The 72,089-nt window shown below is 35.7% G+C and overlaps 1 protein-coding gene across 1 annotated transcript; it reads left to right on the top strand.

Moving 5' to 3' along the window:
- Positions 1-12,866: 12,866 nt before the first annotated feature.
- Positions 12,867-51,122, top strand: LYPLAL1 (lysophospholipase like 1). The gene is made up of 5 exons (XM_058533689.1): positions 12,867-12,978; positions 18,070-18,169; positions 37,802-37,971; positions 49,913-50,028; positions 50,819-51,122. Exons 1-5 carry the CDS (start codon positions 12,885-12,887, stop codon positions 51,056-51,058), a joined length of 720 nt encoding a protein of 239 aa, XP_058389672.1. The 5' UTR covers positions 12,867-12,884; the 3' UTR covers positions 51,059-51,122.
- The last annotated feature ends 20,967 nt before the right edge of the window (positions 51,123-72,089 follow it).

Here is a 72,089-nt window from a genome sequence, read left to right as displayed (position 1 = left end):
TGCCTAAATTCAGGTAATTCTTGTCTCTCCCTAGTCTATTGAAAAAGACTTCCAATGAGTCCCTCCTTACAGCCCCTTTCAATCTATCCAATATATTGTCCTTAAAGTTATGTCTATGTTGGCAGAACTAGCTTGTTACATATGTGACCATGTCACTCCTCTATGTTAAAAAAATAAAATAAAATCAACTCTGATCTGAGACATGTTTCTAAAAGCTAGCCTATCTTTGGGTCTTCCCAAGTTAAAACATGGCCTACACATAAAGGCTGGTTGAGAAGATCAGTGTACAACTATTGCCCATGTGGTTTTTATTTGAGAGATGGTTCCAATTTTCTACTGTTCTTCAGAGTGCCAGGTGCTGTCTGTGAAACCATTTCTTCCTCTTTCCAGATGCAGTTACCTCTGCTCCAAAATGGTTCTCTCCATGTCAGTGGCTACACACCAGCTTCATTTGCCTGCTGCTGCAGTTTCCTTGTACCTCACGGCCATGTTTAAAAGATGAACTCTGGGCTTCAGTGAGCTCTCTTAAAGACGTCTCATTTATTTCTATAGAATAGTCCTCTCACTTGGCATAAAAATTAATATTGTCACTTTTAAAAATGCCTGCTGAAATGTCCAGTGTCCTGGCTTTCCATCTGGAGTAAGATTATAAGGATAAGCTTAAAAGAATTCACCTAATTGAATATGACCCTGGATTTTCAAGGTTATTTTAGGAGATTTACAATCATTACTTTGCATTTCACATGTGCAAACAAAGCCATCAAGCCAATTAAGGCTGCCTCCAGTTTACTCTGACAGTACACGAAGGTACTTATTCACTGCCTGTGCCAGCCTGGGCATTATGCAAGTCTTAATGCATGGATCTCACCTCCCACTGTGTCTGGCTGGGAGAATTCGAGCATATTTTTCAAGCTGTGTTTAGGATTTGTCAAGAATCTTCTTCCACTCTACTTTCCAATGTAAAGCATTACTTAGCAGTAGACAGAAAGCCTGATTTTGTGTTGATTTTTAAGCCTTTCACACAACATAAATATAAAGAGTTTTATCTGAGTTTACTTCTACTGTCTCAAGATGGATCTTAAAAAATGCTTTAAGAATCTCCTCCTTGTTTGTCACGTGCTAGGGTGTGTGTGAGAGCAGGAAAGAAGCAGCCAAGGATTAGGTTTGTTTATCTTAAAATTTTTAGCTTGTAGTCAATCATTTCATCTTAATGTGGTACATCATGCTACAGTAATTGTTTTAACCCATTTCCTGCTGACCACACCAAACTTTCTGTGAAATGAATTTAATTTTGTCTTTTTGAAATTGCTCTCCCGAAAACAAGGAAAATAAAGATTTGAAGCAATTATATGAATAATTACATCAAAATATAACTATTTAAGTAGAGTCTGAGCTTGTATTTTTCTCCTCTGGTTCACATTTTTGAGCATATTTGTCATGCAACGCACTGGGCTCTATATTTTGCAAGATATAAAAACACTTAGATTAAATGGGTCAATCACTTCATTAACTAATTATTTAATTAACTTCCTGCTTCACTTTTCCTCTAATTACATAGCTGTTAATATTTGTTTACGGGAGCCAAACATGATATACTGATAATCATTCTCATAAGCTATTATTCCACGTTATAGAAGTTTTGTGATACAAAATCACACAATTAAAATGTCCTTTAAAAAAAAAAAAAAACCCTTCCCCCACCCAAAAGAAAAGCTATAAATTTAAGCCAATATAAACTTGTCAGAGTTTTCCCTCTCAATTTCACACCAGGGCGTGGTGCTGCACAGCTGGGGAGCTGAGCTAATAAGTGTTGAAAAATGAAAAATGCTGCTTTATAGCATCACATAAACTGGCAAAAAGAATACTTTTACCTCCACCCCATTTTTGACAAACAAATGGCGAAATGTAGATGCTGTAAGAATGAGACTTTATGGTATTGGACCCACGGGGCAAACAGAATTGTCTCGTGGGATTTTCTTTTTATTGAATACTATATGTAATAAGAAGTGGCATAACATTTATAAAATCTAATCACTTTGTGTTCTTTTTTGAACCTCAAAGGGGTCATTTCTAGGAAAGCTGTTGGAAACACTGCATAATGATCTATTTATCCGGTAGTGAAACAAGATTATCCCTTCTACAAGGCAATTGAGCTAGCTTTCTCTAACAATATAAATACTGTAATATGAATGCACACATTGAGGATTTGGGGGAACATCATGTTCAACAAATATTTACTGAATAACTATAATAGAGTTCAAAGAGTGAAGCTAAGGGCTCTTGTTTAATTTACATTAAATAATACAATCAGGATCCAGCTGTTTTTCTTGGGCTGGTTTGTTTCCTAGCTGATGGCCACTCACTCACTCACTCACTCACTCTCTCACTCACTCAATCATTAGTCATTCATTCAACACTCAATCAGCAAACATCTACTGCAAGTTTACCATGTCCAAGTCACATAGGCCTACTAAATCATGAAATCTATACCATCATAACAAGATATCCTAAATTTATTGTGAGACAAAATCTCTTTATTCAGGGGCTAGACATCAACTTGATGGAGCCAGAACAAGGTAAGCAAGAAAAGAAAGGCAAGAGAGTACACCGTCAGCATACATTCCTTCCCCTCGGAGAAACACATTGAACTTCAGTGAAGAGAGGAGAGAGAGCAGCTCAAGGCCCTATCCTAAGGTTTCTAGGTGTTAGAGTTCAGTGATTGGGAATTTTTTATTATAATATTTAGAGAACTATGATTGTCTGTTCTACATATGTCTTTCCTGATTTTTCACAGCTAGGAATATAGTCTTTCTCCTCTGAACTTGTAAATATTTTATCTATAACCTTATAGGAGCTATTAGTATTTACCTTTTATTATAGATATGTATACCTCTTGTCTCCCTACTAAATGTAAATTCCTTAAGGGTAGGACTAAAGTCTGATATAGCTTTCATTCACCAACAATACTTAATATAGTGCATTATGGATATCCTATATCATTTGGGGTTGAATGAATGTCTTCAATGGATTCAACCAATATATAATCAAATACTCACAACATCAAATAATACTTATTTTCATAGTAAATAAAGACAAAAATATAAGTACAAACCGAAAACACTAAAAAGCATGCCTAACATTTGAGAGAAGTATCATTTGGGTAGTCTAAATCACGTACCCATTAATAAACAATAGGATGAATTTAGGGAATTCTGATGTCAGCTTTCAAAATGTGGAATTACAAAAAGAAGCCACTGAAAAGTGACCTTTTCCAAATTCCCAAAAGCATTTGAGTATTTTTATAGGACAAAATTGAAGACTACAATTACATGAACTACGTCATATTACCAGTTTTATGTTCCATAACTTAATAAAATGCATCACTAGAGTATTTTCCTCACAAGCAAATGCAAATTCTGCAAATGGCAGATGATTTCCAGGAATGAATCTATTCCCCTGTCACTATCAATTCTCTCAGTGTTACTCTACTGAGTATTACTACTACTCAGTATTACCACTGAGTTAACACTCAGTTTACCATTCCATACACTGAAATGTTAAAAACAAAAAGGATTTTGGTAAATCGTAGTAGGTTGTAACTATTAAGCAGATAGCTTTAAAACGTATCTTTTTTCTCATCACCCTGCTGCTATACTCTGAGCTATAGAAAGGAAATATAAGTTCTTTAAGAGTACAGACTTGTCAATTATCTTTGTTTTAGTGCTCAGGATATAGCTGGCAATCTACCAGAGCTAATAACATTTTAACTAACTTGGTTAAGTTTAATGAAAAGTTTCTACTACCATTCCTCAAGTAATAGCTACTAAATTTTTGGTATCCAGTTGAATGAACTTTTGGGTGACTAACAATGCAAAGGCAGTTTACCACATTTCCACATCATCCTGAGGAAGCTAACAACTATTCCTGGTTTCAGTCTGGAAGAGAGGATTATTACATTTTTTTTTAAGACTCGGACTATTCACATTTGGGAGGCAGTGAATACTGGACAATTTTACATTAACACGAAACATCTGGATATGTGAGTAATCACTGACTTTGTATCCTTTACAGTGAGAATTTTTTATCCCCTTGAATTCAAATGATGGCCATCACAATACAACTTCACCTGACTAGGCACAAGACACACAAAAGTCCAAGTGAGCTTAAGGGAATCAACTGCAAACAGCAAGCCCTGACAGACACACACTTTGGTACAGAATAAAGCACTTCTTCAAACAACGTGGGAGGTGGGCAAAGAAACTTCAGCAGAACAGCTTGGAATGTAGTCATGTGGAATGTGGTGACATCTTTTGAGGAAAGGATTTAGTCAACCACAGGTCGAAAAAGACAATAATTACAAACAATGACAACCTCTGAGAACAACAGCCAGAGCCACAAATTAAAGTTCTCTCTTCAAAGGGCTTCATTTTAAGCTTCAGATCCCAAAATAATTGCCGTGATTAGCATAATCTTTGACTGTAAGGAACAACCTTTTTTTCTAACTCGAGATATAGACCACTATGTAAAAGAAAAAAATATTTGGTTCTTTGCAGTATTTATGTGCTTTTTCTTTTTTTTTTTTTTGAGCTTATATGAATCTTTTAAATGAAATCCCTAGAGAAGATTCTTGGACTGATCCTATTGGAAATGCCTTAGAGATCTGTGGAACACAGTTAAGAAATGGCTGCTGTTGAGTACAAAGGGTATGGCTGAACTTTTAATATCACACTCTATATTTTTCTTCTCTTTTTTTTTCCCTAACTCAGAAATGAGAAAGTCCCCTTAATGATGTTATGAGGGAAACTTGGTGCTTTACTCAAAGCACAACTTGTAGGGAAAAAAAAATGCATGCACCTTGTGTTTATGGCCAGGGCCATAGGTCAAAATGAAAATCATGTCCGGTGTGAACTGAAATAATCAAGAGATTTCATCGGCAGTGCATTTTTATGTTTTCTGGAAGTTTGTTTTAAGACAAAGAACGTATTTATGGATAGTTCAGTCTTTTCACTGGTCTAATGAATGGCTTAAAGACAATAGTGAGATTTGTCTATGTGTGTGTATCAAAGGCAACGTGGGATTTGCCTTCTCTATTTCCATTCTAGTATGTCTTCTCTGAATAAGTAACAAATTGGTGGTAGCTATTACTCCAAGTGGCTTCCAGATGTTAACCATGTGACCGAACAGAACTATTCTCTGATGAGAGTGGTAAGAGAGGGGAATTGTTAGTATGTGCTATGATTTTAATAACCATGAAACACACTTTTTTGTCTATCAACTCCACCTGCATGATGTAGAAAACCTACATACATAGGATACTTTTTTTATGGGGGAAGAGGAAGATTTAAATCTGTATGGCATATGTGAATCTATGCTCTTTTTTTTAAAGAAGAAATAACTAACTTAATGAAAGTTGATTATTATTTATCCTTTAATGCTTTAAATTATTTTTAGATTGTAAATATTATGTTTATGCTCTAAAGAAAGGGATATACATTCTTATACTCTATGCAAAGATGTGACAAGCCTTTTTGATTTATTACATAGTCTAAGGAAAAGTTTGCTGTTAACTTGTTTTCAGCTAAAGTTGAACATTGATGCACTTTACATTCTTTGTTATGAAAAATAAATAATTCACATTTTTGCAAGTAAAGGTGCATACTTTTTCTCGTTTTCTTGAAAGTATATTATTATTAGAAGCAAGTGCCAGCAGACTTCATGGGTGGCATTTCTCACTGAGAAACAAGACATGAATCAATATTTTTATTAGAGTCAACCAACTTGTCTTCATAAACAAAATATTATTAATGTTTTCCCATTTAGACTTCAATGCTATGAGGAAGCATATACAAATTGTTAGAAGAGAGAAATAAACTACCTGGATAAACAGTTTTTCAAAGTCTATTATTGTTGCAAATTGAAGCAAGAAGTTGAGATCGTCAGTTAAGGTTCCAAAAGCTGATGTTTAGTGTGTTTTTTAAAAATGTAAATTACTCGGTTGCTTATTTATCTGTTGTACTTTTCCTATTGACACAGCTGTCGTTAATGATATTTTTGAATGTCTTTTGTCTATCATGCATTCTATAATGACCATGCAAATATAAGCTAGTGGGGAATATGAGAGAAAAATTAAGTGAAAATTCTCTCTCTACACACACACACACACACACACACACACACACACACAGACCTGCAGCCTGCCCTCAAGTGAGAGAATAATTGCAAAGGACTTAGCACAGTAGCAACATTAAATGGAAGCTCTTTGTTCTTGTTGATTTGTTTTTAGGCCCACAGTATGGGAGTGAGGAGTGGGAAAGAGCAAAACAAATGGGCAAGTGTGCAAATGCTATGTTAGTGGTGGCCATGCTTGCTGTAGGAGCAGGTATGCAGGGCATTTGGGCTCAATAAAGACTACTCAAAGGAAGAGAAAGTAGACTTGAGTTTTGAAGAATAAGTAGGCAAGTAAAGGAGGAGATGGGGAGAGCTACTCCTGGCTGAGAGATCAGAATGGGTAAGAGCAAAGGGGCAGCAGGCAGCCCAGCACATCTGGAGGACTCGAGGTGTTCACCATGATGAAAAGGTAGACTAGGAGACTGGCTGTCTCCAGAAATAAACAAGTGGAGGTGTGTTTCTGAAGAGTTTTTTGAAAACTGATTTTGTAAAATCAAACCTTATACTAGATGTAAAGGCATCTTAAAAAGATACAACTCTGTGAAGAATTCTTTTATAGTCTAGGCACGGGGGATATAAGGATGGAAAAAAATCCAGTTTGTCTTCAAGAAGGTCACAGAAATAGACAATCAATGAAATATAAATTATACCATATTTAATTTATCTTGTAAATTTAGTCTTTGATATGCATATCCTACTTTCTTAAAATGAGGCATTCCTGTAAAAGTGGCCTCATTTGCTTGTTGTTTCCATGCTTAGATTTGCAAGAATCATCCTGAAGAATAGTCTTTTCTAGATAGGGTAGCTTTACCTCAAGAGTGTACAAGACACTCCTTTGGAATGTGGAAGGAAATATTAAAACTTGTTTATATCTTACTTTTAGCCCATGCTTTTAAATTTCTACTTTTATATTTATATTTTGTATGTACATAATATATTACTAAATAGTACATTCATATAATTTATAAATAAATATGCATATATAAGAGATATGCTACTAAATTTTTACTGATGGGGCATATAATGGAAAAATTTGGAGACAATCACCATAAAAGTTAATTATTTTTCTCCTACCAACTAAGAACCAGGTGAATAGTGCCGCTTTGGTTTAGTTGAGGATAAAAACCACAGGGCCTCTCATAAGCCTTGCTTGATGGGAACTGGAATGAACCTGTGGCCATTAATCTTATGTGTCATTGCTCTCAAAAATATAAAAGCATGGAGCAGGTAGTCACACCTGAGATTCACACATTTCTAGGGAGTCCTTTGATGGGTTCACAAAACCTCTAAAGTGCATTCAAAATGATGTGTGTGTGTGTGTGTTGGTGTCCCTTTCACTTGAGATGGTCCATAACTTTAAGCTGAATCTTAAAGGAGACCATGAACATCACCTACTCATCAGACCATCAATTTAACAGCCTTGCCATAGGACAACATCCTTTCTTATGGGCTGGCTGACCTTTGTGCTCCAACCACACATGCCACGTTTTAAGCAACCAGCTTTCCTGGATTATGGCTCTTTTTTTTCCTTGTCCTTTATGGTCTGGTTCTTCATTTCATTCAGGGTCATGTCCCAGTTTTGTTTCATTCCCACTACAAGATTTCTTAACAATGGGCTTTGTGTTTTTAAAAAAATTTTGCAACCCACATGAAGCTGGAAACAAGTCCTAATATTGCAATCCTGGCCCTGGCTTTGTCTGGTTTTCCAAGTCTTGGCCTGTTCAGGTCTCTAGCTCTTCCTGACTACTGCCAACATGCCCACATGACAAGTAGATGCCTGAAGGAGTGTGGAGATTCACTCTTTGTTCACTCTTTTTCTTCAAAATATAAGTCAATTAAAAGCATAACTTAATTCTAGCAAGAAATATTTATGATACCATTCTAGGTATTTCAGGAGGACACAAAGATAAATAAAATAGTTCTTGCCCTTAAGGAAACTACAGTTTACTAGATCACAGGACCAGCCGGACAAGCATGCAAACTTAGGTTCCATACCTCAAATCCATTGTGCCTTCCATCACAGAACACTGACAATTTCGTCTATAGTTAGTTTAGAATTGTGTGTGGGTTTTCAGATTTTCAACACTGTTTAATAAAGATACTTATTTTCACTTATATTCTTTTACTCTGTTAACCTCTGTGAGGGCAAATTAAACAAAAGTATGCAAATGAAAACATATAATGAATGCCAAATTAACATTCTGAATAATCACTGCTTTAAACTCCCTATTTTGTCATTTGTATCCGTTTACCTATTGTGATAGAGAGCACATAACAAAATTTACCATCTTCACCATTTTAAGTGTCCCATTCAGTAGTGTAAAGTATAGTCACATTATTGTGAATCAGATCTCCAGAACCTTTTTATCTTTAAATGTCAAACTCCATCTGAAATTCTATATCCATTAAACAACACTTCTTTTCCCCCTTCCCCCAGCACCTGGAGGCCACCATTCTACTTTTGGTCTCTATGAATTTGACTACTCTAGACACCTCATACAAATGGAATCATTCAGTATTTGTCTTTTAATGACTGGCTCATTTCATTTAGCATAAGGTCCTGAAGGTCCGTTCATGTTGTAGCATGTAATAGGATTCCTTTCCTTTTTTAAGGCTGAATAATATTCCATTGTATGTACACACCACACTTTATCTATCCATTCATCTCTTGATGGATATTTGGGTTGCTTCCATCTCTTGGCTATTGTGAAGAGTACTACTATAAACATGAGGGTGCAAATACCTCTTTGAGCCCCTGCTTTCAATTATTTTGGATATATACACTTGCACCTATTTTCAACCTATACAAAGAAAATTTGCTCTCAAAGAATGACATTTTGCGAGTATTTTATAAGAAAGCAAATTCTCTGAAAGTATGATAAGAAAAAGGAATGGTATTTGCCTTTAGAATATGAATTAAGGAGAATTTTACAAAGCTTCTTTATTTTCTTAATAAAACACAGATATGACAATAGAAAATCCATTATCATACCTTTACATAAAATATTTTCCATTGGTCAATGATATAGATACATATATACATACATACATGTACACACACAGATCTTGAAAATAGTCGGTTTCAGAATAAATTGCACTTACTTTTTAAATTGCAAAGATTGATTTCATATGATCTTTTTAAAAGATCCTTTTTTAACTCTTTTTCCCCCTGCCTTTTAGAAACCACCAGGGAAAGGGTAAGAAGAGAGAGTAAGGATGCATGGATCTATGCCATGCATATCTAGTAGGGGTAGAGGGGTGAAGTAGGGGGACTTCCCACATCTGTATCTAGAAGAAGTGAACTGAAAAAGTTTAAGGTCCCTAGACTGAGGCAATGGCTATATTAAAAGTTTATAATCTCATATAACCATTCCTTTCTAAAGAGTTTAATTTTACTGTTTTATAGGAATTCAGGACTTTTAAGTTTTTTTGAGTTTTTCTTTCATAAACGGATAAGGAGAACATATAAAGGAACTTACTTTGTTAATTTATAAAATTTTAAAAAATTGCCTAACACTAAGATATTTTGTTCAATGCGTATGTATTGTTTATGTGTATGTGTTTCTCTGTCCGTTTGAATAATGCAACAGATAAAAACCAACCAATGGAGAGGATACAATTTGATGCTCAAGACTGAGGAAAACAATGCATAACTGTATATTGTCTGCATGACTAAAGTGATTTCATTTAACTGTAATCATTTGAAAATATCAAATATAGTACTTTAAATGGCTAATCTTTCAATCACTTTTTTAAAGCCAAGTGTGCCCTAAAGAATATCTAAACTCATAATGAAACAGCAAACTAAACCCTTCTTTGTCATTTATATTTTTATATCCCAATAGATATTGAAACCCTGCAAAAAGGGAGATTTTTTTTTTTTGCTTTTATTTTGTCGACTTGCTTTTCTTAGTTTAGACATTGAAGTTACCAAAAGGCAGTGCATCAATAATGGGCATATAAACTGGCTGAAAGCAAATGAGTAACAACAAAAGAATTAAGAGATACACAAAGAGTAAAAGAATGTATGAATAAAAATCTTCTAGGGATAATTTTTCCCCTCAGTTCAAGAGGGCAAAAGATCCACCATAAAAGACGCAAACAACCATCCTGAAACTTAATTACATTTCAAAGTAAGGCAGTTACACGAAAGGAACAAAACATTTTTGTTCAATAGTTGGTCTACCAGATGGCATTTCTAAATTTAGTAATCTAAACCCTTCTGTTTGTTCTATAAATAAAGATGAAAGGAATAGCAACAATAGCTAAGGATTTAAAACACTGGAAATAAAAGAGCACTTTGATTAGGTTTGGAAGAATCTGACTTATTCTACTAATGATTCTGAATCTGGGAAGGCTCAAGTTCTAGGTGAAACTCAGAATACCACCCTTCAGGTTCTACTCATCTACCTGGTCAAACTGGTGCTCATCCAGGTAGAGGAGCAAACCAGGAACTAACACCGGGAGACTTGGGGAAATCTGAGGAAACATTGGAACCCCTAATCAATAGGGACTCTAATGGGGTACAGTCCAAATCCCAGAAGTTTTGTTTTTTTTCTTAATAAAATAGTTGGGACATGCCCTGTCTGATTTTTGTGAGCTAATGTGTAAATGTGGGTAACATTTAAGGACTCTGAAGCCAGATAGGCCCAACATGTGAGTCCAGGCTCTACAAATGACCGGCAGTATGACCTTGAGCCAAATTCCTTACCTCTCTGAGCCTCATCACCCAAAACAGAGACTAATAGTACAGAGTTTTATGGGAATTTACTTATGACAGTGCTTGGCACCTAGTAAGTCCCAATGAATTCCAAGTGTTTATTATTATTATTAGCAATAACAATAGCCATCACTGTTAATTATGTTTCTGGTGTTTTGCTGTCTCAAAAGAATGGGGTAGTTACAACAAGGCTTCTGGCAGTAAATAGACTTCGAAGAGTAGAACTGAAAGCCTTACCTGGCATATCTCCACGTGGCCTCTCCTAGTATAGCACTGCTCTCTTCTCATCTGGCTCTTGAAAGTTCTCAAGAATTCAGGAAAGGCAGTTCTAAAGATAGAAGTATTTTTTGAGAATTGGCTGTCAGAGCTCAGCCCACCCCAGCCTGTCCTCCTTAATGACTTCATTCTCGGAACTCTGAGCTGAAGATCCCTAGGTTTTAGTAAAATGACTCAGAGTTCCTTTCTGATCTGGTTAACTGACAGCATGTAGGACCATCCCCATCCGCAGCATTGGTATAACACTGTGATAGCATGGGGAGCTTAGCTTGGCAACTGACCCATGATGATAAGCAGTTTAGTCACTTGAGAGTAGCATGATTACCCTGAACAAATAAAAGATAAGTTGTAATTGCTTAAATATGATGCAGATGACAATGAATGGAAGGTGTTTAATGGCACTTAAAGCTCTACTAGGTTGTTTGTTCAATTTTACATGAGGAAAGAGCCACTTGCTGGGGCTACAGCCCTGAGTATTAAAAGATGTCTATGGTTAGGTCTTTATGTGGAAAGCAATTCTATTTTTTTTGGTATTTTTAAAATTATGATAAAATATACACAAATTTTATTATTTTAATCATTTTTTAAGCATATAGTTCAGTGGCATTAAGTACATTTACAATGTTGATGCAATGTTGTGCATCAGCACTATTTCCAGAATTTTCTCATCATCCCAAACGGAAACTCTGTACCCATTACATAATCTCCTCATTCTCCCCTCCCCTCAGCCCTTGGTAACCACTACTCTACTTTCTGTCTTTATCAATTTGCCTATTCTAGATACCTCGCACAAGTGAAATCACACAATATTTGTCCTTTTATGTCTGGCTTATTTCACTTAGCATACTGTTTTCAAGGTTTACCTATGTTGTAGCATGTATCAAAATCTCATTCCTTTTTAAAGCTGAATAATAGTCCATTGTATGGATAGACCACATTTTCTTTCCCATTAATCCATCATTGGACGTTTGAGTTGCATCTCTCTTTTGTCTATTGCAAATAATGCTGCTGTGAACACTGGTGTACAAGTATCTGTTTGAGTCCCTGCTTTCATTTCTTTTGCATGTATACCAAGAAGCAGAATTGCTAGATCATATGGTAATTCTGTTTAACTTTTTGAGGAACCGCCAAACTGCTTCCTCAGCTGCTGCACCATTTTACATGCCCATCAGCAATGCACGAGGGTTCCAATTTCTCAGCATCATCACCAACATTTTATTTTCCGTTTTTCCAATAACAGTCATCTTCATGGGCCTGAAATGATACCTCTTTAAATTAGATTTGCTTTGTAAACTAGTTTTAAAAACTACACAAAGATTTGTTATTATTCTATGGCTGTCTTATCCTGTTACGTGAAAAGCTAAAAACATCCTGTTCAAGTCCCAAAATAGAAGGAGAAATATGGCTATACCTGTTAAATTTTAAACAAAATAACACCAATATTTCTCCAAATAAAGCTCACCCTGAGTTTTAGGACTGCAGTTAAAAATCCTACAGCAAATAAACATATCCACTGGCCTTACAGAAGCTGTGACTTGTACACTATTCTTAGGGAAAACAAACAGTACAGCTAGAACTGCCTCAGACTTGATCCAGAGGCAAGACAGCGCCAGTCCAATGCGCATGCGCGTCTCCAGGCGCGCCCCCTGCGTGCCTACGTGCGCGGGCCCGCGGGGCGGCAGGGGGCGGGGCCTGTGGAAATCAGCTCCGGGCGGCAGCGATGGCGGCTGCCTCGGCTTCTCTTGGCGTGCAGCGCTGCATGGTGTCGCCGGCCGGGAGGCACAGCGCCTCTCTGATCTTCCTGCACGGCTCAGGTGGAGTCTGGTTTTACGTCCTGGTTTTCTGCAGCTTGGGAAACGTCCTCCTCTCGGTTCCCCCAGTGTTGCTGCGGTGGAGGAGGCCCCGGGCCCCATTAGGGACCACTGAGCTCGGAGAGGGTGACTCTCCCCTCGCTGGCCCCGCGGCTGTGGACCACGGGCCTGGTCACCTGTCCCCAGCCGTCCCCCCTTGTCTTCCTTTTTCTCTTGCGGTCACTGGCCCACCGTCCTCGCTGCCAGCCCTTGTGTCCCGCCACTCCATCCACATCCTTCTCTCCGTTGCAACTTGCTGTCCCCCATCGCTCTCCTCCCTAGTTTAGACAGAGCAAGTAAGCAAGGTAAGCCCTCCGCTAGGGACAGATAAATTATTTAGTACTTTTCAGGGTCAGTCATTAATGATTTGAGTTTTCAACCGCAGTGCGTTATTTGCCATTGCTTTCTTTCTCCAGTCTCCCATACTCATGTAGACAATTGAGATTCACAGTTAACTTAAATAATATTTATTGTGTCCTTTCTGTGAGGCACTGTGCCAGGGCTGGAGGGCCTTTCTCTTTGCTCTCTTTCTGCACCTCCTTCCTTTATGCCCCTCGTTCCTCCTCTTGTCATTAAGTCCCCAAGATACAACACAAAGTCAACTCAGTCCCAGGGACACATATTCTCCTTCCACTTCCTGCCTTTAGTAATATGTGCTTAATTCTGTACAGGGTTTCTTAAGCTCATCTGTAATGACATATCTGTCTTCCCCACTGGATTGCAAGCCCCTTGGGAGTAAGGACCCTTGTTTTAATCTTTGCCTCCCTAGTGCTTGGCCCAGGGTAAGTTCTTGGGAAATGTTTTTTAAAGAAATGAGATGCAGCCAATGTCCTCAGGGGGCCTACCTAAAGTTAAAAACAAAAACAAGTCGATTAGTTTGAGTCAGCAGTGGATGGAAGATCACGAGATGGTGCGTGATTTAGTGCCAAGTGAACTGTAAGGAAAAAACTGTGGTTAGGCATTATTAAGGCATTTGGAAGATGAAGAGTTTGTCAGATTTAACAGAGAAAGTGGTCTTTGAGCTGAAACTTGTAAAGAGGGTGGTGATTGGATAGTGGAGGAGATTGGAAAGATACAAGGTGGAGAAATGGGCAGTTGTGGGAAGTATTCTCATTTTGAAAATGAGTCCCTGATGGGTTAAACAGCTTGCTCAGGGTCACTTGACTATTACCATGAGTGGTGTTGGAATTGGGATTTGAGCTCAGATCTCTCTGACTCCAAAATTAGTGCTCTGGAGGCGTAAGGTGAAAAAACTCTGAACTAGGATGTGTCATTTTGGAAATAGGGAAGAAGGGGGCCAAAGATGTTTAAAGGGAAAGACTTGACTGATGAAATATATTTAGAAGGTTAGATGTCTATGATGGGAGCAATGCTTTACAACTAGGAGACTATTACTAGTACTATTTGGGGCTCCAAGGGTGTTCATTTATAAGCACCCAGAAATTCCCCAGTACTATACTCTTTTTAATAAGTTAATTATTTCACAATATCTTTAGGAAATCCTCCTAAATTTTTTTTCCCTGGACCACTTTGCTTTAAGTAACTATCCTTACTCTTTTCAATTTCAAATCACTGACATTTTTGTAATTTGTACCTATATGTCTCTGAAACCCAGAGTTGTATATTATATATATTTTTTCCCTTTGTACTTTGAACAAAGAATTCTGCCAATTTTACAAATATAGTGCAATTCCTATATATTTAGAGCTCCAATGTAGTAAATAAAATTCTTATTGGGAGTATGACTGTAGACTTTAGTACATGTGGTTATGTTATAGGAAATGTTTGGCTTCTGGTTAATCCGCATGGGGCAAACCAATTTTAACTGTTTCACCATACTCTTAGAATAAGATGGTAGCTTTTTCAAAAGTGGGCTTCGTGAATGGATGGATGGATGATGTTTTGTACCATTCAATTTTACTTTTCAAGGTTGAAAAAATGTGTTTAGAGGCAGATTTTGTTTTTTAAAAAAATCTTAAAAGCTTGAGGTTCTCTTTTAGGATATGGCAGCCATAGAAGAACATATGGGAATGTAAATTAATATATAGTCAATACAATTTGAGCCTTTCCTACCCCTAAAATAATCAAAGTACCTTCTTTCAGGATGATAAAAACAAATGATAGTTTAATTAGCTTTGTTCGGCTTCCAAGATTAGGTTAATTCACTCTGTTATATGGTGTCTATATAGTGTCTTTAGGACACTGTGGTTCTCCTTTCAATAGTATTCATCATATTTGTAATTACCTAATTTAATGTCTGTATTCTACACCAAGCTATAAGGTTCATGCTGGCCCAAACCATGTGTGTCTTGCTTTCTCCTCATATAGGAAGTCTCAGCGAATTGACTGAGTTAGCTCTTACTAAAGTCACCAGTAACCTCTATGTTGCTTAATGTAATGGACATTTTTCAGTCATCCACTTATTTGAACTGTCAGCAGCCTTCAGCTTTCTTCTTGAAACACTCTCCTGGTTCTTTCTACCTCTGTTTGCTCCTTCTGGTTTATTTTGCAGACTCATCTTCCTCTACCTGGCCGTTAATGTTGGGTTCCTCAAAATTTGGTCCTAGATCCTCTTCTCTTTCTCACTTGTCATTTTTTGCCCCCAGCTAAACTCCATACAAGCCCACAGATTCAATTTTTACCTATGTACAGGTGACACAAATGTCTGTCTCCATTTTAGGTCTCCATTGAATTCTACACGTGTTTATACAACCACCTAATAATCATTCATTCATTAATCCATTCATTCAAGAAATATCTGTTACATGGCCACTGTGCAAGGCACTGTTCTAGGTTCTGGGCATTCAGCAGTGAACAAAACTAACAAAAACCGTGCTCACGTGGATCTTACGTTCTAGTGGAGGACATGTTATATAATAGACAGTAGTAAGTTCTGTGGAATAAAACAAAGGAGGATAAAGAGGATGGGAGGTATGGGGATTACAGTTTTAAATAACATGGTCAAAGCGGGCCTCACTGTGATGGTGACACCTCAGCAGCTGGACTTAGTGAGTAAATCGTGCGAACATTGGGTTAGATGTTACAGACAAGGGAAAAGCCAGGACAAAGGCCCTGAGGTAGGCTCCTTGACATTCAAGGAACAGCAGTAAGGCTGGTGTGCCTGGAGTGAGAGGAGTAGGAGAGGGTATCCAGAAGGGGACCAGTGTCAAGGTAGAGTGGGGCAGGGGCCAGCAAATTTTTTTTGTAAAGGGTCAGATAGTAACCATTTTAACTTTTGTGGACCACATATGGTCCCTTTCACCTGTCTTTCTTTTTCCCTTCCCTTTTCTTCTTTTTCTTTATGACTCTTTAAAAATGTAAAAACCATTCTTAGCTATGGCCCTTAAGGACCTGGATTTTGTCCTCTAGCCTGCTGCAATTTGCTCAACCCTTGGTATAGGACCTTATGTACATTACATAGAGGTACCTCACACGCGAGGTGTACAGGCCTGATACTTCATGTGCTGCCTGTCTCAGTGTATGGTACTATTGTTCACCCAGTTGTCCTGGCCAAAAACCTCACCATTATCTTAGAAACCTTTCACCATTGACCTTTCATAACTAATCTATTGCCAATTTCTGTTAATTTTTTCTCCTAAATATCTCTAGTATCTATTCTGTATATTGCACTACTGTCACCCTAGTTTAAGCATCCGTCACCTGGACTTGGCTCCTAACTGATCTCCTCACATCTACTTTTGTCCTTCAGTTCTGTCTTCACACAGTGATCTTTAGAAGCATGCCACTTTTCGTCCAGAAAGTACTGTACCCTATGCTCTTAGAATTTGTCAAGTCCCTATACTTTCTCTAGCATCATCTTGCACTCATTGCTCTTTCTCTCCTTCTCAGATGTGCTGCTCCTTCCTGTAAAGGGTCTTAGCCTTTGCCATATCCTATCTGAGATGAGCTTTCCTTCGGCACTTCACTTTTCACCATCCTGTAGATTTTAGTTCAAACCATTCAACAACTATCTATTGGATGCCTGGTTTGTGTCAGTCCTGTTCTAGGCATTAAATGAACAGATAATTGGATGGATAAAACACAAATGAACCTTGCCTTGCAGAGCCTATATTCTAGTGAAGTTGTCCCTGAACCCCTTAACTGGGTCAATTCTGCATATAATAAACCCTGGTAGCACCAGCTGTCCCATCTTTGCATGGTTACATTTGTCTTTTGCGTTTATGTATATGTTTATTTCACTAAGGTCTGTTTCTCACAATGAACTATATAATCCACGAGAGTAGGGACTCTTTCTGCCCCTCACCTACCCGTCATTGCCTCTCTACAGTGAGCACAGTGCCTGATACATTAATAGGTATTCAACAGATATTTTTTGAATTGATGTCTTCATGAATTAATTGATTAAAAAATTTAAGTTGTTACCTTTAAAATTTCCCCTTCAGGACCACATAAGATAGACCTATATTTCCTTCCATTTTTTTAATGAAAATAACATACATACATTAATTCTTGCATGAATTTTGGTTATTTTTCAGCTTTGGGGTGTATAATCATTATTTTAAGTCATGTAAACACATTATCAAGATTAAATTCTCATTCTTGAAGTTAAAAATAAAAGTATGCTGAATAGCCTTTTGAAGGATTTTATTATTTTAACCAAGAAATTGATTTAGGCTGTTCCAACTATAAAAGTTTATAAGCACGTTAGGAATTTACTGTTTTTAAGAGTAAGATAAGAAATGACAATGTTTAAAATCAGATATAGAAAGAATTTTTTTCTTAGAAAAATTGATTGACTTTATTTGTTCCTGCTATACACTTTATATGAGGAAATTTAAAACTCAAGATTGAACAAGGTCTTTAAAGTGATAAATGGTGAAGTTAGGAGCAAAATAATCAAAATTATTCGTAGCTATTGATGCCTGATTAATTAATTCACATTGATAAATTGGTTTCTCTACAGTTATTTTAATGTATGGAGGTTTTTTTTATTCCTTGTTCCAGCCTCTGTGTGACATGAAAGTTATATACTGCTTTTAGGGATACTGTATTGTCAAAATGTTTTATCTTAATCTGGATTTTGTGATTCATCAGGTGATTCTGGACAAGGATTGAGAACATGGATCAAGCAGGTTTTAAATCAAGATTTAACATTCCAACACATAAAAATTATTTATCCAACAGCTCCTCCCAGGTATGCAAGCAGTTTATCTCACTGTTCAGTATAACTCTGTGGTATAAAATATATATAAATAGATGTACCAGCTAGACAGTCTTTAAGGTTAATTCTATGTTTAAAATATTTAAATTGGGGTGCTTTTTCTTCCAGAACGTTTTTTTTTTTTTTTTTGCAATTACGCTGTTGGGCCAAGTTTTGCTAAGTGAGTGATTCCTACTTTGTAAAGCATTCCCTGAAGCTATTAATTTAAACTTTGTGCCAAGCACAGCCTGCAGAACTCTGCTTCCTCTGGCCCTGCAGATTGCTCATCTTTCAAACTCTCTTTTTACTCTCATTCACCCCAAAAAGAAACTAATAACTCCAATGAGTATAATCTTTCTAATAATTTAATTAAGCCAGAGTTCATAATCTCTGGAAAAGGGTTTGTGGCATTCTTTCTACTTTTAAAAGGATTGAGAAATAATGTTAAGCTTTTTGAATTGATAAACCAGAATAGGAATAGAGAATTGACTACTTTATAAGTATTTAGGTTATACAACCTGTAAACACATTGTTTCACAAAATGCACAGTCATGAGATTGGTGTAGTCTTGAAGTCAAACTGCCTTTTATAATTATTAAATTAGCATCTGCAGTCTTTCCTTCTGAACACACGCTTTAAACTGGGGTTTGCAAATACTTTTTTGTGTAAGCGAAATAATGTGCTGAGCTATGTAACCCAGTCTGATTTCCCATTCTCTGTTCTTGGTCTGTTCTCGTTATTACCTGAAGAAAGATCATTGGAAACATGATTCTAGGAATTAATATTTTTCAGCTTATGAATTTCATGTTACCACCAATTGTGATATGAATTCTAGACCAGTGTATTTCAGACTTTAGGCCAGAGATATTTCGGAAAGTCCAGAAATCTCCATGGGCACTAAGCATTATTTGTGAGTGCTTTTGTGATTTAGTAAAATATCAAATCATTGAGATATTTCACTGAATTCCTAGTAACTTTTTGGTATTATATGTTTTCATAGTCAGTAGCTATTTGGACAGATCATCAAATGTTTTAGACCATGCTAACCAATGAAGTGTAATATGAACTACATATGTAAATTTAAATTTTCTTGGTGCCACATTAAAAAAAAGGAAAAAGAAACAAGTAAAATTAATTTTAAAATATTTTATTTAACCCATTATATCCAAAATATTATTTCAACATGTAATCAATATAAAATTATTAAAGTAATATTTTACATTCTTTTGTTCCTTCTAAATCTTTGAAATCTGGTGTGTATTTTACACGTAGAGCACATGTCAGTTTGGATGCTAGTTAATTAATTAAATTTAAATTTAATAAAACTAAACGCTCAGTTCCTCAGTTGCACTAGCTACATTTTTACATGCTCTGTAGCTGTATGTGGCTCGGGACTACCATTGTGGACAGTGTAATCATAGACCTTAGAAAGGAGTCTCCATTTACAGTATATTGGGGGCCATTGTTCTAGATCAAATCTCTTTTACTTAAATTTCTCATGAGTTATCATTCTTGAACTTGTAGGATTTTATTTTCTAATGACAAGATGACTTAAATCATTTGTTCGCAAGCAGGAATAATTGTCCCTCAGGGAACGCTTGGCAGTGTTGGGCGACATTTTTGGTTGTCACAAGTGGCAGGAGGGGCAGCATGAGAGGCCTCTGGTGTCTAGTTGGTAGAGGCCAGGGCTGCCGCTGAACATCCTACACTGCACAGGACAGCCCCCACAATAAAAAATTATCCAGCCCAAGATCTCATGGTCCCTAGGCTGAGAAACCCTGCTTTAAATTACACCTCCATCCCACACATGCTAGATGATTAGTATCTTGAGTCTCCTTTAGGAAAAAAAAAAGATGTCACAGTGTGGTCAGCTCTGTTTATATTTTAGAAAAACAAATATCAGAGGTAATTAAAGTATGAATGGCATCATTGTCTTTGAGTCAATACAAAAAGACATCGAGATTGCACCTAAGCACGGGTCTTTTAAGTACTAGGCTTCCTTCATTTTTAGACTTAATTACTCTCGGTCAGAAACATTAAAAACAAAATTCCACTTTCCTTCAAAAGCCTTTCTAGTCTCAAATTTACTTTTGTGAGCATGGAGCTGTAAAGTTTTGCTTCCGTGTTTTCACTGGTTGTAAGATTCCTAAAATGAAGAAATAAAGACCTCACAATTCAGTACAATTTGCAATTTCCTATTCTGGAACTCAAGGGCTTTTCAAAAATTTTCAGAAAGAGTATATAGATGTTTTTACTATAAATAGGATCTACATTGGGGAATATTACATTTTGGATTTCTATTCTTGATTACAGGCATCTCAAATAAAACAGTGAAATAAAGCATATGCAATTAAGAATAATAATGCCAGTTAGTTTGCTACTAATATACAAATCAAGTAAGTTTGTAAAATATGCTTATTTCTTTCAAATATAAATACCAGAACCCTCAACTGACCTAGCAAAGGTTTTTTGTGTTAAATATTCAGTAAGTTGTACGTTCTGTAGCTCTGCTGTATTTCATGGTCCCTTTCCATATTGGAAATCAAATGTCATTGATCAGTGCCAACCAATGGCTGCAAAACTTTTGACTTATGATTTTCCAAATGTTGGAAGGGATTTTTCCAAGCAGTATAGCAAGCAAGACCAGTTTACTATTTCATCATATTAGAAAATGTATTTCAACAGTACTGTGAAATCATTTTTTTTTTGTTTTATGAATAGCGCAGCAATCACCAAGTTTTAATTTCAGATGTCTCAGACTCTCAGAGCAATTAGAAACTTCATTTAATGTCATTTAAAATTACAAGATCTGAAATATTTTAATTTTCAAATATGAACCATATGTCTATTAACTGAGGATTTTGCAATCTTAGTTCATCTTACATCTCGTTGCAATTTTGGCACATGCTATTTTCTTTCTGTTTTAATATATTTGAAGATTATTGTGACTTAAGTGTATAGGCATTAAAGACATTTTGTTGAGGTCATTAAGACACTAGATTGATAGTGTTTGCAAGCTCAAACAATAGTGTTCTGGTTCAGTTGGTGATGATGCTTTCTTTGTTTCATAGTGAGTTAAATGTAACACAGCTTAAGGGTTTTCGTATTTTTAGACCTAATCTTTGTGTCACAAATTATTGTTTCTTAGTTTTTTTCCATTAAATTATGTTCCATAGTTCTGTATTATGACTCCTACTCACAATCTGGCCTCTTTCAGGTATTTCTTTTCCAGATTGTTCAATCAGTCCAGTCCAAATGCCCTCAGATTCTAGGACTATTGGTGGTGATTTTATATAAACAGAGTTAATAAAAATTTGTCCTAGAGGAATGTTTTGGAAACCTTTTGCACTTTCCTGACTAAAAGTTGAAACTTTTTAGAAAACTTGAGTAAACCGCAAGTATTGTAAGATATAGATGAACACTGTTAAAACTTTCTTCCTATCTTTAATGTCTATAATGTCTTATTTGTTTATTTAATTTTACAAATATGGGTTCATGCTAAGCATCTAATTCTGCCCTTTCTTTCACTTAAAACTGTATTTGATGATTTTTCCTTATAAAGATTTCTCATTGAATGGTCTTAGAAAACTGTTTTAATAGCTATAAAATATTCTTTAAAAATTTTCCTGTTAGAGACTATTTTAGTTTTTATCATCAGTTTATCACTATGCATATCTATTTATTCTATTTTTGATTTTTCTTCAGGAAAAATTCTTAGCAAGTACACAGAGACCTTAAAGTCAATTTCTTTTTCTTTAAGGGATTAACTTTTCCAAATTGTTTTCCAAAAATGGAACAATTTGCATTATTACCAGCACTATATCAGAATACCCATTTCACTGAACACTTACTAGCATTAATTTTTCTTAAAAACAGGTTCTAATTTTATCACTGAGATTCTCTAAGTGTTATCAGTTATCAAATAAGCAATGCTTTCAACATCACGAATTCAGCTTAGTCTGTTATTAACCTAATGTGTTTAGTTAAAATATATGTATGTGATTTTTTTCCTTGTCCTCTCAAAAATTTTTAAATACTTTTTCTTAATCACAAAATTAATTGTTGCCTTTACAATGATACCTACTTTATAATTTAGCAGCCTCTAAAATGATCTGATAGTCTAGACTAGGGGTCAGCAGCCTATGGGTTGAATATGGCCAACCACCCCTTTTTATAAATAAAGTTTTATTGGAACATGGCCATACTCTTCCATTTACATATATTATCTGTGGTTGAGAAAAAGTTTGCTGACATCTGGTCTAGAGCAGTAGCTTTCAAAATTTTTAAACTCCAACTCACAACGGGATATATACTTCGCTTGCTGATCCTGTACACACATTTCAGCGATTGAAATATTACAGATGCCTGAACGTGGGGTTGCCAGATTTATTTAGCAAATAAAAAAGCAATATTTGGGACATACTTATGCTCAAAAATTACTTATTATTTATCTGAAATTAAAAGTTAGCTTGTGTCCTATATTTTTTCTGCAGTTCCACCTGGTTGTTACCCCCAGTGAATTTGATTTAATTAGTTTGCGGTGTGGCCAAGGCAGAAGGATTTCTAAAAGCTTAATTGCTGATTCTCATATGCAGCCAAAGGTGAGATCCACTGGTCTAGCAATCATAAAAGCCTGAACTAGGTCAGTGTGGTGGAAATGTAATAAAAGCGGTCAATCCAGAAGAGATTCATAAAGTAGAAACTGGGAGAAATTGAAAATTAGGGGAAATGGGAAGATGGTAATGTTAAAGTAGGGAATCTAAGAGAAGAATGTACATACAGTGATTGGACATGCAATGTATTTTGTTTGGGACATTTTAAATTTAGCAGACTGGCAGGATGTTCATGAAGTAGCATTCAATTAGAAGGACTTTTATTTTTTTAATTTTATAGTTAATTAGAAAGTTGGAGTTTTAAACTGGAAGGCAGTTGTTTTTAAAATATATTGTTCAGAATAACAATCACCTGGGAAATTTATTAAAATGTGGATGTTTAGGTTACAACCTCTTAGATTCTACTTGAGTACCAGGTATGAGATAGAGCTCATAATTTGCATTTTAAGGAGCACCACTTCTGATACAAGTGGGTTCAAAGTGTCTACTAACCATTCATATTCAAATATACTGGCATATTTTTTAAAAAAATACAGAATCTTCCTTCCCAGTGAACCCGAACACAAACTCAGGTTTGTTTATCCAACAGACAGCAAAACCAATCACCAAAATGTGAGAATTGTAGCAAGGAAGAAGGTGTATTATCCAATGACAGCCAAACAAGGAGATGTGAGTAAAACAAATCCACCTCCCCAAAGGGAAAAAGTTAGGGGTTTTTATCCAGGGTTTTGGGTAGGAGAGGGAGTAGGAGCGCTTTGGGGACTGAAGTTTTAAGAGTCTTCTACACAGGCGCTACTGTCTTTCATATTTCTTCATGGGTCCTATGTGCGACTTTGAGGGGGTTCTCTGTGTTGCGTGTGGTATATTTTTAGTCTGTGATGTCTAAAGTTTATGATCAGTTGTTTTAGCTTCTCAATGCACCTGCAGGATGGTTAGTCAGGTGGAGGGGGACTGTCAGCAAGCTGCTCTTTTATCAGCCGTCTTCCTGTTGCTCTGCAAAAGGAGCTCAGAAACTTTGGTTACTTTGTTTCTCATGTCAGCCTTGTGGCTATGAGCCATGGTTTCACCACTGCTGAATACTGAACAGATTTTTGGGTGAGATCTGGCTCGCTCCATAGTTTTTCTGCATCAAAATTTTAGAGCTCTTATTTTGCAAAAATAAAAGTTAATTTGAAATGAATTTTTTAAAACATTTTTGCAAGATATAACTTTGTAAAATGTCTGTTACCTGTGTGTTTGAGATTTGAAATATTTGAAATATTAACTTTTAAGTATGTCTTTATACTTCAAATGTCTCCTTTTCTGATTTACGTTTTAATTAAATATTAGCAATTAACAATGGAATTGTATTATTAGCAATTAACACTGGAATTGTAGCAACCACTGCAATTCCTAAAGTCTCTACTACATCTCATGCCCCTCCCCTCTTTGGGGGCCAGCAAGGAGAATTCTTTTACAGGTATTACCACTATAAATGTTTGTTTCTACTGAAACTTTAAATCAGGAGAGGTTATTATCAGGAGATGATTATCACCTGATTTAAAACAGGTAATGGTAAGTGTTAGCGTTTATTTTAGATTTGTACTAGCTATACGATATATTTAAAATAATATCATTCTTCCTCCCTTTTTTGTGGGGAGGCACCTTATATTTAATATTTTTGAAGATTCTCAGTTTTTCTGTTTACCTATTGCTTATCATTTCTTCCTCACTCTTCTGTATCACTGACTAAACATTCAACAAATTATTTGAGCCATCTTTATTATCATTAAAGTCTTTTTAGAAATTCTAACCCTTTAAGGCACAATTCCCTGTCATCTCCCATTCAAAAAGCCTTTTTGATCTCTCCCCACGTTTTACCATTTTCTCTCAAGTATTAATCACGTCTTCCTTTGTGTTTAAATATAATTTATAGATCCAGTAGATGCCTTCTTAGCTGACATTGCCAAAACCATAATATATTGACTAGGATGGCAAAGCAGTCTTGAGGACAGAATCCTTGTTTATTTTATTTATTTATTTTTTGCAGTCCTTTACAATTGACTTCCACACACCTAATTTGATAGGACTTTGTTTTAGTAACTAATCTTTGTTGATCTTGCCTAGACATTTTAACTTTTAACATTCAACTCAGTGTTCATAAGAATAAAACTGTTTTACATTCCCATATCATTTTTAAAATAATATTTATTTAATTGCAATAGAAAGTGAAACTGTCGTAAACAAATTTGGGAACAAACTCAGCTGACTCTTGGTAAGGATAAAAAGCAAAAAACTGGGGCCTGCCCCGGTGGCGTAGTGGTTAAGTTCACGCACTCCGCTTCAGTGGCCCGGGGTTCTCAGGTTCGGATCCCGGGCGTGGACTGATGCACTGCTTGTCAAGCCACGCTGTGGTGGCGTCCCGTATAAAGTAGAGGAAGATGGGCACAGATGTTAGCCCAGGGCCAATCTTCCTCAGCAAAAAGAGGAGGATTGGCAGCAGATGTTAGCTCAGGGCTATTCTTCCTCACCAAAAAAAAAAAAAAAAAAGCTCAATTCATAGGAGCAAAAGTGTGAGAATGTGCTAGAATGAAGCCTCCTCTGCCAAGAGCAGCAGGCATGGAAATAGACAGCTTTGGTTAATGCTGAGGCAGTTAAGTGGCGCTTAGTTAAGAGGGATAATACTTAGCATATTTTATTGTAATCGGCTGATGTTTTTACTACCATGTGCTAGACTAATTTCTAGAACAGTTTATATCATACTCATTTCTGTATCCCTGAGTACTTAGCACAGAACCTAACACATAGAAGACTTTTACTGAGTATTGAATAAATATCTTACAGAATTTGTTATAATTTAAAATACTGTGCAAGGAATGAGTAACTGGGTATTTATATATAATACTAGTATTTTAACTGTGTAATGATTTTTGCTTATATGAGTTTTTTAAAAATGTATTTTGTTGTAGTAAATGATATAAGAAATGTAGTTCCTAAGGAGTTGGAGTTATTCATTCTAAGACTTGACCAGTAGTAGGATTAATCCAGTAGTAAGCATGAGATCAATGAATTGTGAGATGTAAAGCATCATGAACTATTTTTAACTGATGAATCCCAAACTTAGGAGGCCTGCAGTGTCATTAAGCCTATAGCTTTCTACTTGGTTTCCAAACTTCAGACGGCTGTTTGATAGTATTTTATTAGAATAATATGGCAGTCATAGTATACGGTGCTATTTCAAGATCACTGACTGATATTTCAAGTGATTTACTCTGTTTAGGCAAGGAATTTGGGCATAGATTTATTGACCTTGCTTTTGTAGCATAATGATTTGGTAGCACAAGGATAGCTGCTGCCTTACATCTATTGTGACAGTGTTTCTTGTGCTGCCCTTTGAAGGAATCCTGTGTCATCTAACTTGTTGCTATCTTTTAAATAGCATCAGCAGGTGGTAGATACATGCCTTCCTTAACTCTCACTCTTTTAAATGATGCAAGTTAATTTTAACAACCTTTTTAAAAGTGCAGCAAAGTTGCATGCTTTGACATTTTGCTGCACACCTTCTGACATTGCCCAAATTCTAGTATTTATTCTCTCTCCTATTTTCTCTTTCATCACCTGTGAACTCTTAACTTTTTCTCCTCTATAGTATTTCTTTGACTATGTTATTCCTACCAGGATACACGGAAAATATTATCTGGCTTTTTAAATCTTTCTTGATGTCATCTAATTGGTATGCAGGATTAAATGGCATGTTAATTAACACCCGTTTTGTCCTAGAATGTATTTAGCCTCCCATCATTGAGATGGTGCTCACTATTATGTAACTTTACCCAAGCTAAATATTTATGAAAATTAGTGAAAATGAAATATTTAAGCAGGTTTAGCTTTATTAGCTTTGGTACGGAATGCCAAATGTATTTCCACAGAGATTATAGCAATTTAGACCCTTACCAGCAAAATTTGCCAGTTCCATTTGTTCCATATCCACGTGAACAGTTTCTGTTGTCATTCTTTTTAATTTTAGCTGGTCTAGTGTATGTGTAGTGGTGTCTCGTGCTTTTAATTTGTATTTCTCAAATACTAACAACATTGACTACTGTTTCATGTGTTTACTGAGTATTTGCATATCCTCAAAAGAAATGCCCTTTCTAATCGTTTGCCCGTGTTTTTATTTGGTTGTCTGTCTTTTTCTTATTGATTTGTTAGAGCTATATATTTTTTTAGATTTATGTTGTTGTTGTTCTTAGATATATAAATTCAAATAGCTTGTTCCTGTGCATGGTTTGCATTTTCACTGTCTTAATGACGTCTAATAAACAGAAGTCCTACTATGTTTCTTTAAAGTAAAATTTACAGTGAAATGCAAAAATCTTAAGCATATAGTTCAATACATTTTGATAAATATATGCACCTGTTTAACGAACTTGAATTAAAATAGAGAACATTCCCATCACCTCACAAAGTTTTATTGTGCCCCCTTCCAGTCAATTCCTACCACACATAGGCTACCATTGTTCTGATTTCTACCACTATAGCTAGTTTTGCCTATTCTTGAATTTCAATTAAATGAAATAATTTAATCTTTTGTGTCTGGCTTCTTTCACTCAACAGAGTGTTTTAAAGATTCATCTATATACATTTATTGATAGTTCGTTTCAGACATTCTGAGTAGGCATTGTGTGTGAATATATCACAATTTGTTTATCCATTCTACTGTTGATGGACTTTTGGATTAGTTCCAGTTTTTTAATACAATGAATAATGCTGCTATAAATATTCTTGTACCAGTCTTTATGTGAACATACTTTAATGGATTCTTATCTAGACTCTATTTTATTCCGTTAGTTTATTTGTCTGATCTTATGCCAATACACAGCTTTTGTGATTACTAGCTTTACAGGAGATTTTGAAATCAAGTGGTGTAAATTCTGTTTTAAAATTTTATCATTCTACATTCATTGCGTTTACATGTAAATTTTAAAATCTGCTTATCAATTTTACAAAATATCTGTTTGGATTTTGATTAGAATTGCGTGGAATCTCTGGTTCAATTTAGAGAAGATCGATGTCTTCCAATTCATGCACGTGATATGTCTCACCATTTATTTAGGTATTTATTCTATTCTCTCAGAAATGATTTGGAGTTTTCAATATAGAGATCTTTTGGCAAGTTTATTCATGAATATTTTATGTTTTTTCATGTTATTGTAAATGGAATTTTTAAAAATTTAATTTTCTAATTGCTTGTTGGGAGTATGTAGAAATACATTTTATTTTTGTATCTTGTTATTGCTTCCTGCTGCCTTCCTAAGTTCATTTATTTTTAGTGGTTATTTAGTAGATTCTTTATGACTTTTGTGTGAACTGTCATATCATCTATGAATAAAGGCAGTGTTACTTTTTTCTTTCCAATCTTTATTTCATTGTCTTGCCTTATTGCACTTGTTTGAACGTCCATACAATGTTGAATAGAATCAAGGACTTCTTTCCTGTGTAATCTTTTTTGTTTGTTTGTTTTTTTGTTGGGGAAGATCAGCCCTGAGCTAACATCCATGCCAAGCCTCCTCCTTTTGCTGAGGAAGACCAGCCCTGAGCTAACATCTATTGCCAATCCTCCTCCTTTTTTATTTCTTTTTCTCCCCAAAGCCCCAGTAGATAGCTGTATGTCAAAGTTGCACATCCTTCTAGTTGCTGTATGTGGGATGCCACCTCAGCATGGCCGGACAATCGGTGCGTCGGTGCACGCCCGGGATCCAAACCCGGGCCGCCAGTAGCAGAGCGCGTGCACTTAACCGCTGAGCCACGGGACCAGCCCCCTTTCTTGTGTAATCTTAGAGGGGAAGTGTCCAGTATTTCACCATTAAGTATGAAGTTAATTATAGATTTTTTTTCTGTGCACCTTTTATTATACTGAAGGAATTTCTTTCTTTGCCTATTAGCTGAGAGTTTTCTTTATGAATTGGTTAAATGCCTTTTCTGTATCCTTTGAGACAATCATGTTTTTTATCTTTCATTTTGTTAACATGGTGAATTACGTTGATGGATTTTCCAATGTTAAACCAACCTTTCATTGATAAACCCTGCTTGGTCATAATCTATTATTCTTTTTATATGCAGCTGAATTTGATTTGCTAGCATTTTGTTAAGGAATTTTACTTCTATGTTCATGAGGAATATTGTTCTGTAGTTTTCTTTTCTTTAATGTGCTGGCAAAGTTTTATCATCACAGTTATACTCGTCTCTTAAAATGTATTAGGAAACGTTCCCGTCTCTTTTCTGGATTTGTTTGTGTTATTTCTTCCTTCAGTATTTGATAGAATTCCCTAGTGGAATTATCTGGACTTGATGTTTTCTTGTGTAAAGGTTTTGATAATGAATTTAACTTCTTTCGTATAACGAGGGTATTCAGATTTTCTGTTTCTTTTTGTGTCAGTTTTGATCATTTGTTTCTCATGGAATTTGTGCCTTTCTCTAATTGGTCAAATTTATTGGTATAAGATTGTTCATGATATTTCCTTTTATTGCCTTTAGGATTTGTGTTGATATCCTTTATTTCATTTCATTACTGATATTAATAATTTTTTTCTTTTTTCTATTTTTCTTGGTTCATATTGCCAAGGGGTTAATTTTATTAATGTTTTCATAGAACCAACATTGGCTTTGTTATTTTTCTCTTATTTGTTTTCTGTTTTATTTATATTTGCTCTTATATTTCTTATTTCCTTCCTCCTATTTACGTTCAAGCTATAAATTTCTCACTAATCACTCCTTTAACTAATTCCCGCTAAATTTCTCTTTTGTATTTTTAGTATTATTTATATTAAAATATTTTCTAATCTCTCTTATAGTCCCATTATTATTTCTGTATAATAAACCACTCTAAATAACAGTTTTATTATGGTCACTAGTCTTTGGTTTAGGAATTCAGAAAGGGCCACAGTGATGATGAATTGATTCTGTTCTTTGGTAACTGGGGCCTCTGCTGGGAAAACTTGAAGGCAGGGGTGAATGTGACTTGATTGCTAGGGACTGGAAGCACCTGAAAGTTCATTCATATCTGGCAGTTAATGCTGGATATTAGCTGGGACCTTCCTCTGGTCGTACTACTGTGACACCTACATAGGTTCTCACCACATGGTGAGAGAGAACCTATGTAGGTTCTCACCATGTGGTATCTTGGGCTTCCTGGCAGCATGGAGGCTGAGTTCCAAGTGTAAATGTGCTAAAGAGAACTGGAAGGAAGCCGCACTGCCTTTTAAGACCTAGTTTGAGAAGTTACATAGTATTGTTTCCTCTCTAGTCAGAAGACTACTCAGATTCGAGGGCAGAGAACATAGACTCCGCGTCTTAATGGAAGTATCAGAGTCACATTGTAAGACGAGCATGTGGGATGGGAGATATTCTTCTGGAGAAATATGGAAAATATAGTTCTATGAGCTTCCTTAACCCATGAGATGTTTAGAAATACGTTGTAAATTTCCAAATATCTGGGAGTATTTTAGATACCTTATTCTGTTGATTTCTAATTTCATTTCATTGCTGTCAGAGAAAATATTCTGTACTATTTCAGTCTTTTGATACTCATTGGCACTTATGTTATGGTCTTGCGTATGGTCTCTCTTAGTGACTGTTCTATGTACATTTTTCTGTATAGAGTTCTATAAATATCAGTAGTTCAAGGTATTACTCAAATTTTATATTTGCTTAGTCATTCTTTTGTTCTATTAGGTCCTGAAGAATGGTTATTAAAATTTCCAACTATGATTGTAGATGAGTCTATGTTTCTGTTTAGTTCTGTCAGTTTTCTCTGCATGTGTGTTTTTTTTTTCTTTTTTTTTTTTAAGTGATATTAGGTGTGCGCCTGTGCAGGATTGTTGTCTTCCTCATTAGTAGCTACTTTTGTCTTATAAAACGTTTACTTTTATCTCTGGTAATACCTTGAAGTGTACTTTGTTTAATAGTAATATATATCAGCTTTCCTGTGTTTACTGTTTATAGGCATATCTTTTTCTGTCCTTTTGCTTTCTTTTTATTAGTGTTGCCTAGTATGTCTTTTTCCATCTTTTTACTTTTAACCTATCTATACCATTATATTTAAAGTGGGTTTCTTATAGGCAACATGTATTTGGGCTTTGTTTCTTTAACCAATCTGATAGTCTCTGTCTTTTAAGTGATTTGTTTAGACCATTTGCATTTAATGTAACTATTGATATGTTTGAATTTAGGTCTACTGCTTTTTGTTGCTCTTTTTCCCTTTCCATCTTCTTTTTGGATTGTTTGAATTTTTTTAATATTCCATTTTCATTTATCTATTCTTTTTTTTTTCTTATTGCTATTAAGGATTACAAGATATATAGCAAACCTTTCACCTATTTAGAGTTTTTTACCACTTTACACAAAATGTAGAAACCTTACAACCATACTAGTTCCTTTATCCTCCTCCCTTTATGTTGTACTTGTCATATATATTTCATCTACGTACCTTGAAAACTATCAAACAAGGTTATGATTTTTGCTTTGAGCAGTCGTATATATTTTAAAGAACTTAAGAAGAGAACAATAGTCTATTATATTTATCCAGTTGTGGTCTGTTACAGCATAGTAGTATGTTTTGATTAAATTATGAATTGCCGTTTTGGTATTCCTTTTCCTCAATCTTATTTAATAGGTGTTTTTAATCAGCTAAGTTAGGGGCATATTAAGTAAAAGTCAGGAATTAGCTTGCTGTGTTGATTTAAATGGAAAATATTGCTTCATTTTTTTTCATTATGTCAATTTGGACTCTATTTAATTGAAGTGCTCAATAAAGATTTTTATTTCTATGACATACTTTAGCTGTATTTATAATTAGAGGTTTTCTTGGTTTGGGTATACTGTTAGAATTTCCATTTTAAAAATAATAACAGTTTTTTAACAAGCTATTAATAATTTATATGATGATATAGTTTCTCTTGGTGTTTTCAGAATTCTAAATGTAATAAGATTTGCATAGTGCTTCTGCTTTTTGATTCACTGTTTTTCTACATGAAGTGCATGTTTATATTTTTCATTAAACATATATTCCAAAACAAGGTTAGGCACTTTTAATTTAGATGTAGTAAACAATGGCTTCATTTTTACTCTGTCACTTAGGATTCCTATCTGAAGCACAATATTAGGAGATCTCTCTCCTGAAACTAGTAGATTTGTGCTATAAGTATACTTCACTAGTAGGGAACCCTACTAAAAACAGCTATTTTGAAGAAATAGTTTAATAGTTTTACTTCTTTGGTAAGTATTTTAAATAGCACATTTAAATACCTATGAGTCTGTAAAAACTTGTTTTCTTAGAAACATGTTCCTTTTTAAAAAAGCAACAAAAGAAAAATTTGACCTTTTCTTAGGAATTTCAATATGGATTTTATAAGAATTAAAGTCAAAAGATATTCAGAGCAAAATAAAACAATTTTAGATATTCTCATATTTCTTTCTAGCTGACACAAATTATTTCCAAGTGACACAAATGATTGTTGACATTCATCATTCAACAGTATTTGTTCTTCGCCGTGGGGGTATCATTGTGGAAGAGATAAAGTCCCCATGCTCAGGGAGCTCATATAGAAATGGAAAATAAAAGAGAAATGAAATATATTTATTTCAAATAGTGATAAATTCTGTTAAGACAGTTAAGTAGGCTAATGGAATAGAGAGAATATGTGTGTGCATTGTAGGGTGGAGGGGAGGTATACTTTAAATTGTAGGGTCAAAGAAGGCTCCCCTGAGGAAGTAACATTTGAGCTGAGACCTGAATGATCCAGGGGAGCCCACCATGCGGAAATGTTGCAGGGAACATTCCAGGTAGAGGGGATATCAAATGCACAGCCCTTGGACCATAATGTTGTCTTGATTGAAGAAGAACAAGAGGAGAATGAGACTGCAGCTAGTGAATGCTGGGCCAGTGCTGTGAACTGAGGACAAGGGGGAAGACAAGAGCCAGATGATGTTATCTCAAAGGTCATGAGTGACCTTTTGATTTTATGATTTCTAGGGAACACAGATCAAAACAAAACTTGGTATCAAGCTGAATGTCAGCTCTTCTTTTTTTAACCTTGGCCATTTTATTCCAGCTGAATATTTTACCGGTGTGTAATGGTTTGATTGATTGATTGATTGAGGAGCCACACAGATGTTCTTTGCGAAGCATATTTATTTATTGTGGTAATGTCTGAGCTGTTTTATATCAGCTAATAAAGTGATTTATTTGAGGAAGAAGGTGAATGAGTATAACATATGTGCCAGTTTGTTTAGCTGTTTTAAAAACAATCTTACTTTTGTGCTTTATTTAAAAGTTATTCTAACATCTTAAGAGAATTATGCATTCTTATGTTTTCTTAACAAAAAAGTTGTAAATTATTCTTTGTCTCAATAAAACTTTGCCAATTATCTCCTTTGAAAAGAATTTTAGTTTTCTTAGAGAATTGGAAGAACAAAAAGCTATTATATTAGTAAAACTTACATTGGGATTCCACCTCCATGGAGCATCTATCTCTAATTAAGTAAAGCACTATCGAAGACAAAAAGTTACAGTGAATGTCATTTTTTTCTATTAATGGCTGAGTTCCCAGAATGATTCATATTTTAGCCTATGATATCATCCTTATTTAAGTGCTTAGACAGACAAATAAACACTTAGAAAAATAGCAGAATGAAATAAGTAAAAATAATTCAGAAAAGTTACAGTCTAATTCAAGCTTTAAAGTGAGTGTTGTATATTCAGTTTTCATTCAGAAGATCACTGTGACTTTAGTGACAAATTGAATACAGTTTGTGATTTCATTTTGTCTGAAAGGGACATTAATACTAGGTGGAAAGCACCTGCTCTCATTTTCAGAGTGCTTTAAGAAAGTTAGTCCTGAGAAAGGGATTCTGGGAGGTAGAAGACTTGAATGCTTTCTGTCTTTTCTCCCCTTCTGATTCCAATGTATCTGCTTCTCCTGAGCCGAGCAGCTGCTGAGGTCAGAAGACCTACAGGAGTGAGGGAGAATTTAGGCTCTGTAGAAGTCCTAGCAGAGAGCTGGTGCAGGATTTTATCTTCTCTGCATCCATTGAGAGCCTGGAGAACAAGGCAGAGGAAGCCCTAGATGAGAATCAGAATGATGCAGATCCTGGGAAGAGCTCAGTCTGCAAAAATCTTCCCTCCTCTCAGATTTATGTCATAAAATGTTAATTCCCAGACAATAATGCAATATTAGTTAAAATTCCACAAGGATTTTTAAGGAGACTTATTTGAAATTATTTTAAAATGTACTAAATATTTCATTAATTTCTTAGATAAATAAAGATGTATGGATGCCTGAGAATAGACAGGACAAGTCTGAGAAAGAGACTGGTGGTGGTGATGGTAGGGAGAGGGGAATTACATTACTCAGCTGCAGAGCGTCATCTAACACTACGGTAATACAGTCAATATGACCCTGACACATCAGATAAATAGATCAGTAGAACAAAATAGAGCCTTTCTCAACCAGAGTTCTTCACCTGAATCACAGAACACAGAAATGATCTGAGTGACTATTTTTTTGATTTTCCCAAGAATAGTGTAGAACTAGTACCAGTCTAAATGCATTAGAGAGAAGTCCATTCGTTATATGTAGTGTATATGTTAGGCATTAGGGCAAATTCTCTTACACAACCTAGGTTGAGAGAGACTAGATAATTCAAAACTGTAAAATTAAGTATATGGTAAAGATGGAATTTCACCTTTGTAAGAGAAAGTTTTGTTTTTGTATTTTTTTAGTAATAGCACAGGCACAGTTGACTATCCATACGGGAGAAAATGAATTTGAACCCTTAGGTCATTTCATATATGAAATAAATTCTAGAAAATTTCAAGATTTAGATGCAAAAATGCAATTAAAAAGTCTTTAAAAAATCTTGGATTCCATATGTAAGAATGTATGGATTGGGAAGAGCTTCTTAAATCAGGAAACTCAGAAATTTAGTTTTTTTTTTTTTTTTTTTTTAGAAAAGGACAGATTATATCAAATGTAAAGTCTTTTATCTGATTTAAAAAAAAGACCTTAAATACATAATGTCAGTATTTAAAAATAGATTTAAAAAATACTTAAAGTACAAATTACAAATATTTGTGTCAATAATAGATAAAGTTCTATTCTAAACTAAGAGAAAAAATCAAAACCACAATGGAAAAAATAGCAAATAATATGATAATAGGTAATTCCATTTCTGTGGATTTCTAGAATAGGCAGCACTAATCTGTAGTGATAAGATCACTCAGTCGTTGCCTGGGAAGTGAATAGGACTTGCTTGCAAAGGGGCATGATGGAATTTTCCGAGGTAAAGGGAACGTTCTGTGTCATTGTGGAGATGGTGGTTACATTGTCAAAAATCTCAGAACTATGTACTTAAAATGTGTACTTTTATATACAATTGATTTTAAAACTTATGGCTGATACCCTTAAATAGTAATATTTTAAAGAATGTTGCACCTATTGCTGTTAGGGCTGTGGGCAAAAGGGTATTCTCTTACATTTCTTGTAGAAAGGTAAATTTTTATAGCCTTTATGGAAGCGACTTTGGAACATCTGTTAAGATAAAAATTATACCTTTTGGTCCTGTTTCTTTGACTCTATTCCATAGAAATAGAAGTTCCAGTATGTAAAAACACGTATGCAAGTATATTTAACACAGCATTGTTCTTTGTGGCTAAAACCTGGGTGCCAAATAAATGTCCTTTAGTAGGAATGGCTGATTAAACCATGGAACGTCTTTATCGTATGATACTATATAGCCATTTAAAAGTGTGAGTTGGAACTATATCAGATGGGAGGATTTCCAGGAGATGTTGTTAGGGGAGAAAACATGATGCACATAGGAAAAGCAAAGAGTGCTCTAAAAAATATCCTTTAAAGATGCATGTTTTAATGTATGTGCAAGGAGAACACCCAAGGATATATTGCAGATCGTAAACATGATGGGCAAGTGTGGGGGGCAGTGGGAGAGGACAGGAACAACGGTGCAAAAAAAGTAAATAAGATTTATATGAAAAACCTCAAAACGACACACATACACAAATATGGATAATTTCCCATATTTGCAAAATATCATATCTTCATAAACTTGGAGAAACTGTTAGCTTTTTATGTACTGACTTACAGAGATATTCAAAATACACATTCAAATTTTAGAAAACGTGTTGCAAAGGAATATTTATAACATGGCTCTATTTTAGTAAATAAAAGATTCTCTGTAGATGAATTCTTATTTCCAGATTTCTTTCATTTTCTCTGAGAAACTTTCCAAATGTAATCTTGGCTTCCAGGCTCTTAAAGTTGATGCCCATTTATTTTGGAGTGGTATAATCAATATAGACAAATTATGGTGTAGTTCTCCTGTTCCCTTCAGTACCACCCAGTAGTCCCAAAGATTGGATGCTTCCCAAAAGTAGATCTGCAAAGAATATGGGGTCCTTCTGATACAGTGGATGAGACAATGAGAATTGAGAATTTCTAACTCTTGGGGTTTGCTAAGATTCCAGTTGGTTTTTTACTAGAGAACATACAGGAAGCACTGTCGGATCTCAGCTGGTGTCATTCAGCCCTCCATTTTTTTTTGTTCTAGCTATACATTTCATACCTTTATTTCACTGACTTTGGAGGATGAGAATATATTCTGAGATGGGGCCAAGTAGTAGATGTAGGAGGAATTCTGCCGTCTGTTCTGTGGTCATCATTACTTTAGATTTCTTTCAAATTATGATGTGTACTTTTGGCACTGGTGTTTTCTAGGGCATTCTTTGAATATAACATAAATCCTGTTTTCACTGTCACATAAGGAGAAAGCAAGGTTTGCCAAGTGAAAAGTTTCTTTTATGGAACTCTCCTATTCCTCATCTTTGGAAAACCTTTGTTCTCCCTGTTTATCTTATATATCCCTATGTGCCTCTTTGTGTTTGCTTACAGGAATGTCTAAGTGTCCTCTACATTTGCCTTTACCAACGTAGGACTTGAACACAGGACCTGTTAGCCCCGTTGTAATTGGTTAAAACAGTATTATTTGAAATACCTTGAGATACACACACACACACATACACACACACACACACACACACACTCTTTAACAGAGCATTCCAGAGTATGAATATACAATGAATGGGTTAAAATTCACTAATACTGTAACCATCCCACCTCATATGTAAATGTAAAGCATCTTGTAAGATCAGTCTTGTTCCACAAGACACCTAGTTTAGAGCAGCTTGTCATATAAAACATAAATCCAACAAGGTGTCCAATTTGAGACCCAAATGACGCAAACAGCATGGAAGATCTGTATGATAAGTTCTTCCAGAGATTATTTGTATCCCATTAAACACTCTCAAGGTTCCTGAGAAGATAAAAGAAATAGTTCCAACTCTTGATTTAAAAAAAAAAACTAAACACCGCCATTCTAAGGATGATCTATCTGGATGTGATCAAGAAAGCCCTTAAATTATTAACTCACCTTTCATACTTAAGTGCTACAAATTTTAAAAGTGTTTTGGTGACTCACTTTTTCCACTCTTGAAGTTTTTACATGGACAAACATTATTCAGTTAGCTGTGAATACTAAAATATTGATTCTTACCTGAGAGGAAAAAAAAGATTAAAGTAAATCAAAGCAGAAATAAAAATAGCAGACCTGATTAATCAGTCACTTAAATTGAGCAAAAAAATTTATATATAAAATATATATATATGAAATATATACACACACAATTTTACATATATATATAAAATTCCCCTTTTTTGTGGGGATTTTCTAGAGAATTTATGAATCTTAAAAGATGGAGAGAATAAGTAAAGATGATGAACGGGCGTTAGTAAATATTAATGGAATCAATATAAATATAGGCGAGTTAATGCAATATGTATGGTGAGGAAATTGAAATTATTTATTCAAAACACTAATGTCTTAAAAATTAAAACATCCATTTTAATATCATTCCCCTTTCCTTGCTTTTTTCTCTTTTTTTCTTCTTTTTGATTTCAAACAGGCCATATACTCCTTTGAAAGGAGGAATCTCCAATGTGTGGTTTGACAGATTTAAAATATCTAATGACTGCCCAGAACACCTTGAATCAATCGATATAATGTGTCAAGTGCTTACAGATTTGATTGATGATGAAGTGAAAAGTGGCATCAAGAAGAATAGGATATTAGTAGGTAAGACCTTTAATTTAGATTTTTTTCACTTTGTCTGATTCCATACATTGAACTTTACTTGGAATATTACTTAGAAGCACTTGTATATCATTTGACCTGTTCGTAGTTTCAAATAAACTTTACATGTTGAGAGTTTCAAAGATACTAGAATTATAAACAACAGCTCATTAAACTTTAATTCATTTTCTTTTTAATAACAACAATTTGAGTATCGTTTGTTTAATTTTCTGTTGAGAGTATTCATTTCAATTTTTAAGACATTTTATTTTAAGTAGCTTAAGTTTTATAAATATGTTTAAACTACCATTGCCATGATTAAGATAGAATGCACGGTTAAAATATAACATCAAATTCATGAAAAGTAAACTCTTCAGAGTAAATATCACAGGAATAAGGTATTTACAAACTTTTGTTAAACATGACTTGAGCAGTCTCTATTACCAGGGGGATATAATGTGCCTTTATATAAGCTCTTTATTCCACTTAATACCCTTTTCTTTTTTCTGTAATCATCAAATACATAAACTATTAACATCTCCATTTTTGTAATACATACAAAAATGAGATTGGCTGTGTAGCATGTGGATGGTACAGGACGTATTTTGGTGAAGGAGTTTTATTTTCAAATATAACTAATTTTCAATGAGTTGCATTTAATGGTGACATTTTAAAGCAAGTTAAGTATCTGTCATGTTCTAAATAACATCAGAACGCACACTGAAATCTTTTATAGACAGGATTTGGATAAATTAATAAACTTCATTTGTGTTTATTGAACTACTGAACTATTCATTGAGTTAAGAGGCAGCGTGATATAATGAATAGAATCCACTCTTTTCTGCCTTGCCTTCAACTTCCACTTTTGTTAGTTAAAAGTAGTGTGCCCTCCAGCCCAGTCATATCACCTCCCTGGGCCTCTGTTTCTTCATTTATGTTTAACTCTGTATTTCTGTGTTTCTATGAATCTGTGTTTAACTTCTAGTTTAACTCTAACAGAGATAAATATAAAACATTATGGGAGTACTGGGAAGAATGCAAGGAAGGGCACCCAACTCAGTCTAGGGGATTATAAAACAGTTACAAGATAGAATTCAAAATGTGCAAATGTACAACAGACTCCGTCATTGTCATTTTGCAAATATTTTCTAAGTTCCTGCTGTGTGCCAGGCACTATGTTAGATGCTCAAAGGGACACACAGATAAGTACAACAGGATCTATCTCACAATTGCTTACAACCTGGAAGAGCCCATGAGGTACTTAGAGTGATAACTGTAATGCCAACAAGCCTATGATGAGTGCCCTAAAGCCATATAACTGACAGCTCTTCAAAGAGAGTGATCTGTATATTTATTATTATTTCCCAGGACGCATCGAAATTCCTGGCACAGAGCAGATGCTTAGGAAATTTATAATGAATGGCATGACCTGATCAGTGAAGTGATGATTTAAGTAATTAAGTACCACAGAAATTCAGATGAAGAAGAGATCGTATGTATTTGAGGCTATTAGAGTTTAATAGGAAGGTAGCAGTGGCATTTGAGATTCTGAGATGCACAAATAAATAAAATTTTAATTATTGTATGTAGAGGTCAAGGCATAGAGAATAATATGAACAGTACCTAGAAGTAGAAAAAGTAATGCTTGTTGTTTTTGTGTGGACATTATTTGGCTGTAGCAGAAAGTTTGTTGTCTGACTGGAAAATGCCTTGTTGACTGATAGCTGCACTAAGTGACTGAAGAGCATCATGATATGGTGACAAAAATGAGCTCACATCTAAAGTCTACCACTGCCTACCTAGCTGGGTCACCACGTAATTACCTACACTGAGTTTCTGCTGCCTCATCTGTCAAGTTGTAATGATAATGCAGTTATCTACATTGCTGGGAGATGATGTTTGTAAAATACTTGGCTCATTCTAGGCTCTCAATAAATTCTTTCTGGTTCCTCTCTTATCCTTTATTCTATTGATAATTTGTGAGGGATGATTAAAGAAGACCTTTGAGTCATATAGTTAATTAGAACAGTACTTTAGGAAAATTAACGTGGCAGAAGGGGTAAGTGAAGAGATGAGAAGTCAGGTGTGGGAAAACCAGTTACTGAATTTATGTTTATAAGGTAATGAGATCCTGAAGTAATATAGTGACAATGGGTAAGGAAAAGATCAGGATAAGAAATTGCTTTAAAATACGATTACAAAATATTCATGCATAAAAAATAAAAAATATTCTAATGATACCCTTAATGTACCTGTGTTAAAGAAGTTGTCATATTGAATTGTAACTGCCGTCTACTTGTTTCTTCTGTATCCCCACTCCTCAGTCTTCCCCAGATTCACCAGTTATTTCTTATTCATCTTTAAAAAAAGACTGTGGATTGGTGTAAGGTCAGAGAGCTAATATGAATTTTGAATCTAATTTTACTCCATTTCAAACCCCGTGATTCTTCCTTTTAACTGAACATTTTTAAGACTCTTAAAACACATTGCCAAATTCCCTTCATGAAAAATTGTACCAATTGATACTTCTACCACCACCTATATTAGAATGTCCATCTTGTTACACCATCACTGAATAACATTGTCTTCAAAAATCTTCACTAAAAATAAGTAAACAAAAACTGGTAATTAATTTGCACTTAATTTGTTATTTTCCTTTTAATTCTATTTGTTGTATTTTGACACAAGAAAGCTTTTTTTAGTTGTCTATTAATCTTTCTTTCTATGTTTTTTTTTCAAATAATTTCTCAATTTAAGGAAGTCTTTCTCTAGAACTTAGATAAATATTCAAATAGATTTTCTAGTGGGTTTTCTACAATGTGATTTCTTTATTTATTTTTTACATTTAATTCTTTGATTCATCTGGAATTTATTTTGGTTTCTTTCTACCACATCATGGAAGGTTTTAATTATTTTCTAAAGTACCAGGAGAACCTTGTTAAAGGATAGTCTTATTTATAATGCAGTCAGTATTATGGTCAGTATTTTATCAAAGATCCACTGAATTTATAACAACAGAATTTCTTTCGGCAAAGTTTATAGAATATTGTATTATAAAATTTGAAATTTATTACAGAGTCATATTAAAATATTGTATATGATATTTATGTGTTATATTATTATATGAATATAAAAAATTGGGAAAGAAAAAAATTTTTTTTTAAAAATTTGTGATGTGAGCTAAGTAACTCTGTACAGCCTCTCTCCCAGCTTGAGATATGAGCGAGGCCACACACGCGCAGAGCCAAGGTGCTTGCCCTTCTTACATGTCTTCTTAGTTACGCAACAGTCAGTAAACATAAATCTGCAATAATAGTTCTTTAAACATGTGCCCCAAAATACAGGTGTTTCTTGACCTCTTAGGCTATGACGAAACAATTAGTTATATTACCTCCTTTTAATTGCATGCGCGTTCTTTCGTAGGTTAGCTCTTGATGCATAGAGGAAATAGTGGTCTAGTCCTGCAGGGATTTTTTGTTACTTGTTTGTCTTATTGATCTGACTGAACCTGCCGTTTATGTGAAAATGTGGCATGAGAAGCAGTATCGTCACTGTATAAGAATACTTGTACATGCATTCTTTGAGTTATGAGTATTATCACCACAGATGTGCTGATGCAACTGGCGGCACTGTCGAATAGTTAGGAACTTGGGCCCTGGAGTCACACTGCAGGCTTCTAATCCTAAATTGACTGCTTTGTAGTTATAGAGTCTCCTTAACCTCTGTGCTTGGATGATAATAGTGCCTACCTTATAGAGTTGTGATATTGGATTAGTCAATTCATGTGAAATAACTTAGAAATGTGTCTGGCATGTATGTTGAAAAGTTTTCTTGCTATTATTAAATACTGTTTATATCACTCCACTCCACCATCCCTCCAAAGAGCAAAAAGGCCATACTGGACCAGTGCTGCCCCTTGGAGACTCGTAGGTATCTCATCATTTCTTCCTTACCAGCTGTTTTCATTTTCCTCAGTGGTACACATGCTGTGTTTCCCTCTTTCTTTTTCATTTCTCATAGATTATTTAAACAGAAGCTACTCCTTAATATTTTTCTACTGTTTTTTATCTTTTTGTACAGTGTCTTTGACAGTACATTTAAGTTAACGAAAATTTAAGTGCTATTTGTATTATTTTAATGAAGGAAAGATTCAGTGGGAAATCAAAGAAAAATGCATTTGAGATTCTGAAGTTGTTTTATTAAACACACACATATACACACCATAGTGAAGTTAGGTTATTTTAAAAAATTATGAGGAAAAATTAGAAAATTGTAAGATTGGAAAAGGAAAAATGGAGATAATATGTACAAAAATTGTTATCCTTATTGATTTTGTTTAATATGTGAGATAACATTTCTGATTTAATATCACAATATGTGCTCATGGACCCCTTGTCTCTGAGATTATAATTGCAACCAGTGTAGCTTTCTCTATGTTTGACTGTTCTCTATATTTGAGTAGGTGGGAGCCCATTCTTTTTCTGTAGTTTTATTTTGATTAGTGATATTTTCTTATATTAAACTTAGTTTTAAAAACAATTCTTTTTTTTTTTTTTTTTTTGCTGAGTAAGATCCGCCCTGAGCTAACATCTGTTGCCAATCCTCCTCTCTTTTTGCTTGAGGCAGGTTAGCCCTGAACTAACATCCGTGCCAATCCTCCTCTATTTTGTATGTGAGTCATGCCACAGCATTGCTGACGAGTGGTATAGGTCCACACCAGGATCTGAACCCACGATCCCGGGCCGCCAAAGCAGAGCGCACAGAACTTTAACCACTATGCCACGGAGCCAGCCCCTAAAAACAATTTTTATAGTATGTGATATCCAGCCTTTTCTGGCTAGTCTGCCTTGCTTGGTCAGGTCAAAAATGGTACTTCTCATGGTACATTCTACCTCCAAATTATTAATAAAAAATTTAACCCCTGGAGTGCGCTAAAAAACTATCAAAAATTTTGCAATCTAATGAGGGAGTAGTGTTGTACTACAATGCAAGTATTATTGTAAAAGTACGTACAAAGTACAATGCGAGCAGTGAGGAAAGAAGAAGTAAATCTTTTGGGGAATTAGGACATGCTTCTCGGAAGAGATGACTCTCCTACTGAGTTTTGCAGAATGAGTAAGAATATGACTGGTGAACAAGGAGGGAAACACATTCATGAAAGAAAGCAAGGGGCACATGAGACTCTCTCAGGAAGTACTGGTTTGGTATGCACTCCAACCCCTGGGATTATTGAACTGTATTCAGAGAATGATGTGATCGAATGTGCCTTTTGGAAAGATTATGCCAACTGTTCTGTGGAGGCCTGGCCAGTGTGAAGGTCAGGAGAACAGCAAGATGACAGATGCAATAGATCCAGTAGAATGATGGAGTACTAACACATACACTGGTTCATGATTTGGGGAACACAGGATGAGTAAGATTACACTTAAGGATATTATAGTTGACTGCACACTTGTTAGCTATGAAAACAAACTGTTTTCTAGTTTTCATCATTGGAAATATATTGCTTTCTCATTAGAAAAAATAAACTTTGAGTAGATAGGAAGAACTGTCCAGTGTCAGGTATGTAGGAGAGGTTCAGTGAAAGTGTGTTCCTTGAAGACATTTGTGATTCCTCACTGTGTACATTAAGAATATCAGACGTAAGAAAGTTTATTTAATTTTACATATTTATACCACACGTGATTCTACAGAGAGTATGATAAAAGTTAGGGGAAACACAGGCAATAATAATGACTTTTAAATTACTCTCTGAATGTTGGCAATATAGTTATTAATATAACCTGGGTTCAAATCCTGTGTTCTGAGAAAATTAATAATATTAGATTATCTAGTCGTCTTCTGGTTTTATTAAGATGTTGAGAGTATCCAGTGTGCAGAATATAGGCATATTTCATAGTACATTCTGTGTCCCTGTTACTGTCTGTCTTGAAAGTCTTCATTTCCTTCTGGTATGTTTCTGTATCTAGTGAGAAATCAAAATAGAGAAAAGTATATCATTTTTCCGCTGTGCACTGTTGTGCTTCAAAAGTATATGTGGTAATAATACAACTAAAATAGTTGATGTTTATATTACACTTGACAGTTTTTAATTTGCCATTATACATCATAATGTTTTATATTTAGATAATGTTTAAATTATACAAGTTGTTTTTCATATACACTATCTCTCTTGGGCCTTGTAATCGGTGAAGTGGGAAATTTTTATCCTCATTTCAGATATGAAGAAACTAAAATTCAAAGAGATTGCTGGCTAATGTGAAATAGAGTTGGAACTAGAACCCAGATCCATTGACTTGGTCAAGAACTTTGTACAAGAATGAGATTCCTTTTTTGGCCACTAGGTGGTGATAATTTGTTGTTAAGAGAAAATTGGTGTAATTTAGGTTTAACTTTGATCTAGGATGTATAGAACCTGACAAATGATATGACCAGATTATAAGAATTTTGATAACACGAGCATACTATCAGAATTTTGAAGCAGGGATAAACAAGTGCTTTTAGAATTACGCCTGAGTAATTTACATGGATGCTCTAAGTACCCATCATGAGAGAAATAATAAAAGGAATTATGGTCTATTAATACAATGGAATATTGTATAACCATTAAATACTGTATTTACATATAGAAGGCACTTAGTAAGTATGTGTTCAATGAATAAAAAAATAATTATGGAGTTTTGTAGTTCTGTTGAAAGAATTTCAAATCAGTTTTACATGAAATAGAAAGTAAGGTATAAATTGTACATTTGGAGTGTTTGTTAAAATGAATTTTAAAAAACATGTCAAAATTATGTATGAGTAGTGAGATTTTGAATGACTCATTTTCTTTATTTCTGTCTGTCTGGTGGAAACACTTTGCACAGTGAGTATATAATAAGATTTAAAATTAAAATGAAGGGATAGTTGGAATTACCAAGATGAAGCCTAGCACCAAAGTCTCCAGGCTCCCTTGTCCTCACCTTATACGAGTTTCTCCTGAAGCTCTTTCTTGGAGCTAAAGCTTGAGAATGATAGTATTCTTCTACTTTCTTTTAAAATATATGTCTTAATTAAACAAGTTATGTTTCTTCAACACCAGTTATCAGAACTTTAAAGGCCTGGGACTGCTGTTCTAACAGCTTTTCATAGAAGATAATAAATATTTTGTTTATCCTATAAATTTTTTATGAGAGAAAGTATACAAATGAATATATTATATATTCCCAAATCTTTTGAGATTTTATCACGGTTCAGTCTGAACAATAATTATATAAATTAAATGGAGGAATTGCTGAAATTTGGAGGGAAAGTAGATTTTATTACATTTTAAAAATCCTAATGAATTGATGGTCAACTTGAATTGTAAGTATTTTTTTCTCTGGATTTTGTTTTCAGATAGATTAGCTTAGTTTTCCAGTATAGTTTTTTATACATTGTTTCTGTTTTATTTTATTTAAAGAGTTCATAAAAGCTAGGTTTATTATTTTTTTAACATGTTTTATTCAGCTTGTTAATCTTAAGTGTATGTTGAAATGTTAGCTCTTGACATGTTAATCCTTTGCCAGCAACTATAAATATACATTATAACCATTACCTACAATGAGTTTACTATTTGGTATTTACTTACTGAACAGTATATTTTATATGGCATTTTAGACATTTAGATGGAAATTGAATTCCAATAACTAGTCCTTTGTCTTAAATTTTCTTCTGTTAGAAAAAAATACACAGTCTCTTTCAGAGTCATGTCTGATGCTGAAGGTGATTGTATTGTCAAAGATGGCTGGTGAGAAATTGTGGATTACCTTACAAGATTATGAATGGGTCAGGGACTTAGATTAAATCTTTAAATAATAAGATTTCAATGAATACATTTTTCTTCATTGTAAATTGTGAGAATTGAATATGAGGTTAAATGTCTTCAGGATATATCTATGTTTGTTTATAACATTTCATATGTAGGAAAATTTTTCTGTCTTAGTTTGTTGTTGTTGTTAGGCTGCTCCATCAAGGGGGCTGTGAAAACCACATAAAGTGATCAGGCTACTCTGGCCAATAAAAATAAAGTGATGGAGGGGGGAATTTAATGTGTAAAATTTTCTCCATACGTGTGCTTTTAAAATCATTTTTTAATATGTTTTTGCTTACTAATCTGTTTTTGTTCACATTTTATCTTGTGATTTCTTAAAAATCTTTATAACATTAAAAGATCACATATAATGATCTTAGCCTCAACATTATCTTTTTATGAAATATTGATTTTCTTTTTGCTCCATTTATGAATTTTGAAGCTTTTTTTCAATCATTGGTGCAGTTTAGATTGTCCAGAACTTCACTGTTCAATATGATAGTCCCTAGCGACGTGTGACTATTTAAACTTAAATTCAAACTAATTAAAATTAAATAAAATTAAACATTTGGTTTCTCAGTCACGCTAGTCACATTTAATATGTTCCATAGGTACGTTTGGCAAAAATATAATTCAAGCTCATGAATTTCTCCAAAAAATAAAAAAATTTGTTCTACAACCTTAGTATCTATCATATATAGATTTCTTTTAAATCATGATATTGTCTCTTTCTGTGCTTACCCATTATACTTAATTTGGAATTGTCTGCCTTGCAGCTACCAATATTTTTCTAAGGATGTGATTCTTATGCATTTGATTTATGGCCATAAGAACTTCTAAGGTTTAAACGTCTGCTCTGTGATTGTGTTAGTTGGTCTGGGGCTGAGTGTAGGAATCTTTATTTTTAAGGAGTCAGATTTAGGAATCATTGGCCTGGGGCATACTAACCATTCCCTCCTCCATTTTCTAAACTTTACTTTTGTATCAAGTCAGATCACCAAAAAGCTACGTTTCCTGATGACATAAATTTGTCTCCTTGCAGAAATAACCTCATAGAACTACAATTATTTGTTCACCTAGTCAATAAATATTTATTAAGCACCTACCATGTGCCAGGCGCTGTTCTGAGCATAGGGAGGGTACGTTGTGAATAAAACAGACTAAAGCCCCTGCTCTCCTGGACCTTATAGTCTAGTGAATGTTACGCCTCTGTGTCCTAGACTTTTATACAAAAGTCGGTAGCAGAAGTAGCTATATGTAAAATGTCTGATTTTGAGTTTTATGTTTAATGACGATCTACTTGATAAATTCCACCCAGGAATGCAATGCTAGGAAAAGTTCTAGTACAATTTGGTGTGATTCCTTCTGTTAAAGAATATTGCCTTGCTGCAGGGAAGCAGTCCAGTGTCCAGTTGCACCCCTCATTACTGCTGCCCCCATATTATGGTCTGTGGCTCTCTTTCTCTTTCCGCCAACCCCATCTCTCCCTCCCTCACATTTTCCCCTCATTTTAGAGATGTAGTTTTATTGTTAAAGATGTGTTTGATTATAAGCAACGTTGAGTTCATTTTGTAAGTAAAAGGGGAAAGGAGGGGAGATCGGAAGTGATGAAGGAAGTAAGCATTTGCTAAGACAGATTCTGTGAACTTTAAGGAAGCTAAAATTGTATTCTGAGAGAGATGGATTCTTAGTTCTGAACTGAAAGCAGACTTCTGTATTTACAGTAACTCTGTAAACTTTGAAAGTCCTTGCTGGTTTGACTTTTACAAGTGATTATTAAGCATTTGTATAATAGACTTAAAAATTTGATGGAAACCCTAGAGATCATCTGGTCCAGCTATCTAATTTTACTGGAAACGGAATCCTGGATTTTAAATAATTTACCCAAAGACATTCAGCTAGCGTGTCACTAGCAGGATTAGAACTCATTTTCCCTTATCTTCAGCCTGGTCCTCTTTCCACCAGACTTTAAATTAGAAAATGTTTTGTGTGCCTTTAAATATGACAAATCTAAGAGATGTTTGTAAATTTTTTTATTGCTTTACTCCTATAATGTATGTTTTCTAAAAATTCAATTAAATAAGACTTTTATTGAGTTGTTACTTTGTGCCAGGGACTGTGCTCACCACTGGGCATGTAAAATGATGAAGCCCGCTCATCAGTATGTGTGCACCAAGGGGATGGAGAAACTCTGCTTAGCTCATCATAAGATATGGATCAAAATGTGATGATTGAAGAAAGAACTGTTCTTTACCCTTACTTAGATTTCAGAATGTAGAGAACTAATTTGTAGTCAATAAATTAAAACTTGGTAAGAACTGTGTTTCAAAATGTGTTTGCTTTATAACTCGCATAATGTATTACATAGAAAAATGTGAGAAGTGAAGTCAATAACTAGAATTGTGGCAAAAGCTTAGAGTTCAGCAAGCGTAGACTCTGAATAAGCTTAGAGTTCTTTCTGCATACGTATAATGAATGTTTACCAAGAATACTCATCTACAGTAAGATCTTTTTATCCAAATGGGGCATGTCAAAAATTTATTAATGCACAAATTCATAGATAATGTAGCCCAGCGGTTTGTAACCTTTTTTGGGAATCTGATGCACATATGCAGATTTTACATACAATTTTAAGATGTTTATGCTCTCCCTTCCCCCGCCAAGCTCATTCATGAACCTCTAAGTAGAGGTATCTGCATCAGGGGGCGGTGTGGTGGGTATTTTGAAAGAGCCTTTTGAGTGGTTCTCATTTATGGTGAGCTACTGCTCCTGATGAGACCCTGTTATTTCTTTCTAGTATGTTGAAAACCACAGATGTAATATTTATTATACACTGTAATTATTTACATATTATGCCCTTTGTAAAAACCGAAACTTCCCAAGGCTAGTAATCTTCACTCATACGTTTGTATGTACGTTAAACTACACTGCAAGGCATCTGGGTTCCAGAACTCCTAGTTTTATAGCTAAAATTGGGGATGCAGCCTTAGCAGGTCACCTAATCTCCTTGGGCCTCAGTTCCCTTCATCTAGGAAAGGAAATTGTAGTAAATTCAAATTTATGTTCTCTAAGGTCTCAGCTTTTAAACTTTGTTAAGTGCAATAAAGCAGGAGGCTGGAAATTAGGAGATCTGAACTCTACACCAAAGTAGATTTTTATATTTCCACAAGTGCATGGCTATGTGATTTACTTTCTATATTTATTTCTCTTGAAATATCAATGAGATGTCTTTTACTTCTCACTCAAGCTGGGGAATATCACACCACGTCTCTACCCTGAAGTTGGGCTACCCTCTCTGCTGTGTCTCATCAAATACCTGTCTCCATACTCTGTGATGTCTGTTTCCCCCTCGAACAGAAGGGTCCATGTATTTTAGCATATATGTTGTCAGTGGGAGCACAGGGTTCATGTATTTTAATGTGCATATCTCCAGTGACTAGCACAGTGTTTGGCACATAAAAGGTAATAAAAGTTTATCAAATGAGTAAATATTTTTTTAAAAGTTCATATAGGTACGTATGTTTTAATTATATCATCATATGTCAGTTTCCAAAATAATATTGTAATACAAATATGTTTTAACCAGCTCACCAAATTTTTGATCATCCTTCCTAAATCAGACATCACTAAGCACCTATTATATGGCAGACACTAGAAATTATAACTCCTCATGGAGCTCAGAGCTTGGTAAGTAAGACAAAAGATGCAAGTTATTGATTCTAGTTGCAGTGTGAGGACTCCTATGATATAAGTATAAACAACATATAAATAGACGTTAGAAGTTTAAATAAATAACACTTGTACTATGACTCATATTTTGGATTATGATCAGTATTTTTACTCAATGAACATGACTTCTTTGTTCAGTTCTAGCTCCTTTTATAACAATCTCTTCATCACTGATGACATAGATGCAGCAGTGTTGTTAACTCAAAGCAGGTGTTTTTCTATGTTATCTAAAGTAGACTACATTTGTTTTTAGCACTGTGTCTTTTTAAAGGTCTCCAAATATTTTTAAAATATTTATGGAAGACTGGCATAGAGATATCTGGTTCCAAATTCTTGTTGCATATGTTCTGCTTTTTCTGATAAGTGAATTTTTGCTTCTTTTAGGAGGATTTTCTATGGGAGGGTGCATGGCGATGCATTTAGCATATAGAAGTCATCAAGATGTGGCAGGAGTATTTGCTCTTTCTAGTTTTCTGAATAAAACATCTGCTGTTTACCAGGTAAGTTCCAGATTTTAAGAACAAAACAAAAAACATGAAATGGTCACACATTAAAACTAAAACAAAACTGATAATGAAGCAATGATAATTGATGCACAGAGCATTGCTGGGAGTTTATGGCCAAATTAGTCAGATTGATTAATTCCAGCTGGTCGTTAATGTTCAGGAAATGCCCCGTACAAGGAATATTGTGAAGCATAGTGTCAAAGGAGAAAGGATAAAAGCAATATGTGTATGGTATATATGCATCCTATATACATGTTAAAAATACAGATGATTATAGCTCGGTTTGCTTATTATGTCATGAACATAATCAAAACAATCAGTTACATTGCTGATACCGGCTTCACAGCAATATCCTAATTTGTGAATGTGATACGTTATAGTGTTGCAGCTTCATCACCAGAGGTAGAAACGGCAGATATAGAAATGAGAACTAGAATGTAATTTTTCTCTTGATTGTACCTTAGGTCTGTGTTCCTGCACTCTGTTTGTCTTCCCAAGTTACACAGTTTCTTCAGGAAATATTTTAACCATTTTTGAGATAGTCCTCTCTGGAATAAATGCAGGTCATGTGCATCCGCAGCTCGAGTGGTGCTAGCAGCCAGCTAAGCCCCCAGGCCTGGCCCACCAATGTTGTGCCTCAGACAGCACCACCACTGCCTCTTTTTTCCCTTAAAATTCCAATTTTACCAAAGTTCCAATATTTAATCTGCCCTCTCTGATTTCCAGGAATGATGTTCTTAAATGAGTTTCTTAAACTTTTCCATTTTTCTGTCCTCTTCTCTAGGCTCTTCAGAAAAGTGATGGTGTACTCCCTGAATTGTTTCAGTGCCATGGTACTGCAGATGAGTTAGTTCTCCATTCTTGGGGTGAAGAGACAAACTCGATGTTAAAATCTCTGGGAGTGAGCACAAAGTTTCATAGTTTCCCAGGTGTTTACCATGAGCTAAGCAAAGCTGAGCTAGAGAAACTGAAGTCGTGGATTCTTACAAAACTACCAGGAGAAATGGAAAGGCAAAATGAATGAGTCAAGATTGATTTTGTTAGTATATATGCAGCGTCTTTGTGAAAGTTGATTTTTTGTGTGTGTGTGTGTGTGTGGAAGATGAGCCCTGAGCTAACATCCATGCCAATCCTCCTCTTTTTGCCGAGGAAGACCGGCCCTAAGCTAACATCTATTGCCAATCCTCCTCCTTTTTTTCCGCCAAAGCCCCAGTAGATAGTTGTATGTCATAGTTGCACATCCTTCTAGTTGCTGTATGTGGGACACTGCCCCAGCATGGCCGGACAAGTGGTGCGTCGGTGTGGGCCCAGGATCCAAACCCGGGCCACCAACAGTGGAGCGCGCGCACTTAACCGCCAAGCCACGGGGCCGGCTTCCTGTAAATTGATTTTTATTGCCAAGTTATAATTATAATTTGATAAATGATAATTAAAATATTAAGAAATATCAACAGTTTACTGACTTGTTAGTTATTGAAATGTACCACAGAGAGTAGTATAATCTCATTAATGGTTGACATTAATTTAGACAAATATCTGTGTATTATTTTTCAGATGCTTTTTTTTTTTGCAGGGGAAGATTCGCCCTAAGCTAACATCTGTTGCCAATCTTCCTCCTTTTTTCTTCCTTTTCCCTCTACCAAAGCCCCAGTACATAGTTGTATATTCTAGTTATATGTTCTTCTGGTTCTTCTATGTGAGCCGCCACCACAGCGTGGCTGCTGACAGACAAGTGCTGTGGTTCTGCGCCCGGGAACCGAATCCAGGCCTCTGAAGCAGAGCGTGTCAATCTTTAACTGCTAGGCCATCGGGCCTGGCTCCAGGTACATTTCTGTAAAGATTTGGAGACCTTTTAAGTAATTAAATATTTAAATTTAAAAAAGTAATTTAAGCTAGGTTATTATTTTTTTTTCCCCCAAAGCCCCAGTAGATAGCTGTATGTCATAGTTGCACATCCTTCTAGTTACTGTATGTGGGACGCGGTCTCACCATGGCCGGAGAAGCGGTGTGTCGGTGCGCGCCTGGGATCCGAACCCGGGCCACCAGTAGCCAAGCACGCGCACTTAACCTCTAAGCCATGGGGCCGGCCCTAAGCTAGTTTAAATAAGGGCAATGAGAAAGCGTGAAAAGACTTACCATGGTATTATTTCATCTTTCCTACCCCTGTCTGTAAATCCCCTTTCCAAAGATATTCATGTTTATGTAGTTTTTGACAGAAAAGTTTTTTATATATGCTAGATACAAACTCTATGTTAGATAGATGTTTTGCTAAATTTTTTTCCTAGTCTGTAGGTTGCCTTTATATTTTCTTTACAGTATAATTCAAAGAGCAAAAGATTTTAATTTGATGAAGTCCAATTTATTTATTTTTTCATTTATACTTTGTACTTTTGATGTCATGTTTAAGAAAGCCAAGGTCACTAAAATTTTCTCCTATATTTTCTTCTAGAAGTTTTATAGCTTTAGATCTTTTGTTTAGTCTGTGATCAATTTCAAGTAAAGTTTTGGATTTAGTAAGAGTAAGTATCAAGGTTCATTTTTTGTATATGGCTGACCAATTATTGCAGCACCATTTGTTGAAAAGACTGTCCTTTCCCCACTGAATTGCCTTTTCGTTGTTGTTGCCAGTTGTTCATACATGTGTACGTTTATTTCTGGACTGTGTTATGTTCCATGGATCTATTTGTCTATCTTTATCCTAATACCACATTGACTTCATTACTGTTGCATTATACGTAGCCTTGAAATCAGATCTTCTATATCTGATTTCTCTTGTTACTCTATTTTAAAGTGATGTTGCCTATTCTAAGTCCTTTGTATGTCATTATTAATTTTGCCATCAACTTCAATTTAGGGAGAATTGACATCTAAATAATATCGGGTCTTCCAATCTATGAACATACTGTATTTCTATTAAGTTCTTTATTAATTTCTCTCTGAAATTTTTGTGGTTTTCAGTAGTGCTTTATCAGATTTATCCTTCAATCTTGCGTATTTTTGATGCTATTATAAATAGTATTTTTTTCCTTTTTTTTGTTTTGGGAGGAAGATTAGCCCTGAAGTAACATCTGTTGCAAATCCTCCTCTTTTTGCTGAGGAAGATTGCCCCTGGGCTAACATCTGTGCCCATCTTCCTCTACTTTATATGTGATATGCCTGCCACAGCATGGCTTGGTAAGTGGTGTGTAGGTCCGCGCCTGGGATCTGAACCTGCGAACCCTGGACTACCGAAGCTAAGTGCGTGAACTAATATATAGATATACTATTGATTTTTATATATTGATGTTGTATCCTGCAACTGTGCTAAAATTTAGTTATAGTACTTTAAAAAAAAGATTTAGTAGGGTTTCCTACATAGATAATTCTGTGATCTGCAAATAAAAGTAGTTTTACTTATTTCTTTCAAATCTGAATGTTTTTCTTTCTTTTTTTGGTTATTGTTATTGCTGTGTGTTTTATCGCACTAGCTGAGACCTCTAGTACAATGTTTTATAATAGTGATAAGATTGGACATCTTTACCTTGTTTTTCGTCTTCAGGGGAAAGTATCCAGTCTTTCACCATAAGTATGTTTAACCTCAAAGTTTTTCAAAGATGCCCTTTATCAGCTTGAGGAAGTTGCTTTCTATTCCTATTTTGCTGTGAGCTTTTATCAGAAATGGATGTTGGATTTTGGACATGCTGTTTTGCATCTATTGAGATGATTTGATTTGATTTTTTTAGTCTGTTGATAGGATGAATTACATTGTTTTTCAACCATGCATTAAACCAACCTTGCATTCCTGGGCTAAAGTCAACCATAGTTTATCATTTTTATGTATTGTTAGATTCTATTTGCTAACATTTTGTTCAAAATTTTTGTTTTTGTATTCATTAGAAATGTTGGCCAGTAATTTTCTTTTTCTGTAATGTCTTTATCTGGTTTTGGTATCAGAGTAATGCTAGCCTCATAGAATGAATTGGGAAGTATTTCCTTCTTTTCAATTTTCTGGAAGAATTTGTGTAAAATTGTTATTATTTCTTCTTTAAATATTCAGTAGAATTCACCAGTGAAGCCATCTGTGCCTGGGGTTTTCTTTGTGGGAAGATTTTTAACTACAAATTCAATTTTTTAAATGGCTAGATTATCTATTTCTTCATGAGTGGGCTTTTATAGTTTATGTATTTCAAATAATTTATCAATTTCACCTGATTTTCCATTTTTTCAAATTTTTTGGCATGAAGTTGTCCATAGTATTCCCTTATTAACCTTTTAGTAGCTGTAGAAAGTGTAGTGATGAGCACCTCTCTCATTCCTGATATTGGTAATTTTTGTCTTTTTTTCCTTTTTTCTTGATCTGTCTGGGTAGAGGTTTACCAATTTTATTGATATAGTCAGGGAACCAGTTTTTGATTTCTTTGATTTTCTGTTTTCTATTTCATTAACTTCTGCTCAAATCTTTATTATTTCTTTTCTTCTGTTTAATTTGGGTTTAATTTTCTCTTCTTTTTCTAGGATCTTAACATGGAAGCCGAGGTCATTGTTGGGGACCTTCTTTTCTAGCATACTCCTTTGGTGCTATAAATTTCCCCCTAAGTGTTGTATTAGCAGCATCCCACAGTTTTTTGTATGTTATGTTTTCATTTTTATTCACGTCAAAATCCTTTCTAAATTCCCTTTTGAATTCTTTAACCCTTGGGTTATTTAAAAGTATGTTATTGGGGCTAGCCTGGTGGCGCAAGCAGTTAAGTGCACATGCTCCACTGCGGCAGCCCGGGATTTGCCGGTTCGGATCCCGGGCACGCGCTGACGCACTGCTTGGCAAGCCATGCTGTGGCGGCGTCCCATATAAAGTGGTGAAAGATAGGCATGGATGTTAGCCCAGAGCCAGTCTTCCTCAGCAAAAAGAGAGGAGGATTGGCAATTGTTAGCACAGGGCTGATCTTCCTCACAAAATAAATAAATAAATAAAGTATGTTATTCTGTTTCTGAATTTTTGGAAATATTCTGCAGATCTTGGTTATTGGTTTCTAATTTAAATCCATTGTGGTCAGAGAGCACACTTTGTATGACTTGAAACCTTTTAAAATTTATTGAGACTTGTTTATGGCCCATAATATGGTCTGTCTTGGTAAATGTGTTGTGTGCACTCGAGAAAAATGTGTATGCTGCTGGTATTGGGTGGAGTATTTTGTAAATATCAATCAGATCAAGTTGGTTGATAGTCTTGTTCGAGTCTAGTGTGTCCTTGCTGATTTTGTGCCTGCTTGTTTTATAAATTGTTGAGAAAGAAGTATTGAAATTTCCAACTATAACTGGATTTTTTTATTTCTCTTTGCAGTTCTATAGGTTTTTCCTTCATGTATTTGAAGCTCTGTTATTAGATGCATAAACATATAAGATTATTATGTTCCCTTAAAAAATTGACCTCTTTGTCTTCATGAAATGATCATCTTTATCCCTGATATAGTCTTTGCTCTGAAATCTTTATTGTATGATACTGATATAGCCACTCCAGCTTCCTTTAGACTAGCATCTTTTCCATATTTCTATTTTCAACCTATTTATGTCTTTATATTTAAAGTGCATTTCCATCAGGCAGAATATAGTTAGCCCTTCCTTTTCTATCCAGTATGATCATCTCTGCTTTCTAATTGAGTATTTAGACCATTTTAATGTGATTGTTGACGTGTGGATTTCAAGTTACCATCCTGCTATGTGTTTCCTCTATATCCCATCTCTTCTTCTTCGCTCCCTTATTCTTCTTTCTTTGCCCCTCCTCCTCTTCCTTGGATTGTGCACAGTCAGTGTCACTTAACGACAAGGATAGGTTCTGAGAAATGCATCATTAGGCGATTTCATCATTGTGCAAACATCGTAGAGTGTACCTACACAAACCTAAATAGCCTACTGCACACCTAGGCTATATGGTACTAATCTTATGGGACCACCATCATACATGTGGTCTGTCGTTGACTGAAACGTTGTTATGTGACGTGTAACTGTATTTTTTGCTGGCTTTTTAGTTGTGACACTTTGTATTTTTATTTTAGTGATTACTTTAGGGTTTATAGCATATTTTTTCTTTATAAAATTTTTTATTTTGAAATAATTACAAATTCACAAGAAGTTTCAAAGATAATACAGAGGAGTCCCATGTAGCCTCATCCAATTTTCCCAATGGCTATATCTTACATAACTATAATACAATATCAAAACCAGGAAATTGACATTGGTACAACATGTGTGTATACAATCTTTGGGGAATCTAGGAAGTGAGGGCTGTAAACCAATCAAGGTTAGTGCCTAGAACCTCAGGTGAAATCTAATGTAGCCAAGTAGCCTGCTGTCCATAGTCCAACAAAGAAGGTAAGAACTTGGGAGTCATTTATTACTTATCTTTAGAAGACCGTTTTTTGAACAGCAACTTGCAGTCTGTCGGGGATTCACTTGACCATTCAGAGAAGTCAGTGTCTAGAGTGTGAAGTCATGCAAGGTTTGGGTGATTCCAGTTGTGATGTTTTGCTATGGCATGGTTCATATTCCCTGGTATTCATATCCGGTAACAATTCAACAGCTCACTCAATACACAGAACTGTTCCATCACCACAAAGATGTCCTTTGTACTTTTATAGTCACATCTATCCCTTCCCCTGCCACCATCTCTAACCCCTAACAACCACTAATTTGTACTCCATCTCTGTATTTGACATTTTGGGAAAGTTGCAGAAGTGTAATTTTACCTCGTGTGACATTTTGAGATTGGCTTTTTTCACTCCATCCAAATTGTTGCATGTATCAATAGGTCATTTCTTTTTATTGCTGAGTAGTATTCCTTGACATGAATGTATTATAGTTTGATAAAACTATAATTTTAGTTTTCGCCCATTGAAGGACATTTTAATTCTTTCCAATTTTTCATTATTACAAATAAAGCTGCTGTGAACATTCTTGTACAGCTTTCTGTCTGGACATAGTTTTTGTTTCTCTGGGATAAATACCCAGGACAGTGATTTCTTGGTTGTATGGTAAGTGTATGTTTAAGAAACTGCCAAATATTTCCAGAGTAGCTGTGCTATCTAATATTCAGACCAGCAAAGTATGAGAGATAAATATTCTCTACATCCTCACCAGCATTTTGTATTGTCACTATTTTATATTTTAGCTGTTCTAATAGCTATATAGTGATAATCTTATTATGGTAAAAATGTGCATTTCTCTAATGGCTGGTGACGTTGAACATCTTTTCTTATGCTTATTTACCATCTCTGTATCCTCTTTGGTAAATGTTACTTCACATCTTTTGCCCATGATCTAATTGTATTTTTGGTTTTTGTTTTTGTTTGTTAAGTTTTGAGAGTTTTTTTGTATATTCTAGATATGAGTCTTTTTCCAGAGCGAGAAGAGAGGGCAAAAGGAGCAGAGAGCTTGTGCAGAGAAATAATAACTGAGAAATTCCCAAACCTGGAGAAGGAGGTGAAATTACATGTAAAAAAGGCAACAGAACTCCTAATTACATCAATGTAAAAAGACATTCTCCAAGGCATAAATTATTAAAACTGACAAAAGCCAATGACGAAAGAAAAATATTGAGGGCAGCAAGACAAAAGAAAGTAACCTACAAAGGAACCCCTATCAGGCTTTCAGCTGATTTCTCAGCAGGAACTTTACAGGCTAGGAGAGAGTGGAATGATATATTCAAAATTTTGAAAGACAAAAACTGTATGCCAGGAATAATATATCCAGCAAAAATATCCTTCAGATATGATGGAGAAATAAAATCTTTCCCAGATAAACAAACCCAGATAAACAAAAGCTGAGAGGGTTCATTGCCACAAGACTCCCACACACACACAAGATTTGATCAAGAAGGCCCTCATACCTGGAAAAAAAAAAAAAAAGAAAGGGTTTACAAAGCCTTGAGCAAGGAAATAAATAGGCAGACAAAATCAGGAAATTGCAACTCTGTCAGAACAGATTAGCAAACAATTATAACTCTAAAGATAAAAGGAAGGGAAACATCAAAAATAAATATTATCACTTCATTTTAAGCACAGATTCACAACACGTAACAGAGTAAGTTGTGACAACAACATAGAAGGGGAAGAGGAAAGGGATGAAACCTGCCTAGACTAGTGGAACAAGAGGCCATCAAGGAATGGACTATCTCATCTATGAGATCTTTTATACAAACCTCACAGTAACCACTATACAAAAAATCAGAACAAAGATACAAATGATAAATAAAGAGAAAACTGAGAAAACCATCATAGAAAGCCAGAAAACTGAATTGGCAGTCCAAAATACATGGGACAAGAAACAAGGGAGATATATAACAACTGAAAAACAAGCAATAAAATGGCAGCATTAAGCCCTCATATATCAATAATCACTCTAAATGTAAGTAAATTGAATTCCACAATCAAAAGACATGGAGTGGTTGGATGGATTAAAAAGTAAGACCCAACAATTTGCTGCCTCCAGGAAACACATCTCAGCTCTAAAGACAAACACAAGCTTAGAGTGAAGGGATGAAAGACAATACTCCAAGCTAATGACAAACAAAAGAAAGCAAGTGTTGCCAGACAAAGTAGATGTCAAGATAAAAAGAATGATGAGAGACAAAGAGGGGCAGTATATAATGATGAAAGAGACACTCCACTAAGAGGACATAACACTTATATATGCACCCAGGAGCACACAGGAGCACCGAAGTAGATAAATCAACTATTAATTGACCAAAAAGGAGACATTAACAGCAACACAATAATAGTAGGGGACTTTAACACCCCACTGTCATCAATGGATAGATCAACTAGAGAGAAAGTCAACCAGGAAATAGTGGAACTAAATGAAAAACTGGACCAGATGGACTTAGATATATATAGAAGGCTCCATCCAAAATCAACAAGAGTACACATTCGTCTCAAGTGCACATGGAACATTCTCCAAGATAGACCATATGTCGGGAAACAAGGCAAGACTCAATAAATTTAAGAAGATTGAAATCATAACAAGCATCTTTTCCAATCATAATGCTGTGAAACTAGAAGTCAACTACAAGAAAAAAGCTGGAAAAGTGACAAGTGGAGACTAAACAACACACTACTGAACAACCAATGGATCATCGAAGAAATTAAAAGAGAAATCAAAGAATATCTGGAGACAAAGGAAAATGAAAATACACCATACTGGCTCATGTGGGATGCAGCAAAAGCAGTCCTAAGAGGAAAATTCATAGCAATACAGGCCCACATTAACAAACAAGAAAAATCTCAAATAAGCAATCTTAAACTACACCTAACAACTAGAAAAAGAACAACAAACAAAGCCCAAAGTCAGCAGAGGAAGGGAAATAATGAAAATTAGAGCAGAAATAAATGAAATTGGAACAAACAAAAGAGGAACAGTAGAAAGGATCGATGAAGCTAAGAGCTGGTTCTTTGAGAAGATAAACAAAATTGACAAACCCTTAGCCGACTCACTAAGAAAAGAAAAGAAGAGAGAAGGCTTTACATAAATAAAACTGGAAATGAAAGAGGAGAAATTGCATCAGGTACCACAGAAACACAAAGGGTTACAGATATGAGTCTTTTGTTAGATATGTGGTTTTCAGATGTTTTATCACTGTCTAGCTTTTCTTTGCAACTTCTTAACAGGTTCTTTCATAGTGCAAAAGTTCTAAATTTTAATGAAGTCCAATTTATTATTTTTTCTTTTATGGATCATGTTTTTCGCGTCAGTGATCTATTGTGAGTTAATTTTTGTGTAAGGTGTGAAGTTTAGGTGGACATTCATTTTTTTTGCCTGTAAATGTCAAATTGTCCAGCACTATTTGGTGAAAAAGCCTCTTCTTCCTCCATTGAATCAGCTGTCTATTGCTTATGTGAGTTTGTTTCTTGTTATCTATGTGTCTATCTCTTAATTACTATACATTACATACTCTTACTATAATTACATACTCTTAATTACTATAGTTACACAACTCTTCAAATTAGGTACAGTGAGTCCTCCCATTTATTTTTCTTTTTCAAAATTGTATTGGCTCTTTTAATTCCTTTCTTTTTCATATAAATTTTAAAATATACTTGTCTATATCTACAAAAAAAAAATTTCTGGGATTTTGATAGGAATTGTGTTAAATTTGTATATCGATTCAGGTAGAATTGACATCCTTACTATATTGAGTCTTCCAATTCATGAACGTGATATGTTACTCCACTTATTTAGGTCTTCTGTGGGTTCTTTCATCAGCATTTTGTAGTTTGCAACATACAAATTCTGTACATGTTTGGTAGATTTATACCTATTTTATTTTTTAGGAATTATAAAGAGTACTGTATTATTAAATACAGTTTCCATGTGTTGATTGCTAGCATATTGAAATACACTTTTTGTGTATTGGTCTTATATCCTATGATTTTTTTGAGCTTGATTATTAATTTTAGGAGTTTTTCTGTAAATTCCTTGGGATTTCTACAAATACCATCATTTCATCTGCAAATTGGAGTAGTTTTATTTCCGCCTTTCCAAATGTATGCCTTTTGTTTCCTTTTCTTTGCTATTACATTGACTAGAACTTCCAGTACTGTGCTGAATAAGAGCAGTGAGAGCAGACATCCTTGCCTTGTTCCCAATCTTAGAGGAAAAGCATTCAGTCTTCTGTCATTAATATGATGTTAGCTGTGGGTTTTTTGTAGATGCTCTTCATCAAATTGATGAAACTCCTCTCTCTTCCTAGTTTTCTGGGAGTTTTTATCATGAACGGTTGTTGAATTTTGTCAAATACTTTCTCTGCAACAATTGATATAATCATGGGATTTTTCTTTTTTAGCCTGTTAATATGGTGATCAGTTTTTGAATATTGACCAGCTTTGCATTCCTGGAATAAACTCCCTTGGTCATATTGTGTACAGTCATGTGTCACTTAACGATGAGGATACATTCTGAGAAATGCTTTGTTAGGCGATTTCATCGTTGTGTGAACATCATAGAGTGTACTTACACAAACCTAGATGGTATAGCCTACTACACACCCAGTCTATATGTACCAATCCTATGGGACCACTATCATATGTTCAGTCTGTCATTGACCAGTTATGCAGCGCATGGCTGTAATTGTTTTTATACATTGCTGAATTCTATTGATATTTTGTTAAAGATATTTGTGTCTATATTCATGAAGGATATTGGTCTGTAGTTTTTTTGTTTGTTTGTTTGTTTTGTGCTGTCTTTGTCTGGTTTTGGTTTCAGGGTAATACTGGCCTCATAAAATGAATTGGGAGGTGTTTTTTTTTCCTCTTCTATTTTTTGGAAGAAATTGTGTAAGATTGATATTAATTTTTCTTTAAGTGTTTGGTAGAATTCTCTAGTGAAATTATCTGGGCCTAGAGATTTTTGTGGACTATACCCTTTAACCTTATCACAGTCTACCTTCAAGTCTATCATACCACTTCACATTTAGTATTAGTATAGTATCATGGTGCTTATCCTTGGGGTTCCTTCTAAACTTTTTCGGTGGTTCTTTGCCTGGCCTCAAATAGTTTACTCATGCACATATGGTGACTGGTACTCTGCTAAATACGGTAGTCCCCCCTTATCCACGGAGGTATGTTCTAAGAACCCCAGTGGATGCCTGAACCGCGGATAGTACCAAACCCTAAAGATACTGTTTTTTCCAGTACTTACATATCTATGATAAAGTTTAATTTATTAATTAGGCACCATAAGAGATTATCAACAATAACTAATAGTAAAATAGAAAAGTTATAACAATATACTGTAATAAAAATTACATCAATGTGGTCTCTCTTTTTCAAAATATCGTATTATACTGTACTCACCCTTCTTGTAATGATGTGAGATGCCTACGTGATGAGATGAAGTGAGGTAAGAGATGTAGGCATTGTGACATAGCATTGTCTTTGGGCCACAGTTGACTGCAGGTAACTAAAACCGCAGAAAGCAAAATCGTGGATGAGGAGGGACTACTGTACTCCAGGTAAACCATCTCAGGATCTCTGCAGTTCTGTTTCTGTGCAATTCACTCTTCTCTGGTACTCTGTCCTATAAACTCTAGCCAACTTCGTCTACTCAGACTCTCAGCTCCGCTTCTCAACACAGGGAGTCCTCCAGGCTCTGTGTGGATTTCCTGTCTCTGCTCTGTGGCCTGGGAACTCTCTCGAGGCAATAAGCGGGGGCAGTCATAAGGCTCACCATGTTTCCTTCCCTTCTCTCAGAGGTACTGTCCTGCATTGCCTGATCTCCAGTGCTTGGAAAGACATTGTTTCCGGTATTTTGCCAGGTTTTTTTTTTTTTTTTTTTTTTGGTTGCTTCAGGTGAAAGAATAAATCTAGTTCCTGTTATTACATCATGGCTGGAAACTAAACTAAATTATCTTTTAAAGAGATTTAAAAATTTTTAAAAATTTTTTTTCTTTTATATTTACCCATATATTTACTTTTTCTAATGCTCTTTATTCCTTAATGTAGTTTCAGATTCCCATATGGTTTCATATTCCTTCTGCCTGAAATACTTTAACATTTATGATAGTGCAGGTTTGCTGCTGTTAAATTATTTTAACCCTGGAAAAGTCTTATTTTGCCCTCATTTTTTAAAGATGTATAGAATTCTAGGTTGACTTTTTTTTTCCTTTCGTTTCTTTAAAAGCCTTACACTATTGTCTTATAGTTTGCATTTTTTCTACTGTTGTCCTAATCTTTTTTCCTCTGGCTGCTTTTACAGTTTTCTCTATCTTTAGTTTTAAACATTTTGATTATGATGTGCTTTGGTGTTGTTTTCTCCATTTTCCTTGTGCTTGGAGTTTGTTGAGTTTCTGCTTCTTAGATCTGTGTGTTTATAGTTTTTGTTAAATTTAGAGATATTTTGGCCTTTGCATTTTCAAATATTTGTTTGCTTCTCTCCCTCCCCTTTGTAGTGAGACTTCAATTCTACTTACATTAGGCTGTTTGAAATTGTTCCACAGCTTCCTAGTGCTTAGTTCTTTTTCCTTTTTTTTTTTTTTTTATTCTTTTTCACTCTGCATTTCATTTTGGATAGTTTCTGTTGCTGTGTTGTCAAGTTCATTGATCTTTTCTTCTGCAGTGTTTCATTTGTCATTAATCCCATCCACTTTATTTTTTATCTCAGATATTTCCCACATCCAGAAGTTCTATTTTTCTTACATTTTTATATTTAATATACTTAATCTTTTCTCCACCTTCTTGAATATATGGGATATAGTTATAATAGAAATTGTAATATCCTTATTTATTGCGTCTATCATCTCTGTCATTTTTGAGTTTGTTTCTATTGATTAATTTTTCTTTTCATTGAGGATAATATTTTCTCACTTCATTTTATGTCTAGTGATTTTTTATTGAATTCCAAACATTGTGAGTTCTACCTTGTTAACAGCTGGATCCATTTGCATTTCTATAAATATTCATGAATTTTGCCATGGAATGCAGTTAAATTACTGGGAAAGTACTTAGAAACAGTTTGATCCTTTCAGCTTCCTTTTAAGCTTTCTTAGGTGGTACCAGAGCAGTGTTTGCTCCAGGACTAATTTTGCCCCACTACTCAAGCAATACATTTTTGAGTACTCTAGCTGATACTTGCTGGATTGTGAGGTTTTGCACTCTGACTGGTTCCAGCCCTCTGTGAGCCCCAGTGATTTTTCCTTCTGCTCCTTTCAGCTGGTTTGTACTTTCCTCACACACATCTGATGACTAGTTCTCTGCTGGAGGGCTGAGGGGGACCCTCTGCAGATCTCTGGCACTCTCTGTGCAGCTCTCTAATGCTCTGTTCTATGACTCTAAGCTCCTTGACCTCTCTGGACTCCCAGCTCTGTCTCCTCACTGGGCTCCATCTGTGTCTCCTCCCCACACTGCACCCTGGAAACTCTCTTCACACAGTAAGCTGGGTGTTTGTAGAACTCACCTCATTTGTTTCTCCTCCTTAAAGGTTGACTGTCCTGTACTGCCAGTGTCCAATATGTGGTCCAGCTTTTTAGTTGTTTCAGGTTGAAGAATAAACCTGATCCCTGTTACTTTGTCTTGCTCGGCTCAGTTATAAGAATCCTGTTCCTCTTTGTTTAAAGTTATGAACTCTAAAATTGACAAGGGAGGGAGAGAGAGAGAGAAAGACTGAGAATTTAACTAATAAAATCCAAAAACCCTTCAGGGAAGACACAGTTCATGCAGTGTTTTAATTATCTTAAGCTTTTAATGATCTTCAGCTTCTTGAAATTTTAAGTGGCTTGGCTTGAATATACATGATATTACTCATGTTTAAAACCCTTATGGCTGCAATTTGCCCTAAGAGCAACATATATACGTGTCATAGAAAAGGGTGTCAGGCCTGTAAGTGTTGAGTGTATACATTCCAAATACAGTATAAGAGAATGGAATCCAGATTTTTTTTTAATGGATACTTGTCCTGTCACTTAATAATCATATATTCTGGGATAAATGTCAGCCTTTGCTATAGTATGCTCTTGTGAAATTGTTGTATGAGGATCAAGTTATATTGCATATGTAAAAGCCTTTAATAAAATGTAAAGTTAAACAAATTTAAGTAACAGGTATTGTTTTGCCAGAGATAGAGGAGTGTGTGCATGTAATGGTTATAAATCTTTCTCCACAAACTGATCATTGCATGGGATATATATCTAAATTTTTATATAGACAATCTTCAATCCAATTCTGGTCTCCTACCCATTGGGTGGTTAGGATATTCATTCTCAATTACCATGAGCTCTTTTATCTCATTCCAAATCATGCAAGATCTGGCTCCCCTTGCACAAGGCAGTATATTCAGGGGGCCCCTCTAGTATCCAGTTCTCACTCACTAATTTTGAGATACCTGTTGTCCATATGCATGTGTTCTCTAAAAGCCAGGTAGTTGAGCCTGAAAAATCATTGCTAAGGCTGGGAACACCAGGGTTTAAGGTTTTATCCTCCTAAGGAAACCACTCAGCCATTCTCATGTCCCATCCCAAACCCTTCTGTTACTTTACCCACATAAACATTTCCTAAGCCAAGGGAGTTAAAAGAGCCTTGGTACTTTCTTACTTTCTTGGTACTTTCTTACCTCTTACAAGGGAGAGGAAAAATGGCAACAAGAAGAAAGCATAAATCAATAGCATAATAAATTATATGTTGGGAAGACTGGAATTTTGCAAGGGAGGAGAGAGAAAGCTAGGATGTGAGTGAAGGGAGACTCACTTTTTACTTTCTATTTCTTCTTTTTGAATTTTTATAAAGAGCTTTATTACGTTTATAATCCTTAAAGTGAAGTACGATGTTTATTGATAGCATTTTTTCCCAACTAAAGACTGAATAAGAAAGATCATCATCAGTCGTAAGGAAATTAAATGTATTCTTTATGGGAAGTTGAGTATTTCAAATGAAGTAAACAAAATGAACTGAGAACAAAATATGAAGCAGACTGGCAATTTGGCTATTGAGAATTTACGGCACTTTGATATGTAAAAGAAAATGTCCAGATATCTTTTAGGCAAAATATATTTATACAAAAAGTCTGTATCATATAAAAGGAATTTCTTGATATACGATAAGAGAGCAGAATTATCAAAGCCATGCAAACATTTCAAGAAAATACCAAAAGTATGCAAACATTTCCAGAAAATTCAGGTTATATGATACACAAAGACAGCTGGTTCACAAGACTTTGAGTAATTTTAGCACATGAAGAGCTAGAATTGTATTTACAGAGAACAAATGTGCTGTTGTGTGTATTTTGATTCTACTGTCTAGTTGACCCTTTAGAAACATACATGTGTAATAAACTCTTCTGAAGGGAAGATATAGCCTTAATATATTCCTAGGGTAAGATGCAGACCCATGCATGTGTTTTCTCTGTCATATTTGTTAAATTCTGCCATTTAGCTGCCGCCAAATGAGTTCAACTTGTTTCATACAGCATTGAGTTAAGACTACTATGAGTAGGACTCCAAGCACCAGAATGAGGCCAACCTGTAGCAGTGACCTCAACTGTGCCCCCCAGGGTCCTAGCCCATCCAGCAGAGCAAATCCCATGGACCAGTAAGGATGTACCTTAAGAGGCCAGCTGGCCTCGAGTTTCTGAATTGACTTTCCCACTGGGTCCAAAGCATTAATCCAGGCATTGCAGGATGCATGAGCAATTACAGAATCTACCTTGGCCTGCAAGGACACAGTCTAGGACAAGGTATCCTTCACAACAACCATGGCCATGAATTGAAGTGGACCTGAATGCTTCCAGGGACAAGATGGTATCATTGATCATTTTAGCTAAAGACAGGCACAAATTTCATACCAATTTTTCTAATTGGATGATTCCCACTGTAGGAATCACAGCCCTTAGGCTGTACGTAAATAACAAATTAGTTATCATGTCTCCAGAAAGCTTTCCTGAGTAACCAAGGGTAGCTTCATTTTGGCAAGATCTCCACAGTCAATCTGAGATCTACATGATCTCTGCGATGAACTATTTGTGGTGAACTACATGAGCTATTTGTGGTGATTCCTAAAAGGCTTGAAAGTCTCTTATGAAAGATGAAAGTCACCATGTTTTCCAGAGAGACAAGTAAACACCTTTACAATTGTTAGGCCCCCTCAACTGTGACCTACATCCGTCAAGGGCACAGATAACAGTGTCTCCAGGATGACTTCCTGGCCAGCTGGTAAGCCTTGAGTTTCCAGTTCAGTTTGACAATTAAGTCTAGTCTCTTTTTTGGCCAAGAATGCCCAGGGGCAGTCACTCCAGGCTGCGCTGTTTGTCCACACCACCAGCTGGGTGGCATTTGTCCATACCACAGAATGAATAAGTGGCAGCTATGGGAATAGGTGTGGGGAAGATATCTGGGGGTGGGGCGGCGCGGGGGTTGATAGGTGTTATTGTTTTCGTGAGGGAGGGGTTTGGTACAGGAGCTGAGGCCATCCTTTGCTGTTTCCATAGACTTCTTAGTAAGGTTAAGAAGAATAGTTATCAAATTTTGAATCCTCTGTTGAGGGATGGCAAGCCCAGCAGTCAGGTAAATTTAAGGTGCTTGTAACTGGGAAAGCCTCACCAGGGTGTTTTCCATCTTGAGGAAAGCTCCAGGGGTGGTTCTAGAAGACAATGATCATTAATGTCCCTCTCTTCCCCACAAGCTCCTGGGGTCTGAGGTGATCCCTCCTTAGCTTCCATAACTGTTGCTCTCCCTCCACTTACACATAATTTATGTCTCATTCCAGTACCTGTGACTTCACCTTTTTTCCAGTTGTCTCCTACTCACACCCAGACCTTTCATCCAGAAGGGTTGGGTACAAGAAGGGCAAGGGCATTTTTATAAAACTTACAGAGCCCCATTATTCCCCCCACTTTGGCCCACGTGGACAGTAGGGGGTTTCAGCAAGCACTATATTCAACCAATTAATCATTATGCTTTTTATCTAAAACCATGTCAATGCAACCAATAAATCCATATTTGTAAACCAGAAATAAGTTTGAATTTCTTGCATCCTTTTGGCTAAGCAGCCTCCCAGGATGTGTACTAACCAGGCCAGCTTGAGGTTGCCATTAGGGAAAAGAAGAAACATCATACCCAAGAATGGCAGGAGGAATCCCGAGTTTTCAAAATAGCTCTATACAGTCTCCCAACACTTTCATTCTGACCCTTACTCAATAAACAGCTGAGAGGAGATGATCTATTTCTGAAGACAGCTCTATTCATTGACCAAACTGCCTTACTAGGGAGTATAGACCAGAAGAAAGTGAGGGAAGTAGAGCCAGACATCTTTGAGTCAGTTTTTGAGGAGAATGCCCCAATGCTCAATGATACCAGATCCCAATAAATTGTAGGGAATGTGAAAAGCCCATCGAATACCTGACTACCAGCCCATTGTTGGATTGTTTTGCAGTAAAAGGCACGCTATTGTCAGACTGAAAGTGGTCCAGAAAGATAAGCCAAAAATTTAATACAGATTAGTTTCACAAGCAACAATAGTGTGGCCAGAGAGCTTATCAGACTGGAACAGCAAAACAACCTGAAAAAGTGTTAATAACAGTGAGCACCACTTATAACCCCAAGGAGCGGTCAAAGGTCAGATGTAATTAATGTGTCGGGAACAAGTGTGGACAATGCCCCATGCTGTGTGGTTGCCTTCACTGCAAGACAACTGGGTCAGCTTTTGTCATGACTTAAAAATGTGGCATGCAATGGTAGCCACTGCAGCAAAAACAGGATCTTTTACTTTATACCCAATATAATGGTTGATACGTTGCCATGTGTGGTATGATGATGGTTTAAGTAAGCAACAGTGCAGTCTGGGCAGTGCAGGCTCCACCAGCAGCTTAATTCCAGTCAATTTCAACAGAGAATGGGCCCATCTACATGAGTGATGCAGATGGTTCAATCAGCAGCCACTATTTGTTTCCTTGGTTTGCAGTGCCAAAGAGGGGCATCTTGAATCTTCTAGTCTGTAGTTTTCCAAGTGACAGTCCAAATAATCAGGCCATGGCAACAACCCAAGAGTCAGTAAAAATATAATGAGGTTCATCAAGGGTATTATTTGCCAGAGCTATAAGAACGACCTTGAGTTCTGCCCACTGAGCAGAATGACCATGTCCATTTTCAGTTTCGAATAGTTGGCCTTGAAGATGAACAGTTGCAACCACCCGGTGGACACCATCAGATTTCAGCTTAGCCAAACCATCAGTGAAGCCGGCCCAGGCATCATGGGGAATCTCTGTGAATCAAGGGCCCCACTGAGCCAGCAATTTTTCTGTAGTTGGTGCAGTGGAATAGCTGCCATCTTTTTCATGTAGAGCTCAAATGCCTCTGGGGCATGGCCAGCTGCATTTTTGACTGTACCATTTCCATTATTGGATCCTTTTCACTTTGTTAGTCATTGAGTCTAAGTTGATCCACCCCAAAATGGAAATATCAGGCCAGAGAATCATAGTTCCTCCGGGGGTCAGGCACTCGGTTTCAGTAAGAGCCCAATAGTAACCTAATAGCTGCTTTTAAAAGAGGTAATACTGGTAGCTGTGTCGAAGAGTCAGAGTGTCCAACCCCAAGAGGCTCCTCCAAGTAGAGGCCACCTCCCTTTGCCAGAGGCTCCAACTGGCAACATCATCAGTCACAGAGACTTGTAGCTCAAAGGATCATTGAAGATGTGGGGCCCCAGAAGTATTAGCACTTCTCAAAGTCCAGCTCTTCTCAATCAGGAGAATTCCTTTTGTACTTACAAGCATTTACGGTATAAGCATGTAAAACATCAATACCAATTATACATTCAGCAGTGGAAGTTAGTACAACAATACATTGAATCAACACAGAGGGCTCCACCCCAGGCCATGTTAACTTCCCTTCCCCACTGTGAGCTCTGCCCTGACCCCATCAGTGGAATTTGGGCATACCCTCAGCCCGTGGGACCCAATAGGATGGTAACTCAGGTGCCGCTATCCACCAGAGCCACAAAAATTTGAATTCCTTCCCTTCCCAACACTCCCTAACATATTCCATAGATGAATGGCCTTTCATCCCTTTTGGGAACAGGGAGATGTCACTCTAGCCCTAACCATCTTTCTCCTTAAACCAGCTGAGGTTACTGAAAGAAGCATGGAGGAGGAGAATAAATCCACGCAGTAAGCAAGCTCCATTTCAGTTTCGAGAAGCATGGCGGTAGCAATAATTTATTTAGGTTTTTGGGGTCAGTTTCTCACTCTTCAGTGTATCAACCAAATCAATGTTGCAGACCCAATCTAGGGCAATAGGAGCCTGAATACCAGTCAATGCCCTGTATTTGATTTCCCAGGGGAAATTGTGTGTCTCAGGGAAATTTCCTGAGGGGGTCGGAGCTCCCTTAAAGCAGGCAGGACCCACTGCAGAAAAACAAATAAAACAAAGCTCTGAGGCCTTTTACTGACGTCTTCAAATGGATCTGAGGGAAGACAGACCAGCTGTTCTGTTCCTCCTCAGCGAGCATCCTGCAAAATGCCCTCCAATCTTCCAGGTGAACCAACCAACATTCCCCGGTCTCTGCTCATAGGGATTGTGAATTGCCCTCCTGTCACACTCAACGCAGGTGCACGTCTCTGTAAGTGTTGTCTGAAAGACAACAGAACCTTCTGCCCATCCAGAACAAATGTTAGTATTAGTTATTCTGAAGGGATGGGTCCGAGGCTGAGGTTGACCGAGGTCCTCCCACGTGGAGGAGAGTTACCAACAAGCAGGGTACTCTTTGGATAGTTATTTGGACCCCTTTCCTCAGCTTACAATCACCTCCCTAATTTTTCCTCATTAAGAGGAAATAAGATGGAAGACCCTTTATTGCCCTGTTGACCATACAATTTGGTCAACATGTTTGCTACCAATTCCCATGGATTTCCCTCAAATCCTGTTGATCACCATGCAAAGCCTTCATTCTTTCCTTTCTAGTACTTCACTACTTTAGAAAATAAGTGTGAAATCGCATTTGAAATAGTGAATGGACTTTTACAAAAATGTAAAATATTATTTTAAGATACATTTTCTTTGTGCTACCCTCGAGTTATGTGCATCACGTTTGTGATGTTTAGGCCTTTTGTTTTGGATTAGTTGTGAAAGCCATATGTGCTTTTTATATTGGGAATAAAATTAATGGTTCTATGATGAATAGTGGACATCCTGTTTTGAAGAAATCATATTTTGGGCAAAATGCCCATAGGAGACATGTTTTTGCCAGTAGTTTTGTTCAGAGCCTCTGGGATCTTTCTTTCTTTTTTTTTTTTAAGTGATGAGAAAGTTTGATTTTTTTGCATTCTATTTTAAATTCTTTTTAGGGATGATTACAAAATAGCTTGTTACTTCATTTTTTGTTATTGTAACTAGTTTGTAATTGTTTTTTTTTTTTTTTTTTGGTTTGTTTTAGTGTTTCCCTACCTACGCATAAGGACATAGTATTACTTTAGTTAAAAATCACTCTGTTTTCATTTTGTTTGCCTTTCTTCCCACCACATTTTTTTCTAGTCAGTTGTTGGCTTCTACAGTTGAAACTAGAGATACACTTGACATATTAGTTACTTGACATATTAATTTTGGCCACTTCTGGTTTGCTTTCTTTTGCCAATGAAATTACTGAAATTGAAAAATTGGGTGGGGGTGTCTGTGAAAGACGGAAGCCTTTCCCTTGGGCATTAAACATTAAGCCAGTTTCTCTATCATATAACAAGAGAGAAGTGTTAAAACCAAAGTTCACGGCATGCAACTGCCAGAAGCAACTAAATGGTTCTCTTTAAAAACCTCACTTCAACAGCAGTAAATCTCTACGTCTAAAAAGAGGATTTTTAAATGGCAAGTGAAAAATATATCGATTTCAAATAGTAGCTGAAATGCATTTCTTTTATTTTTAGGTTACTTAATTATCCTGTGAAATGTCAAGTGTATTTTAGGGCAGCTGGTTAACATTGTCTTAGTTCTGCCATTGAGTCAAAGACTTTTTATTGCTGGAGGGAATTCAGAGATGATCATTTTACACATATGGAAACTGAGATCCAAGAAGTGAAGTGATGTACACATAGTCCTGAATAAGCAAGGCTCAGCCATAATTCTCCTTTCTGCTTCTCTTTTTACTGTACCACATTGCCATTGTGGTAGTGTCCAGAAAGTATAGCTAAAAAGTCACATAAATTTCAAACGTTTCAGATTCAGAGCCATTTCCTTTCCTTTGTAGATATTTTATATTCATGCTGCTTTCGACTTCATTTTTACTGTTTTGCGAAAGGAACGCAGTGGTCTCTCCCTCTGCCTCAATGTTAATGGCAGACCCAACTAATTTTTAAGTCATGGTATAGATTTAAGAGTTTTCAAGATTATTAATCATTTCTATCAGAGTTCTAATTTCTGAATCCCATAGCCTGCTTCAGTCCTTACTTGATGTCTTTATAGGATTGGACACTGATGAACCCCTGATTCTGGAAACTGGAACCTTCCGGTCTGGTTTCTCTAGTTTCTCTTGACTGTGATTTCTCTGCCTTTCATTGGCTCCTTTGCTGTTGCTCTCTTAATGTGGGGTCTCCTTTTGATTTATTTTTCCTTTTATTCTCTC

This window comes from Diceros bicornis, chromosome 38, assembly GCF_020826845.1.
Source record: "Diceros bicornis minor isolate mBicDic1 chromosome 38, mDicBic1.mat.cur, whole genome shotgun sequence".
Lineage (NCBI taxonomy): Eukaryota > Metazoa > Chordata > Mammalia > Perissodactyla > Rhinocerotidae > Diceros > Diceros bicornis.
The sequence above is the reverse complement of the archived record's forward strand: the minus strand, read 5'-3'. Positions and strand labels throughout refer to the sequence as shown.

Coding starts and splice junctions, on each gene's coding strand:
- LYPLAL1 (XM_058533689.1), top strand. CDS start 12,885: ATGGCGGCTGCCTCGGCTTCTCTTGGCGTGCAGCGCTGCATGGTGTCG. Junction 12,979..18,069: donor GATCTTCCTGCACGGCTCAG/GTGGAGTCTGGT, acceptor GTGATTCATCAG/GTGATTCTGGACAAGGATTG. Junction 50,029..50,818: donor AAACATCTGCTGTTTACCAG/GTAAGTTCCAGA, acceptor CCTCTTCTCTAG/GCTCTTCAGAAAAGTGATGG.